Source organism: Vigna unguiculata, chromosome 3, assembly GCF_037176805.1.
Source record: "Vigna unguiculata cultivar grain cowpea cultivar isolate G323 ecotype 2 chromosome 3, ASM3717680v1, whole genome shotgun sequence".
NCBI classification, from domain to species: Eukaryota; Viridiplantae; Streptophyta; class Magnoliopsida; order Fabales; family Fabaceae; genus Vigna; species Vigna unguiculata.
Window position 1 is genome coordinate 51,260,740 of NC_140794.1, and position 72,089 is coordinate 51,332,828.

A 72,089-nucleotide genomic window follows, 5' to 3' on the forward strand; every position below is an offset into this window, starting at 1 on the left:
TAAAATTAGATTATTGTCCTATTGTAGTGATAAATGTGTGCAATCTACAATTGGCCATTAATAATTGTCCTACTGATATTACTTTATAGGTATAAAAGGGCATCTGAATTAGAAAGAAAATAAAAGTAGAGTTGGAGGATAAGACACCCCAAAAGAAAATTACATTAAAAAACACATAAGAAGTATTCAGAAAATTAACAGTTTGTAAATAATGACAAATATTTGGGTGGGTATTTAATGGGTGCAAGAAATTTCCTCTTTTATGAGGATATATTTGAGTACAACTGGGATAAGTTCACGCCAAACTATTATTGCACAAGTCTTTCCACGTTTAAACCGCAAGTTTTTTTTTTCCTTAATCAAGCATGACTCTGCTCTGTTTCAAGGCTTTTAATGAACTAGAGACAAATTTTTAAGGAAATTCATATGCAGAAGTGATTATCCAGAAACATGCAAACATTTAATTTATTAAATGCAGAAATAGTGTAGGAAATTAATACAACAGAAGCTAGGCAATGAAATAAAAGAATGGTTACAATTAATTGTTGCCTATGCATTCTAACAGGCAGTGAAAGCCAACTTTTTCAAATAATTAATATTTTTTACCTGGAGTAATCATATAGAGTAATCATATATATATATATATATATATATATATATATATATATATATATATATATATATATATTCAATATTAAACATTACTTTTGTAATTAAAGGTATATCGTTTCATCAGCATATATGTTTATTGTGAAAATAAATTCACACAATTAAACATATATTTACACATGTAGAGAGTATAATAGAAAAAATAAACATTGTATAGAACTATTGTGATTACTATATTATTATCATAACGAAATTATTATATTTTTAGTTTCATCATGCATCACTCTGGAAAAAAAAAATCACGGATCCAATCTTCGATAAGCATACATTGTTTTTGTACTGAAAAGGCTGAATGTCTTCTGTCTCATCACATGTTCCCAGGATTATCCTCAACTTGTGCTCAATAATCCTTCATAAAATAATCTTCTACCCTGCTGTTAGAATCGACCACTGTCTATTTCAAGGTCAAATTATATATATATATATATATATATATATATATATATATATATATATATACATCAATTTGTTCAATTAAAGTATTAAATAAAATTATAAATGTAAAAATATAAAAAGTATATATGAAAAGTATGCAATCAGTATGTTATTAATTCACTTTGGAGGCCATCAGTCTGTAAAAACTTCAGTCTATCATTGTTCACTTTCAAATAACCTTCTACAAGAAACAAATCCTATGCAGTTTTCAAACAAAAAGCTGCACCTGATTTCATGAGTTATAAAAGTTGTGTTACATAGTAAAGTTTAAATAACTAGTGTAGTTCAATCAAGTTTGGCCAGTACATACAAAATAACGAGATTAATCTCCACATATCAATAATATTACGCTGAAAATTTTTGCATTAATCAATAAATTAAAAACCTTGATAATTTGTTAAAACTATGAGCGCACGCATATTTTTGAAGAACGTTAGGTACATACATACTTTATCAGGAGAAGTCGAAGTAACAGAAAAAGAAAATGCAAACTTTATTCACTTGTAAAGGTGAGCCCATAGAAAGTAGGAAGCTTGACCTTTCTTTCTCGTGCTGTATATTTTGGCAGCCCCTTCACCTTCTCTTTCTCTCTCTCTGTATAAAAAGTTCTCTAAATAACTTTGTTGGGGACAACAACTTTTTAGAAAAAATTAAGAATTGAGGATTCCCATGACATAAATAATCCCTTCCCCAGCTCCTTTCTGGAAGCACTTCATTTGACAAAGATAAAAGGAACCAAAGAAGCAAGAAGGTATTTGAATGGAACAAGGCGGCCACAGAGACACACACAGTGTCCCTTTCGGAGTCTACTATTATTGTTTGTTCAAACAATAGTATAATAATACAATTTTCTTTTTTAAATTGGTGTGTTGAAAAGATTCCAAGACAACTGGCTACCTCGTGAGCCATGTCCCACGCTTAGCTAAACTTGGTTGCTCTTATATATCCCCACTTAAACACCCTTACTCAGCACCTCTTTCGTAATTCTCTTGTGTCTATCTTCCTCTGCAAAACAAAACACAGTAAATGGGTCGGCTTAATCTCATACTTGTGTGGTCGCTCTCATTAACACTGTCCCTTTATAATCTACATCCAACCTCTGCTCAGCTTAGTCCAAACCACTATGCTAATGTATGCCCCAATCTCGAAAGCATCGTTAGACAAGTAGTTAACACCAAGTTCCAGCAAACCTTTGTCACTGTTCCAGCCACCCTTCGTCTCTTCTTTCACGATTGCTTTGTCCAGGTAAATAATGCCAACAACACTTTCACTTCAGTATAGTATTCTCTTCAAAAATATACCCAACAACTAGTAAAAGAGGGTAATTTTCCAACAGGGTTGATCAGTATTGTAGTCACGTTAAGTCTAAAAATCTTGACATTGTGAAAGAAACCGAGGTTGAAAAACAGTTTTTTTGAGATAAGAATTTGTTGTTGAAGTCATGTTTTTGTTGTTTGTGGTGTTACATAATAAAGGGTTGCGATGCCTCGGTTTTGGTGGCATCTACCGGGAACAACCAAGCGGAGAAGGATCACCCAGACAATCTTTCACTGGCAGGTGATGGATTTGACACAGTGATCAAAGCAAAAGCTGCAGTAGATGCTGTCCCTCAGTGCAGGAACAAAGTCTCGTGTGCTGATATTTTGGCCTTGGCTACCCGTGATGTTATCGTACTGGTTAGTTACTTCTTCACTCACTCTAATCTCTTCATCATATATAAAATAATTTTACACTTTCAATACAAAGTTTAGCTTTTAATTGGATGACATGGTATAAAATAAAACTATAGTGTTTTTTTTTTTAATTTATGCATTAATTAATGCAGTCTGGTGGACCTTCGTATACCGTTGAATTGGGACGGTTTGATGGGTTAGTTTCAAGAGCTTCTGATGTAAATGGAAGGCTTCCGCAGCCAACGTTCAATTTGAACCAGCTCAACTCCCTTTTTGCTGCAAATGGACTCACCCAAACTGATATGATTGCTCTCTCAGGTAATCACCCTGCAACTCTTTTCTACAATGGTCCCATTAACTTATAAACCTTATTAGGGTGGTTGAGAATGTATTTACTAGTCAAATGAAGAGATAATGACTCACCAGTTCCTTTGGTTGATGTGAAAGTTGAAAAAACAAATGAGGTTGGTGAGCGCGAAATTTATTACGCAGTTAATCAATACTTTATATTTAATTGAATTTTATTATTTTCACGAATTAAAAAACTTAATCCCATATCATCATATCCGTTGATACTATAAATCTGTGGTAATGTTGTAAAAGAAGGGGATGGTTCACATTTACATTGTTTTGTTTATGAAACTTTAAAAAGGGAAGCTGAAGTAGAGAAACTATTTAGTGATTGATAAGGGACCAACGACACGTCTCTGTGTGTAGTCATGTGTTTTAATTTATGAGAAACAAATAATGACGTTTAACTGTTTGTAATGTGAAAGTTACAAAAGATCGTGATAAGTTCCAAATCACCTAATAGCTTTTTCAGACTTAATTGTTTTTTTCCTTGATGTTAATTCTTAAATGGATTTAAATAAGTAAAAAGTGAAAAATCCTTAAATAGTCTTCATCACAGAGTTTTAAATAAACATATGGAGTTGTCGTCATTCAATTAAAAGCATTATTGATGACATAAAAATGACGACCTTGATCTAGATTTTATGGTGTTTTTATTATGCTGTTCTATAAAAGTTCATACAAGTCTTTAAAGATAAATAATGGTGTATTAAATATAATAAAACACAATCATTTGTGAATCAGAAACCACTCATGAATAAAATAACATAGAAAAGCGAGGTTGGAGCTTGTGAGCTGCATGCAAGTTGCAGAGGCTGAAAAGGAAACGTGATTGAGATCTGAAAAAAAAGTGTTGATTAGTTAATAGTTTTTGTAGTCTTGCGTGTTTACTTTATCCTCCCTCAATCAACGTGCTTAATTGTGATTTTTGCAGGTGCACACACCCTTGGATTCTCCCACTGCAGCAAGTTCGCGAATAGAATATATAGCTTCAATGGCCAAACCCCAGTGGACCCATCATTGAACAAGCAATACGCAACCCAATTGCAACAAATGTGCCCAAGGAACGTGGATCCAAGGATTGCCATTAACATGGACCCAACCACTCCCCGAAGATTCGATAATGTTTATTACCAAAATCTCCAACAAGGAAAGGGCCTCTTCACCTCGGACCAAATCCTCTTCACTGACCAAAGGTCCAGGAACACCGTTAATTCCTTTGCTTCAAATGCTAACGTTTTCAACTCTAACTTCATTGCTGCTATGACCAAACTGGGTCGTGTTGGAGTCAAGACAGCAAGAAATGGCAAAATCCGTACGGATTGTTCTGTGCTTTAATTCAACACAGTCGCAAACAGAACATGTTTTAGGGGGAAAGCAAGTTGCAACTTAATGGGGGAATTTAACTTGCAAGGGGCATTTAGATTAATTGTTGTTAATAAATTTGTTTGCGAATAATTCGGGAGTTGCTTGGATGCCAGGGGAGGGAGTTTAAGGAAGAAGAGAAGGCTAAGGTTGAGTTTTTATTTGTTGTAATGTTCCAAATAATTCAAAGTCCTCCAAAACTATGAACTTTGAATTGTTCATAAAAATAATGGTTACCCAGAGAAAAACAATTCAATAAATGGATTTTAGAATACTTGAACCTCTTTTCTTTTATATTTATATTTTATTCTAGTATTAAATTTCTGGATCAAATAATGTAATAAAAATTATCAGTGGTTTAAGTATACGCGTAATGCTAATAATTTTTTTTTAATTAGTTAAATTGTTGTCTTCATACTTCTCCAAATATGCTGCACATAGGTTTCATTGAAAAGCAAAATTGTTGATTTGTCTAGTACCAATTTTCATTTATTTTCTTGCATAATTTGTCCTGCATCTGTTCCCTTGAAATAATCAACATCACCATCCGAATATAACTTATGAGACAATACCAGTACAAAACTATAATATTTGCTGACATATTTGTATTAACTATTATTTCAATCAATTTCAAAACCATGGGAGCAATCTTATCCTTACATTCACACTCCAACATTTTCTGTATATAAAACAAAACCAATTCCATCACCCCACATTTCATGGAAATAAAATACAACCCCGCACACACCAAGAAAATGAGCTGCATACCTGATTTGTTCAGTAATATGAGCAATTTACCAGGCCCCATTTGCAGATTTACATTCATTGAGACTATTCAACATAGATCATATAGATGCTACGTTGAGAGTAATAACCAACACATTTACACAGACCTAAAAATACATATGTTCAGAAGTCATGTCAAAAGTAAATCCCTCACTTCACATAATCCGCAAATATGCTGTAAGGAAAATTGTTAAGGGACCCGTTCAAGAACTAGGAAATAGACATAAAGAATGTTCTCCATCACAAGCCACAATGTATTGATAAATACAAATTATATGTCAAGAACATTATATGCTCTTAAAAATAGTCATTAGAATATACAAAAATAACCTTATTGTGCCTCTCCTCACCCTTCCCATTAAATATTCACATTGTTTTCTCTCTTTACTCTTATTGATGTAACTTCACCCATCAATCTCTGTTGAGGCAACTCGCCAAAAGAACCTCTCAATTATCTCAAACTACCATCCTTTTACCTTTATTGGGATATTTGACCTTCACTAACTCTCTATTTAACTCTCTACCTTCCTTTATCTCATACCACAATTTAACAACCCATTGTAAATTTAAATAGTCAATGATATATATGTATTGTGAATTTTAATTATAACCTTATTTTTAGATAAAATATATTTATTTATTAAAAATTTTAATTTGATAAACCATAGACTTAGCTTCTAATTGCTAAACCCTCAAAATTTCAAACACAATGGTGACGATATTTAAAACTGATATACCATAAACCCAAAGAGATTGCAGTTTCACATATATCTTACCATATCATCAAGCAGCAATCATAAAAATAAAATGCAACGGACGAACCACATGTTAAAGACCTTATCAAACACAAGTAAACTAGTCAGAAAACCCAAAGCAACAATTTGGAATCCAGATAAAAAACAAACCACAATTAACCATCAAACAAAAGTAAAATAGTACGAAAACCCAAAGCAACAAATTGAATCCAGATCAAAAGCAAACCACAGGTTAAAGACCTTGAACCATCACAGACAAACATACAAGTAAAATAGTCAGAAAACCCAAAGCAACACTTGGAATCTATATCAAAAGGAATGGTTGCAAATTCCTATCTTGTATGCATAGCAGATAAACACGCTTAATGGATTTGTGACATGAAATTCAATCACACCACTCTTACCAACCGTCCGTTATGCGGCTAATAAATCTATTATGATCAAAACTTGAAAATAGAAATATTACAAAGACCATTAATATCTTTACATTCCAAGACAAGAAATAAAAAAAATTATAAGTTATGGTTTTATTATAATAATAGAAGCCGCCTCCCAAGGCCGAATTCTATGGTAGAGAATGCTTGTTATAGTAATTGGGCCAAAGAGACCTTATTAAGTGTTGCAAAAGAAAGGGTATGCTGATACGAAGGAAGTTTGTTAGTTGCGCATATGAAGAACAATTTGCATGTTTTTGAAACTTACTACAAGCATGACCTTTGTACAGATGAACACATAAATACTATAGTTAGTCACGCATACATTAACTAAATTCAGAACTTGGAACACAAGGAAATGTTTGAAATCAAATGATTGAAAATGAGCTTTACAAAAAAAAAATACTTGATACAATGAAGACATAACCTAACTATATCAAAAAGGGATCCCATCTATTCAGTAAACTTTATTCTTGTGGTAATAATTTTTAAATTTAACACGTTATAATGTCCCAAACTAAATTTGTCAGCACTGAAAACTATACAACTTGTAGTCACCAGATCAAAACTTCTCACATTTCCACTAAAGTATGTCAGCAATGTTGAGTGAAAAATCAAATATTAGATTCAGAGTAGACTTACCCTATTCCAATATCATCACTTCAAGGGCAATTCAATTTTATAGTATTGAACCTGTCTTGGATCATTCCTCTGATTCACGTAGGCAAATCTTCTCTAAATTTAGAGGCCAATCTTTCCCTAGCAGAGTAGGATTCAACTCTACTGCTGTTCTAAAGTCAGATAGAGATACAGAAGCAGACCCAAATGGCTTTTGCACACCCCTTCTCATTGGTAGCTCCTTTAAACCAGGTTGGATTGAAGCACTGAACTTATTTACAGATTTTGAAGCAGCTAAATCCAAACAGGGCTTTATCAATCTTTTGAGATAGAGATCAAGTGCATTATTTAACAAGTTGGATGCATCTATCGAAATCTTACATCCTTCTGTTTCCAATTTCTGTTCCAACCTTTTGGTTAAAGAAGATGTATCTGGTAACTGACCAATGCTTTGACAGGTATCACTTAAAGTACCAAGCGATAATCCTTGGGATAAATACTTTTGCGGTCTTCTGTTGTAAGCAGGAATACCCAGAGGTGCTTCAATAGGACCTCTTTTGTAAAGGTTCATAATTTCAGAGTCTTGATCAACTTCCTCCTCATCTTCCACTGAAAGAGCAAGTCTACTCCCTGGGGACTGTAGATCGACAATGCTCTGCTGCTCATGAGTTTTTGGGGCAGAATCCTCACATCCAATGTTGTTCTTTCCATGAGGGCCAAGAGGGCTGGGACGGTCCCTGTATCTGCGATCACGCAAATTTGGAGTCCTGCCTTTTCGAGGAGATTGTGGGAAGTCCTTGCACAGAAATTGAAGATTGCTACACCCATTTGACGTTTTCACGGTCAAAGAACTTTCTATTTTGCTTTCTCTTAACCCAATTGTCTTGGAGATACATGCTCTTCTCAGGATTGACTTGAGCAAATGATTATGAAGAGGGATATTTTCTCTCCCAATAGTTGCTATGCAGGTCCTATCAAATTCACTCTTGCTAATTCTAAGACTCAAAAATCTCTGCAGCAGATCAAAATACTTGCGTGCTTTGACGCTACCAAGCTTTCTTTCTATATGTAATTTCTGCTCTACGGTGTCTTGGGGAATCAAACACCGCACCGCTGGCATGATGTCTCACCAAATTATCACCACTGAAATCACAAACAAACCATCATAGAACTAAACTTCCTCAGACCAAAATTCACAATGTAACATGAACACAAAAGTTAAATTCCAGTTCCACATCAATTGAAGCAATCAAAATAAACCAAGGCAAGGCACAAACACAGCACTGAATGCAAGGGACAATAAATAGTCAAAACCTAAATACTAAAATTCTCGAGGTTAACAAGAAACTGCATACAATTCAATTATTCGTTACACTAGCAATTAAAGGACAATCAGTGGCATGGTCAAGAAGAGAGTAACTAATTTAACAGAAAGGATAAAGCAAAATAAAAATTGACAAATATGGGAAAGAAAGTTCGGCTACTTGAAATCGATTGGCACAGCAATAGAGGAGTGAAATTGATAAAGAATTGAAAAGTAAGAGGGACAATGAGGAGAGAAATAAAATAAATGAAAGTTACTATGGGAGAGAATGCAAAACCTTGGGTATGAAAGTTGAAATCAATAGTTGAAGCAACAGTGGAGGAAGCTGAAAGCGCGGAATTGATGAAGAATCGCAAAGTGGCGAAAGTGGAGTGGGAAAAGAAAGTGAGGAGCAAGAATGCAAAACCTTGAAATTTGAATTGAAAGTGAAAGGATTGTTTGGAATTGGTGTTAGTGGATGAGTACAGTGGTAGCTACCGCTTGGGAAGTGGAAGCAGAAAAAAGGATTAGGGCTGGGAAGGATAGACGAGAGAGTTTGACCTTTCCCAAACCTCCAAGTTCCAAGTCGTAATATGGTCAAAGGCACGTGCGTTTTGCAATGTCTTCTATGTTTAACTGCACCCTCACTTTGCAATGCCTTGCCTTCCGTGTTTAACAGCACTCTCACCCTCAAACTCTTCTTAACCCTCACATGCACACCCTATCTCTTAGCTTTAAAGAATAACATCATATCAAAATACTTCAATTTTTGTGAGTGATGAAAAAAAAAAAGGAGTGGACAAGTTATTTCCAATCCCAAAAGAAATTGACCAATAATTGTCATTTTTTTTACTTTTAAATCTAATTTTAAAAAAGTACGTAAAAGAAAAAAATTGCACAAATTTGTACTCCAATTTAAAATATTTTTGCATTCTTTTTCAAAGAAAAAATTGTAAATTTTATTTTTAGTTTCATTAAAAAATAATACTCATATTATCTTTGATAATACTATTTTATATTGTCACTGATAATATCTGTATCAATAATAAATATTATATAAAAGTATTAATATTATATCTTTTTAGTTATTACCTTCTATTATATCATTATTATCAACCTACTATTATTACTATTATTATTTTATGAATATATCTATAAATTAAGTTTAATATAATATTGAATTAAAAGATCTTTTTAGAGATAATTTATGTTCAAACTTGAAAGTTTTGAATTAGGGTAAAAAAAATTATCTTTAAGAATATTGTGTCTTTATCATTCCAAATATTTCATATAAACAATGATGGATTTAAAATATATATATATATATATATATATATATATATATATATATATATATATATTGAAATGTTAAGAATATGTATAAAAAAACTTTTCCTCATATACTATTTTACACATATAAAAGAAAAAATTGGAGAACTTAAAAGTCTTCTGAGCTTTCTCATTAATCATAAAGCTTGTCGTTCAATTTCTTTTTACCCTACCGTCTTTCAAAAATGTTCAAAAAAATTCTCTATTACATTACAATATAATATTTTTGTATTACAATATAATATTTTTGTAGTTCTTACTCAATTATAACACATATTCTAATATTGAATAAGTTTTTTATACATTGTAGAAAAGGTATTTTAGTGACTTTTTACTATTATTAATAAAAACAAATATATAAACCAGCATATAAATACACTTATAAACTAACTCTTTTCCCTATCATTAGAGAAGTATCAAACTCTGTATTTGTCCTAACCCTCGTGTCTAGACTATTTCTCAAGAATTTCTTAAGAACATTCTCTTCATGTTTTTAGTATTTTTTTTTACAGGTATTCGTCTTGATTGGTATCATTTTTCAAAATCCTAGTAGTAGAATTTTTCTTTTTTCTCAAGTGAATTCTTACTGTATAGACGACAAATAATTGTAAATCGAAAAATATCTATTATCAAGTACTAATTATCTTCCATAAATTTTATTTATAGATATTTGTGGATATTTTTATCATCCCATTCATAAAACAGAAAAGCAATAAATCAAAATTGAATATATAAATACTTAATTTACAAAGATGAAAGACCAATTTTAAATATCTCGATCCTAATAAATACATTTGTGTTATACTTTATAGATTATAAAACCATCATCAAAATAACAGTTAAACTTTTATAATCTACACGCCACATGATTAGCATAATTAACTAGCAAATAAGTATTTGATGGTCATCTTTCTTGTAATTCATTCCCTATTAGCTACAAGATCTCCATTAGTCCTTTTTACAGTTATCTACCTTCACTTTGGCTTGTTCAACCTCTCCTCATCCTAGCTATAATTGTGCCCATTATATAATTCTCATATCAACAACAAAATTAATAATGTATTAATCAATAGATAACATTTGTATATTCTGGAATGCATTTCAACAAACCTGCATAATTAGATTTCAAACCCCTGATGGGATAAAAAAAGTGAAAGAATTACTCTTCATAATGTTCATTATAAAAGCTTCTCACCAACCAAAACGGGGTGAATGGAATGAGAATTTAGGTTTCTGTTAATCTTTCAAACAAGAGTGATATAGGATTTATGAGTTTTATGGGAGTGCATGATGAACAAGGTAACGAAGAAATAGGCAACCTAGAGTTGTCTACTTCCCATATTAAAGAAATGAAAACGAGTATGTTTGTTGTTTATTATGAAAATATTGTTCTATAATTTTTAAAAGCTACATTTAAATTCAAAAACTTAAAATTGAATTTATATCCATTTTTTTTCTTATGACAGCTTAATATTTTTGAAACTTAAAATTAATTGTTCAACATCATTATTATCAACACCCGATTTCTGACAATTATCATTTTTAATTATACACAAAGTAGATTTTAGCCAGAACTTCTTATTAAGTCTTTAAATTTGCAACTCTCTGAATATAATTTTATTGCTTTTTCCAATTGTGTACAGTAATTTAGTGTTGTTTTTCCTTTTCCTAAGTTATTTGGATCTTGACTTCAGACATTTTTGTTCAGCAGGGATGGATCTAGGTCAGACATTTTTGGTTTACCATGTGTTGTTTTGCGTCAAACATTTTTTGTTTAACCATATGTCTACCTCCATCATCACGAGCCCTTCGTCGAGAATTGAAAGACCTTTGTTGTCTCTTATCCTTTCCCAACTTGACTATTGATGCTTCCATCGTCGACTGTCTTATTGTGTGAATTTTCTGTGTTGAGTGTGTTTAGGACCTCATTTTACCGAGTCTCACAGAGGTGCCAATTGTTCTGACAAATAAAGTTTGAATGCTCCTTTACCAGGACAAACAATAGAAAGTTCAGTCTTTCTTTCCCTAACCCTAGTGAGAATAACTTATGCTAGAAAAATGTCCTCCCCTTGTCACAGGAGTATGCATCCTATTTACATAGAAACAAAGTATACAAAAGATATTTTCCCCTAACAAGCAGGAATTGGGCAATTACAACAACCCACGATCCTACACCTATCCGTGTGGCTAGGATTTCAGTTGACCTTCTCGTTGCTTTGTAGCATGGTATGAGCTTGTAGATACATTCTGGGCCCAGTCTAAACTCTGCTATGATCGTTGAACAACTTTTCCTATGTCGGGTGGCGAGGCCTCGAGGCCTCGGCTCCTGATTGAGGTATGTTCAAGTAAGATTCTACTTGTGAGAGTAGTTCATCCTACGACTTAACTACTTTCTAGGAAGGACTAAGCTTATAAGGTCAGTTCATCCTTGTGAGGCAGTTCGTCTTACAACCTAGCTGCTTTCTGAGCAGTTCGTCCTAAGACCTAGCTGCTTTACGGCAAAGACTAAACTTATAAGGTCAGCTCATCCTTGTGAAGCAGCTCGTCCTACTACCTAGCTGCTCTTTGGGCAGCTCGTCCTACGACCTACCTACTTTCTTGAAAGGACAAGGATCTTGAATCTTGTTAGGAATTAGGCCAACATGGTACACATTATGATAAGTCTTTACTGAGTCGCTCTCCAAAGTAACTATGTTAAGGTTGGCCCTCCCTTTCTGCTTGGCTCAAATGCTGACTTGACTTCTTGCTCGATTCAAATCCTAGCATATCATTCTCCATGATAAATATTTAATGAAACTCGTCGTTTTATGACAAATATTTATCAGGTCAGAATCGAAAATAAGTAATGTTGAGGTCAATCATTCCTTGGACAGTACAATAACCATTCACTTTAAATAAAAACAAGAAAAAATTAAAGTAAAAATACATATTAATTCATAAATTTTATTTATAAATTCATAAGTAATATTTATCTTAATATAAAAGGGCAGGAGAAGGTATTTGAGAAAGGTAATAAATTTAGAGAAGTATTGTACATTATATATTCGATACTAAGGAATTTACCTATAATTGGGTCCACTCTTTGACTTTTTTTTTAAAACTAAATTAATCCGATTAACATTTTGTTTTCAATTCTAATTAATACATTCTAGATTGTTTTTATATATATTTTGTCTTTTGTATTTAATTTGGTTTTATGATTGTATTTGCATTACCAGTTGTCTTAATTCGATTATATTTATAATAAACTTCTTCATCATGTTTTGAATAAAAATAAGTAAAATGTATAAAGTGATAAGTTCTCCCTCAATAATAAAAAATAAGAGTCCAAGTATTGCAACGATAATTGGTTTTGTAATTGCCTTACAAAATTAAAATTGATATCAAAGTCTGATTAAAGAGTAGAAACTACAATTAAAATTATTTTGGACACCCAAAAATCATGGCTTAAAGTGAAAAAAAAAAATCGATGTCTTTAGTCAATCAACCATATAAAAAAAAAAAAAAAAAACTCATAGTTGTGATCTAAATGGTCATGAACTATACTAATAGACAATAACTTTTAATTTAGGCCATAAAATTTGTAAACCGTGATCTAAAATATAATTATAGACAACATTTCTACAACTACTTTAATGCACATTCTTTTCCGTTTTGCTTATTATTTTAAGTCACATTTGCAAAAATGTGGTGCGGGATAAATTTTTTTAAGTATTGATTAATCTATAAGGCAAATAAAAAATGTTTACAAGAATATGTTGCCCAAGCCATAAATAGACCATACTTTTTCAAATGCGAAATGTAAAAATTCAACCATTTAAATAAATTTTACAATATTATTTTAAATTTTTTTTATAAATTTAGGTGAACCTGTTTTAAATCATATATTAATAATTTTATTTTAAAGATATTAATCAAAATAAATATATTTCATTAACATAGTGGTAATTAAATAAAATTAAAAATATTAATTAATACATTTTTTAATATTTAAAAATGAGAACCAGTATAATAAGTTACAAAATGAAAGTGATACTTTTATAACATAAAGATAATTATAGTACAAGTTCAATAAACATCACAATTTCTAATATTCAAAGAATTCGTTATTTTATAAATGTAAGTTAGAACCCCTGTCCATGTCCTATGGATTTAAAACACTTTTAGTCTTTGGGTATTGTTCTGATTAGTTGTTGTGTGTGAATGGTAGTGTTCTTTTTTGTAATGGAGAATAAAGATGAAGTATATGGGAATGTATGGTGAAGTTGATGGAGCTCCGAAGGTGTTGATGCTGGAGGATGGAAAGTTTGGAAAAAATCATAAAGATCGTTTGGAACCCAAGCAAGAAAACAACACTAATTGAAAAAAAAATAAAAAAATAAAAAAAAGGAATGGTGTCATTTCAGCATGATTTTTTGATTGGCGTCTTTCGGACTAAAATGATACTTGAGTTCAATATTAACGACTTCGGAATATATTACCCGATGTACATGGGAATGGTGAATCTGGAATTTAGGTATCATTTTCGGATTCAACAATTCGAAATGTGTTTTTAAATTTGAAATATATTTTGGATCAAAAATTATAGTTTGACAAATTTATTTATTTTGACAAACTTAAAGTTTATTTTTTACATAAAATAATGTGGTTTTAATTTTTATTTTTTAATTTTTAATTTTTAATTTTTTACTTTAATTGAAAAAGGATAAAGGATTGTCAAACTTTGTTAATTTTTTTATTTTTTTTAATATAATTTTCCATTTTGAATTGTCCGGTTAGATTATAACCTTTAACCTTATTCCCACTTCTCACCCTTTATAGATAATTCTCATTTTTCCAAGGCCCCACATTTAAGCTTGTGTTGTTTAGAAAACTGTATGTATAAAGCTTTCGTGATGTTTGCAAGTTAGGAGGGTGAGGGGAGGTCATCCGTGGACTTGAGGGTCGATGCTTGTAGGCTTTTTTCTTCACGAATCAGGATGTGTTTTTTTTGAAAGAAATGATCTGATGGTAAATTTTATCTTATTTTTCTTAAAATATTTGAAAGTCACACCAGAGTGAATTTGAAAATAAATTTTAAAAAAGTTTATGAAGAATTTGATTTATGTGACTAATAAAAAATAAAATGTAATTGATGAGAAAGTTAGATTACTAAATTGTCTTTAATATTAAAAATAATTTAAAATTATAATTAAATAAGTTTTAATTAATTTTTAATTTTTTTATCATGAATAAAATTATTAATAACATTTATTAATTTTAAAAAATAAATATAATAAATTTGATTTGAAAAATTAAATTTTTAATTTTTAATAATAAAGTCAAGATTTTGGAATCGGATACAAGAATATTGGAACTATGTAAATGAACCAAGATAACCCATGATTTTGGAATTGGATACAAAAATATTGGAATCGATTAAATAAAATAAAGCTTTTGAAGTTGGAATCAAATCCAACTACAATGTATTCGGTTCCATTACTTCTTCAATAACACACTTGTAGTTCCACTTTGTCACTGTTGTTATCTTTGTGAATGGCCATTAACAATGGTGGAAAGCTAGGGAAGTGTTATGGAACATCAAACATTAAAGGGAAGTAGAGTGATGGGCACATCAAAGAATATGAACATTCATATGGTGTCACCACGAACATACAGACCTTGAGCCATGAGAGTAGTGGAAGGAGCGGAGATGTTATATTTTGTAATATAATAACGAGGGACAAATTGGTAAAATAGTGAAGGTCTCTCTCAAATATCTTCAAAACAACAGGATGCAAAATATTGGTGTATCTCGCAAATCAATGTTTTTCACTCCTTTGTATTCAACGAAAACGAACACGATTATTCTCTATTATCATCGTTCTTCATATCACCTTCTCAGAGTAAATAAGCTTAAAATAACACACCCTTAGGAAGATGCCCTTGGTGTGTGCATGAAGGTGAGTGTCTTAGATGTCATATCAAAGAATCCCGAGGGACTCGTCATAAAAAAAAAGAAAGGTTTTTGTAACATGAGAATGACTTCATCTACATCTTAAAAACTATTAGAAAAATGATTAAACAAATAATACTAATAATAATAAAAATATGAATAATATAATAATTATTATTAAAGCAATAATAATAGCAAGCTATGATGCACAAATAAAATACGTGTATCGGATACAACGTCGATACGCTAATTTTGAAAATAATAGGACACAATACGTGATATATGCATATTAAAAAATATACAATTTATTTTTTAAAAACATGCGAAATATATGATTATTCTTGTGTAAATCCAAATTTAAATCAAACGTATTAAACATTTTTAACATAAAAAATTTATAAATTATTGTCATCATAAAACATTATTGATTTATGTATTAGATACTTTATTGATAAGTATCGGTAAACTATCATAAAATATCGGATACGGATACATGTTGCACACAAATACATGATATAAATTGAAGTATCGGTGCATCATAGATACCAATAAATATATATGAATCTAAGAATATTAATCGGACCCAACAATTCTTATAACAATATTAGATAAAAAATAAATAAGGAAAGGAAGAGAAATATCCTGAGTTGAAGTACGCATGACACTATCCTTAGAGAGAAAATGCCTTCACTGCACTACATATGACAATACACAATATTATGCGCTCCTTTTCCAAGATACAACAATTAATCCGTCAGATCGATCAAGTGCAGCGAATGATCACTGAACCTTGTGAACATCATTGTCTTAAAAGATAATATAGAGAAGAATACAAAACACTTTTACATGACCTCTAGTGTTTGTTGGTGTCTCTATTCTCATACAAATAAAGGGTACTTATAGGTACTGGTGAGAGACTTAAGAGTCAATCATAAAAAGTCTAATTAAATAAAATATTAAGTCATAATAAAAAATATAATCGTTAACCATATATAACATTTATCCATAAAATTAAAAGCCCATGAAAACATGAATAACAATAGGAGGTTTATTTTAATTATTTATTTTTTAAATTATATTAAGTATTTCCAACAATTTCCCACATAATTTAAAAAATAAAATAAAACAAAATATATTATCTTTTAAAAACAAAATATTGTAGTTCACCATAAGAAACCTTTCAAATTTGAACCTTATATCTAGTGTTTATAAACTTCTACCTGAGAAAATGCACAAACGTAATTGTCTTGGGCTACATCCCCTGTTACCGGGTTTTAGTAAATAAGACATACAATATTTTAGATTCTAATAAGTGGGTGCACATTACGACCTTGTGCATGTATCTTGTTTCATGAGTGTCTCTTAGAATGGCGGTCCCACCATCACATTCACTAGATAAACCCTCAAAGAGTGTCCCTTCAAAAGTATACCTAAAATAACTCTTAGCATTGCACAACTACAAAGTTGGCAATTTTAAATTTTTATTTAGTTAACCAAAAAATAGCATTGAGCATAAATCATTTTGTCTTCTGTCTTCCTTTAAATGGTCAACATACATAATAATGGAAATGATCTCAATTACAATAGAAAGTATACTTATTTAATGTGTTAATTTCTTATTTATTTACTTCATATTTTAAAATTTTAAAATTTTGAATATTTTTAATAATAGTAATAATTATGGGTTAAGTATGTTTTTAGTCCCTGCACTTTGGCCAAAAATTGTAATTCGTCCCTGGTCGAAACTTTGATAAATTTTGGTCCCTAAACTTTAAAAATGAAGGAATATAGTCATTTTAACCCAATTACGTTGACTTATTTTTAACATGTTAAACACGTTTTATGTTAATAGTGGAGTTGTTTACGTCGTTTGACACATTCTCGACTCAATATTTACTGAAAAATGCATTCAAAACTTAAAAAAAAATTTAACAAAATTGGGTTAAAAGGACTATATTCATTCATTTTTAAAGTTTAGAGACCAAAATTGATCAAAATTTCGACCAGTAAGGAATTCCAAATTTGGGTTAAAGTTTATGGACTAAAAACATACTTAACCCTAATAATTATTATCATTATGTTAATATTAATTATAATTAATTAGTATTAACGTGTTTATTGGATTTAGGATTATTGACTCATTATAATAATTTTTGTTATTATAATATTATTAGAATTACAATAATAATATTTTTATAATTAAAGGACTAATTTCTATTGTTACATTTTCTATTTTAGTTATCAGTATATTTAGTTATTGAAAATGATCACTTCTTCAAAATAATTAAAATAATTATAACACATTTTATGGTACCAATTATTTTGATAAACAACTCTAACATATCACTATGTCTTGCATATATATTGTCTAAGTTACCATTCATACCAACCATTAAACTTCAAATATATGCAGGAAATTGACAGAGATCAAACATGACAAAATGCAGATATGGAAGAATATAGACATGACAACTTATTTTTGTTTATTTATTCAGAAAAAATATTCGATACCTGAAGCTCATTAACCATATATGTACAAATGTTAACATGTATTGAAAATAGTTGTTACTTGCATAAAAAAAGTCACTTATCTTTTACAAAAGAAAAAAATGTTGTAACTATTATACTAAAATAAAAAGAAAAATATTCTTAAATCTCATTAAAATTTGTTATATATATATATATATATATATATATATATATATTGTTTTAGAAGTGGATACTAATTCAATTTCTAACTTTTTTATTCCAAAAAAAGTATTAAATCTAACATTAACAAGTTATATCATGTCATTTTTGTAACGTCCCATTTAATTTAATACATAAAATTAAAGGAAACGTCACACAGAGATAATCAACTATGTAGTCCTGGGGTTCATAACATCACCCCTACAAAACCAGGCACACCACGATGCCAACAAAAACAGAATAACAAATTTAACTAAGGGTTTACAATCCAAAGATAACGAGTACAGGGGCCTTAGCCCTAAAGAAAGCATGACAGAAAGAAGCGTGAGATCTAGCCCAGATGGCTAAGCTGTTGGATCACTGTTCCCCTGCTGACCATGAGAACCTCGCCCATCTGCTCCCATCAACCAAGTCGATGATCATCGCAAGAAAGAACAGCCACATACAACACAAACATGTAACGAAACGGGTAAGCTAGAGCCAAACAACATATTCAACATGCAATCAAATATACTTTCATCATCTCATCCACAGGGCAACCAAACATATTATGACTCTTCATTCAATACACTACGACTCGACTCGACTCATCCGGATACGTATAACTCGGTCGGATTCAGCGGATGCTTGCACTTGTGTGGATACCTCTGCTCGAACCTGAGCTGCTCGATCCCTGAGCTATGTAATACACGTGTTATGATGAATCAAAATCTCTCCCACCACAAGGTTAGCCCTTAATGAGTTTCAGGCCTCCTGCTACTCCCACCACAAGAGCCAGTCCGCTCTAAGTGAGACTAACTAACTCCTCGGAGCGTCAGGATGCAACTTTACCTTGAATCCTTACCTAGTTATACAGATGGGGCACCACCATGGACACCCACTAGCAGGGGCCATGGAATTACGTCCCGACCACTGAAGCGCGACCCCGGAGGTCTCACCTAGAGGCCCCAAGGAATTACACGCTGACACGGACCAACATTCATAATTCAACAATAAGAGAATATTAAATCATACTTTACAATTTCATATCAACCCTTGAAATTAATCCTCATATCAATCACATCTCAAATCCATACCTCCGATCATCACCACCCCAATGACTCTGGGGCCTAGTCTCATGTCAATATCATGTTCCTTTAATTTCAAACCACACATTCTTTTCTCACGCTAAGCCTCATACCAACCCATTCATCCGCAATTCATGAATCATGCCAAAAAAATATATACTTCATGCTCCATTACATACATGTTCATCATCATACAATCATACTCAACCAACATGGATCACTCGGGAAGCATTAAACATCCAAATCACAGCACTGTCTCGCCCAGCATCTCGCTCAGGCTGAGGGGTCTCGCTCAGGCGAGACGTGCTCGCTCAGGCGAGCCTCCCCCCTCGCCTAGGCGAGAACGCCAAAAACTAGGGCATGGGCAACACGGGATCTCGCTTAAGCGAGATCCCTCTCGCTTGGGCGAGTTGCCTGCTCGCTCAAAAATTGAGCGAGCCGCCCGGGCGACTTTTCGCGCAAAAGACTTAGGCGAGCTCCCTATTTCATCTCGCCTAGGCGAGATGGACTCGCTTGGGTGAGATTAACAGGTCTCGCCACTGTTCTTCGCCGTACCGCCATGTTTTCCGGCCAAACAACACATGCAAGCTATTCACACGCATCAAAACAAAGGATCAAACCGTACAACCAACAGTAAACTCATACACAGTTCAAAAAGGGACTCGAAGCTAGAACCCTAACTTCCCGTACCTGAGATTCAAGCTAGCAAAGCGCTCCGACACTCCCTCGACACCGAACACACGAGCACAACAGCTCAAGGAGCGAATGGAAAAACTGAAAGGATAGGGAAACAGGAGCACGACATGGGTTATTTGGAAGCCCTAACGGAAAGGAAACGAGAAAGAACAATGGAGACGAGAATGGCTAGCATAGTACTTACATGGAGTAACGGAACTTCCCGGCAATGGAACCCTAGCAGAAGATGGGTGGCGGCTGCAGCTCAAGGTAAGGGCAAAGGGTCTCCGAAAAAGTAGGGTACCCTAGGTTTTAGGGCAGACCTAAGGGCATATATACACTGGGCCAACCCTTAGGCCCACTTAGGGGCAGCCCACTAACCTTTAGGGCTGGAAAAAGGAAATGGGGTCTTACATTCTCCCCAACAAGAAAATTTTCGACCTCGAAAATTCATCGATGAGATAGGAAGGAGCTATGTTCTCCTTATCTCCTCTGGAAACCACCACTCAAACACGACATATACAACGACTCCCACACCTATAGTCATTGGAAACTTTGCCTCTGTGCTAAGCGATATGTGTCCAACTATGTAGATTAAATTAGTCACTACTCTCGAAGCACTCCAAATCCTCCAACCTTAAAATCCGAATGCTCCTCCATGCATGCCTCACTAACTTGTATCTAACATACTGACTCACTTTCTATATGTTCTCCGCTAACTCTTGTAGGTTTTTATCAACTTCTCAGATGACCTTAAGTCTCCAACCAAGGCACGCTCGTTATCACTTCACATCACCTTGTTCACTCCTTTATGCATCACTCCACTGACTAGATCACTCTTGAGTGTTGGCCTACTGCCACACCATCAACACTTTTGACCACTTTTATGTATATTGAGACTCCTACATCTTCTTCTCATTTAAACCTTCAACTGCCTTTCTCACCATATCGCATCAGCATCCTATCTTCATCTTTAATCCCCCCTAACTTATAAGCAACATTCCACAAAGCTTCAGAACCATAACTTCCATTGACTTCAAATTTCTAGTCTGGTTCGCACCACGCAACTCCCCGATACTCCTCAAACTAAGATATTTTGATTTGGCTCTTCCCAACCTTGTTGAGAGACTCACTAGTGCTAGTAAGATGACGAGTCTAATGAAATCCCCTCACACATTCTCTTCCCAACCCAAACAATTATGGTTCTCAACCAACTCTCACTCCTACTTCGTCAAATCAAGGATCCTCAATTCCCTTCTCTGGCTAAACACCTACTCTCACTTCCTCACTTCCAAGTTGGCACCCTAACTTGAAATCATAATTCAAACCATCCCCTACTTCTCTTGCATAACTTTCTTTGAGCAACTTCATAATTCCAACTTTAACTGGTAACTGAACATCCTTAACTGATACTCATAAGAAGGACACATTTGTTGTTCATAAGTAAGATAGTTCTTTCCACACACCTTTTACCCCTTATAAGTATCACTTGCCATCATCTCGCGGCGCTACCCTGATCACCACAAAAGCCACTCATTTGTTTACTCGAAATGATGCCCCTTTCATGCCTGCCGTGACAAGGAATCAATCATTACCGAGAAACCTTCTTTCAAAACTTCTATGCAACTTGTAAAATCCTTTGGACTCCCCTTTTTATAGTCTTAGCGTCTCATTTTCGCAACATTGCATCCACCCTTCCTAACTATGCGTCCTGTTAGGCACTTCATCCTTTGTCAATACCCTTTCTTGCACATTTTAAAGGCTCTGTTCGCACTTGGATACTCGCCGTTAAACCTTGACGACACAGCTAACATGTTTGAGATTGCCTTACCTCCATCATGTTTTCCACTCTATACAATCATAGGTCCGAAAAGTCAATTCTCCCTTATCTAACGTTTTCCCTTGAACAATCTATTCTACCACTACCTTTCCTCTGATGTTCACCAAATTTGTTGTCATCCTTGTGGTCATACTTAGTATAAGCCACTACTTCTCCGACATCTCCTCCACCTCCGTATTTATTTCAGACTCGCTGTAGAAACCATTCCATTTGGGACTATTGTCTCAAGTTTTCCTCTTCAGGCACCAATGCAAAGGGAAACTTTATCACACCACGGTCAAAACTCTGGTACTTGCCCTACAACACGTCTATAACTCCCTTTTCCACTGAGATCCTCTTCGTCCATCATCCACTTTCCCTCGTCAGATGTCTTTGATTCACGTGAAGATTTGTCCCCACTATTTAGCTTGGTCCATACCTCACACGCCACCATTGAATCATCTCTTTTTAATCCAAGAACACCACCTCGTGGGTTGTCCAGCTCATCAGGATGAGATTGAGAAAACAACTGATTTACCCTTGAGACTACGTCCCAACATCGCATAATTCAGATCAGATTTAAATTTAAATACTTTGATTATCCCGAAAACACCATACCTTTGAGCGGGTCTCCACTTGGTCGCAATTTTGGCAAAACCATCGTCTCAACTTGAGTCCTTTCTTAAGGACAACCATCACTCATCTACCATACCGACGACATCAAGGAGTACACGATCCCAAGAAAATCGGCCCTTAGTCCAAGCATCTCTTCGTAAGGCACATCTCTGTATGAGATTTATTCGTGCTAACCACTTTAGCATCATCCATCGTAGACACCATGCCAACCACTCGGAACTTCCCTCTTTATTTCCCCCATCATTGTGTTATGACATCAGTTGGGTTGTCCTTCCATACGAGAATAACCCTTTAAAGGCTTGTCCCTTCTTCTAGTACGTGAAACCCTTCACTTTATACCCAGGGTCAGATGTCCTACTCGTGGGAACTATTTTCCCCTTGAAGCATCCCACTCACAAATTTGAAAATACCCATCATTACCTGCTGACTATTAATCCTGGTATGAATCCCTTATGCCATTTCTTCCCTATCCATCAATCGTTCCTTCCCCTACTTAGGAACGTCATCTTTCCTGACTGACCAGTAACCCTTATCCATCTCAGCTCCTCACTAGAGGTTTGCCATCTTTTTGCACTTCCCAATCTCCTCCTCTCTTACCTTTCTTGTCGCTAAGCAATTCCTCCACTTTTAGCAACCTCAGATTTGCCAATTGTTCCGCTTACACCACTCCAAGAAGCACTAGATGTGACCATATGACTATATTCAATGACACTCCATCTAACACCGTATGCATTTTCATAACTCGGAACCTCACCATCGTCGGGGTGTAGAATCAGCTTGATTTCCTCAAACGATGTGGCACTTGCATGCACTGATACCCCTTAGTGTTATTACCCTTTTGATTCAACTCCCTTTAGAAAACTTGTAGTATCTTTATTTTGGGAACTCTAGCATATTCTCCAGTTTATTAGTCCAAGACGTTAAATCTCAATTCCCTCATCTCCGTAAACACTAGACACAAAGCACAGAGGCGCAGCAAGACAAACTAGATCATACCAAGCAACAATCTATCACTTACAGACAACGAACCCCTTTTTGTCTGTCGCCCGTATTTCCCCGAACCATCAGAATTAAGAAAGGAAAACAACCTTTAATCTAGTCATGAGTGTGCACCCTCATTACTCTATCAAGGCGTTTTCTGTTCCTAAACTTTTGGTTTCACTGACAAACTCGACTAGACATGACTACTTACGCCTACAAGGAACGACAAACCCACAACCTCAGGTCATCCTAAGGACGAACTGCTCTGATACCATAAATGTAACGTCCCATTTAATTTAATACATAAAATTAAAGGAAACGTCACACAGAGATAATCAACTATGCAGTCCTGGGGTTCATAACATCACCCCTACAAAACCAGGCACACCACGATGCCAACAAAAACAGAATAACAAATTTAACTAAGGGTTTACAATCCAAAGATAACGAGTACAGGGGCCTTAGCCCTAAAGAAAGCATGACAGAAAGAAGCGTGAGATCTAGCCCAAATGGCTAAGCTGCTGGATCACCGTTCCCCTGCTGACCATGAGAACCTCGCCCATCTGTTCCCATCAACCAAGTCGATGATCATCGCAAGAAAGAACAGCCACATACAACACAAACATGTAACGAAACGGGTAAGCTAGAGCCAAACAACATATTCAACATGCAATCAAATATACTTTCATCATCTCATCCACAGGGCAACCAAACATATTATGACTCTTCATTCAATACACTACGACTCGACTCGACTCATCCGGATACGTATAACTCGGTCGGATTCAGCGGATGCTTGCACTTGTGTGGATACCTCTGCTCGAACCTGAGCTGCTCGATCCCTGAGCTATGTAATACAAGTGTTATGATGAATCAAAATCTCTCCCACCACAAGGTTAGCCCTTAATGAGTTTCAGGCCTCCTGCTACTCCCACCACAAGAGCCAGTCCGCTCTAAGTGAGACTAACTGACTCCTCGGAGCGTCAGGATGCAACCTTACCTTGAATCCTTACCTAGTTATACAGATGGGGCACCACCATGGACACCCACTAGCAGGGGCCATGGAATTACGTCCCGACCACTGAAGCGCGACCCCGGAGGTCTCACCTAGAGGCCCCAAGGAATTACACGCTGACACGGACCAACATTCATAATTCAACAATAAGAGAATATTAAATCATACTTTACAATTTCATATCAACCCTTGAAATTAATCCTCATATCAATCACATCTCAAATCCATACCTCCGATCATCACCACCCCAATGAGTCTGGGGCCTAGTCTCATGTCAATATCATGTTCCTTTAATTTCAAATCACACATTCTTTTCTCACGCTAAGCCTCATACCAACCCATTCATCCGCAATTCATGAATCATGCCAAAAAAAAATATACTTCATGCTCCATTACATACATGTTCATCATCATACAATCATACTCAACCAACATGGATCACTCGGGAAGCATTAAACATCCAAATCACAGCACTGTCTCGCCCAGCATCTCGCTCAGGCTGAGGGGTCTCGCTCAGGCGAGACGTGCTCGCTCAGGCGAGCCTCCCCCCTCGCCTAGGCGAGAACGCCAAAAACTAGGGCATGGGCAACACGGGATCTCGCTTAAGCGAGATCCCTCTCACTTGGGCGAGTTGCCTGCTCGCTCAAAAATTGAGCGAGCCGCCCGGGCGACTTTTCGCGCAAAAGACTTAGGCGAGCTCCCTATTTCATCTCGCCTAGGCGAGATGGACTCGCTTGGGCGAGATTAACAGGTCTCGCCATTGTTCTTCGCCGTACCGCCATGTTTTCCGGCCAAACAACACATGCAAGCTATTCACACGCATCAAAACAAAGGATCAAACCGTACAACCAACAGTAAACTCATACACAGTTCAAAAAGGGACTCGAAGCTAGAACCCTAACTTCCCGTACCTGAGATTCAAGCTAGCAAAGCGCTCCGACACTCCCTCGACACCGAACACACGAGCACAACAGCTCAAGGAGCGAATGGAAAAACTGAAAGGATAGGGAAACATGAGCACGACATGGGTTATTTGGAAGCCCTAACGGAAAGGAAACGAGAAAGAACAATGGAGACGAGAATGGCTAGCATAGTACTTACATGGAGTAACGGAACTTCCCGGCAATGGAACCCTAGCAGAAGATGGGTGGCGGCTGCAGCTCAAGGTAAGGGCAAAGGGTCTCCGAAAAAGTAGGGTACCCTAGGTTTTAGGGCAGACCTAAGGGCATATATACACTGGGGCAACCCTTAAGCCCACTTAGGGGCAGCCCACTAACCTTTAGGGCTGGAAAAAGGAAATGGGGTCTTACAATTTTTAAGATAATTTTTGAGATAGTAAATTCTTAAATTTATTGATTTTAATTATCCTAATTTTTTTTAAAATAAAAAATGTGTAAATTATAACCCATCTGAAATCATGAAGATATTCATGTTTGAATTTATTATATTTAATTATTATGATTCATTTAATTATAAACTACGTTTTAATTACATTTATATAAAATGAATCGTCTACAAATGTATGGATTGAATTTTAATATTGTAAAAAAGAAATTGAATAATAATTAAATTTTAAAAATAAAAAATAATTAATATTTTATCTCTTACATAAATTTTAATTATTTATACCGGGTTAGTTTCTGCTACAAGTTCAGTATTTGAATATTATTTGTTCCTGTTGACAAAATAATATTTACATTTAAGATGAATTGAGACCGTGAAAGAGGTGAGTTTTAATTTTTTTTTCTTTATCAACAAGATATATTTCTCCCTTTTAATTAAAATAAAAAATTAGTAAAACGTTCAACTAATTTGAAACCAAAGAAAAATCTATTACATATTTTCATTATAATATTTTTAACTTTTATGTATTAATTTATATAAATTTTTGAATTTATATAATTTTTAAATAATAAATTTTTTAAAACTTAAATTAAAATAATAAATATTTACAAATCGGTGCATTGCACATTAACTGTTCTAAAGGTTTAACCTATTTAATAATACAATTAGGTTAATTTTTTTGAAACATTTGTTTTACAAATAATATTAATATTTCAAATAAAAATATTTTATTATGTTAAGAAAACAAAAAGTAAACTAAATGATAAAATAATGAAATTAATATAAACATTTTAAATTGTAATACACTTATATTAACTTTAAATAATAATTTAAAAAATAATTTCAATAACATAAGTTTATTTACAAAGCGAAAATTATAAGTTTTTTAAACTTTAAAATGTTACAAATCGAATTCAAGATTAAACTAATCTTAAAATTTTAATTATCTTTGATTAGAAAAGTTAATGAGTTATCTCTTAATAAAAAAATAATATTCATAAGAAATTTTTAAATATCATAAAGATCTTTAAAATAATAACTAAAATGTTATTTTTCGCTGTTAAAAAAAAAAATTAAAATGTTAAGAGCTGTTTCCAGGAGTGTCATGAATGGGTTTGGGGATTTTGGTTCCCTTCTTGATCAAGTTTTTTTCATGGTTTGGCGAATTATATTATATGATGTTTACGATCCATCGACTTTGGTGCATTGCAGAACACAAGCATTAGATTTTTTGTCGGAATGAAGAGCTCTAGAATTATCCGGCTTTGGTCGGAATGAAGAATGCAAGAATTATCAGGCTTTTCTTTGAATGAAGAACGCAAGAATTATCAGTAAATATACGCAATCCTGAATACAGTCATTTATTTGATGATGACGAGTTTTGTTTTTTTTTCTTAATTTCTTTACACCTTTTCAGCTGGTCCCGGTTCTGTGGCCCGTCTCTTGTCTATGGATTATATGAAAAGCATGGTAGTTCAGAGTCTGAATACGGTCTTCTTTGTGTTTTCTTTCTATTATATAATTTATTTGGTATTGATCATAGAACATATGGAGTGAACTATGATTTGTTTATCTGCAGTGGGGTTTGGAATAGGTTTGTAACGTCCTGAATTAAGAGCCATAATCGTTTTCTTGAATTTTTGGGTTGTACAGGGAGACACGCAATGAATCTGTGGGGTAGGAGATCATCTAAAGTATTAGATTTTGTTACCCTTATGTTTTCTTATGCGTGACTGATGATCTGACCTCGGAGCCTATCGAATTTGGTGTTTGTGTTCATTCCTTTGCAGCATGTTATCGAGTCTCTGATATTTCTTTACGCGGTTGAGGTCTGGTATTTCTTAGTAGGCGGTTGAGGTCTGATATTTCTTTAGGCGGTATGTTATCTCTTATTTAATTCCTCTCGACTTGATCACTAAAAATCAGGACCGACTATTTGTATTTAGGTTTTGTTATCCACATATTTTTGTATTTATCTGTGACTGGCTATTTAATTTGAATTAATTTAGTTATGGTTGATCTATCGTATCTAGATGTTGATCGGCATGTATTGATTCCTTTTCAGCACATTAAATAATAATACTATACGCAGGGTAATATAATTTCTTGGAAGAGTTTCCTTTCTATTATTTAAATTCTTTGGACATCTTCAAATATAAGCATTCAATTGTGATTTTTTTTTTCTGCAGCAATATTTGTTGGATTTGTTTCATGTAACATTTGTCTCATTGAGCATATGTTACGAGTGAAGATGTCTCCCTTTGAATTTAATCTTTTGTACATTTAGCAGTTTTTACTGGACTGATATGTGAGGTAGGGTGTGGAAACACCAGCCAGCAGATTTGTCAAGCTTTATATTTTGTTACCCTTACATTTCTCATGTCTTTATTTGTGATTAGGTAATTGTTTGGATTCTGAGTTGTGTGGTTGGATTCATTGCTAACCTTGTAGTGTGGCTGGCAGTTCTTGTGGGTGGTTGTAGCAGGCACTATAAGACTATTAGCAGTCCAGTAATTTGGGGAGGATTTGTATGGAAACGTACGTGAGCATTAAACGGAAACTTCTCTTAAATCATATCTTTCAGCTTGTGTGTCATGTTATTGTTTTTTTGTCATTTCTTAGTGATATATGAAGCACTGTGTTCATAGTAAACAAATTAAAGATAAGATTCATAAAATATCATGATCATTACAGTTTGTGTTTCTTGTCTTGTTCAGCCATGCCTTTCTCGAAGCTGTTGTCTTGTTCAGCCACAAGTTTGTACTTCTTTCTCTATCTCCTCGTATGCATCTTTTCCATTTTTTTACTTTTTTCTTTGTGAGACTTCTGCATTTCAAAGTAATTTGGAATTCTCATAGCTTTTATGAGTTCTGGATTCCTCAGGAAATTTGATCCTTTTACAAGATGCAATTGAAATTATTGATAGGAGAGAATTATCGATCTTTATTTTATAGTACTGAATTAGTATTTTTATTTTCTTAGTTGTAGCGAATTTGAAATGTCATTTTTTTAGTTCTTACATCATTTTACTAATTACAGAGAGATTTAGACAATTTGATTTGAAAATTTCATCTTGTGGCTGCGGGTGGTGCTTCCCCTGACACTGCTGCTGCAGGCGGCTCCTCCCTCCCCTCTACTTTGTCATCTTTTTAATGTAGATTATCTTTATGATGCACTGCTTCTTGATATTTTACATGCAAGCAATAGATATGGAGGAGGAGGGGTGGGCAGTGATGGAGAACTTGTGAAACCTTTGGTTTTATTATATTCGCATTCATTATTATTTTTTTGCCCTTATTCTTCAGTGTAAACGTATGGAGTGAGAGATCTTGAAGTAGGGGCACTATATGAGCGAGACACTATATTGATTTTGATTGTCTTCTTCTCCTCATGTTGCAGAGAAGAGGATGTCTACTGGATCATCGAGACATTTGCTGTAGATTATTGGACTTACTACAAATCTTTAAGTTTTATTACGTTTCCATTTACTATTTTCCTTATGTGCTCGAGTGTGAATGACTATAGTCTCTCTTATCGGTTGTAGATGGTACATGTGTCAGCCATTGTGTTTGCCTAAGCAAGAGCCATACTTGACTGCTGAAATTATGATCATCGAGTCTGTTATGGAAATTTTTCCATTGGTTTTATAAATATTGAATTTCTTTATTCATCTTATCGTCTAGGTCCTTTCTCTTCTACCCTAATTAATTTTAGTTTTCTTGAATTCATGGCCTTTACAAGGAAACTAAGAAATGAAGTGGGTGCAAAGTGTGCAAGGTGGGCAGGTTTTAGAAACAATAGATGTAGATTCGTTGAAACATTAGGTTTTATTATCTTTGTATACAGGACAAACTTTTGGAGTGGTTGGTGGTGGATTGTTGACTCGGTTGATTTGAGGAAGAGGATGTCTATTGGATCGTGGAGGCAATAATTGTAGATTATTTAACATACTACAAAGTTTTATGTTTTATTACGTTTCTATTTACTATTTTTCTTATGCCCTTGAGTTGGAATGGCTGAAGTCTCTCCTATTGGTTGTAGGAAGGTACATGTGTCAGCCATGGTGTTTGTCTAAGCAAGAGCAATACTTGATCGCTGAACATTATTATCATCGAGTGTTTTATGGGAATTTCTCCATTGGTTTTGTAATTCTTGAATTTGTGTATTTGTCTTATTGTCTAGGTCCTTCATCTTCCCCTTGATTGATTAAATTTTTCTTAAATTCATGTGTTTTTCAGAGAAACTAAGAAATGAAGTGGGTACAGGGTGTGCAAATAGAAGGTGGTGGGCAGGTTTTGGAAACGGTGGATGGAGATATGGTGAAACCTTAGGTGTTATTATCTTCGCATTCATCATTGTTTTTGTTGTTATTCTCCATGCTAAATATCTTGTAAATAGGCACTATATCAATGAGAGGCTTTGACATGTGTGTTGTTGGACTGTTGATTTTCGTTTATGCTGATTGTCTTCTTCTACTCGTGTTGCAACAAATAGGATGTCTGTGTGATAGTGGAGGCAACAACTGTAAATTATTGAACTTACTACAAAGCTTTATGTTTTCCTACTTTTCCATTTATTATTATTTTGGTGCGCTCGAGTTGGAGTGGTTGTAGTGTCTCTTGTTGGTTGTAGGAAGCCATGGTGTTTGTCTAAGCAAGAGCAATACTTGATCGCTGAACATTATGATCATGAAGCATGTTATTGAAATTTCCCCAGTGGTTTTTTAATCTTGAATTTGTTTATTCATCTTATAGTCTAGGTCCTTCCTCTTCTACCCAGATTGATTATAGTTTTCTTATATTCTTGGGATTTACAACAGAGATCTAGTGAAATGTTAGGTTTTATTATCTTTGAATTCATTATTTTCATTGTCGTTACTCTTTTATTCTTGGCACTGTGTGATAGGCTGACATTTGTGTTGTTGGATTGTTGACTCTGTTGATTTTGATTATCTTCTTATACTCTTGTTGCAGTGATGAGGGTGTGAATTGGATGTGGAGGCAATAGTTGTCCATTATTTAACATACTTGAAAGATTTATGTTTTATTACAATTCTATTTATTGTTTTTCTCATGTGCTTGAGTTGGATTGGAATGACTGAAGTCTCTCCTATTGTTTGTTGGAAGGTACATGTGTCAGCCATGGTGTTTGTCTAAGGAAGAGCAATACTTGATTTTTTAATGTTGTGATCATCGAGTTTGTTATGGAAGTTTCTCCATTGTTTTTTAATTCTTAAAATTTTTTTATTCATCGTATCATCTTTGTCCTTCATCTTTTACCCAGATTGATTATATATATTTTTTAATTCATGGGCTTTACATGGAAACTAAGAAATGAAGTGGTTGTATGGTGTTCAAATGTTGGGTGTTGGACAGGTTTCGAATACAGTGCTTGGAGATCCGGTGAAACCTTAGGTTTAGTTATCTTTGCATTCATTATTTTCATTGTCGCTATTGTTCAGGCTAAACTTGTGGAGTGGGAGATCTTGTAAATTGGCACTGTATGAGTGAGAGGCTTTGACATTTGTGTTGTGGGACTGTTGTCTCTGTTGATTTTTATTATCTTCTTCTATTAGTGTTGCAGGGAAGAGGATGTGTATTTTATAGTGGAGGCAATAGCTATAGATTATTTAACTTATTACAAAGCTTTATGTTTGATTTCGTTTCCATTTACTATTTGTGTTATGTGCTCGTGTTGGAATGGCTATGGTCTCTCTTGCTGGTTGTAGGAAGGTACATGTGTAAGCCATGGCGTTTGTTTAAGCAAGAACCATACTTTCATCAGGGAAAATTATGATATTGATCCCTTGGTTTTTTAATTCCTGATTTTTTTTTTATTCATCTTATCATCTTGGTCCTTCATCTTCTACCAAGATTGATTATAATTTTTTTTGAATTTGGGGCTTTACAAGGAAACTAAGAAATGTGGTGGGTAGGTGTGCAAATGGTGGGGGGTGGTTGCGATCTTGAGTTAATTTTTTAATGGCTGAACTTGTTTTTGTTGGTTGCGATCTTGCTTCTGTTGGTTGGTGGTTTATGGTTCATATGAGGCATTGTGTCATGAGCATGGGACAAGTGCGGTTGGGCTTTACTCTGGTTTGATTTGAAAAGTTCTACCCAATTTTGATGCCTTCTCTATATAACTTCTAATTGTGATCTTTGACTCATTTATCTATTTTTCAAAATGCTTTCTATTCATTATTTTACGTATTTGTTTGGATTGGGAAGGTAATAATGTGTTTGTATGCAAGAGCGATGCCGGAGTTTTGGAGCAAAATTTGTTATCAGTTGATTTGGAAAACTTTTCTTCGACAAATGATATAATGAATTATAATTGCTAACAACTCTGGATAGCGTTAGTCCGTTTCCAGCCCACCCTATAGAGGCTGATACTGCTTAAACGGATAGGAGGCATTTTGAAAATCTTATTATAACGACTGACGACTAAGGATGTCTTGGTTTTATGTGATTATTCTGGACTTGCTATCTTCTACGGGTTTGGGTTGGTTGTTTTCAATTATGTATGGTAAGCTGACAGTATCCGTTAATCTTGTTGTTTCCATATCAGAAATTGATTCAAACATAAGCCGTAACTTTCTAGAGTTGGATATGTATGGAAGAACCTTTTTGCCCTGAAACTTCCCTTTAGAATGGGATTTGTTTGAACGCTAGTATCACCATGAAGCTGGAAGTTCAACTTGAAAAGGCAGCAACTCTCATGATAACCTAATTTATTTGAGGTTCCAGGTTTCATTATCTGTCATTTGGAGTATGTACTAGTTTGAGAAAATATCATTGTGTTGGTATGTGCTCGTTTTGGACTAGCTATATTTTCCCCTCAATTCTTGATTCTTGCTTTGACTAGATAGGCTTTGGCATATATATTTTTGTGTGTATTTTTCTAAGGCATTTTCTAGGAATATTTATGTATTTTTGGTTGCTACTTTTATTTTTGCATTGAATTACAGAGATGTGTTGTTCATATGATCATTTGATTATAAAAGAATTGTTGTGGTTTTTATGACAGTATTGCCTTCGGTGGTTAGTAGCATTTACTTTCTCCCTTGGTTTTTGAATTATTGAACTGCATGACTTTATCACATCATGCCTGCTATGAGTGGCTGGGTCTTAGGTTTTGGTTGTTTTCCTTGCTGTTTCTGTATCAGGAATTGTTCCAATTTTGTTACAAGGCAATTTGGAGAATTACTTCGGTAGTTCTTCACATTGTCTACATGTATATCTCCAATATTAGTTGGATATCCCTTTTGTAAACAACACTGCTTTTGGAATAGAATTTGTTTAAGCACTACCTTCTACGTTAAACTGAAATTGCTCTAGGTTAACCTAATTTCTTATTGAGTTCTGTTTACTATTTGACTTTGCTGGACTTGATGACCGAAGATTAGGATTAAATTGTGAATTTTTTTTCTGCCCCAGTGTTTAAATTGTTTTTGTGGAATGACCTGCATTTCATATGGTCTCTGAGATCCTGTGAAGGTTTTAGCTTCTTACCCACACATTTCCTAAAGCGGTTATTTGATGATCACAATCTATCAAATGTGTTCGTTTTTGTTTTTTGTACCTTTTCATCACGCGAGGAATGGAAAACAGAAGTGTTTAATTCTAAGGATTTGATCACCAATTATAAGGATTCCATTGTGGCCAACTATTTGTTGCTCCAATCTAGGTGTTGAAATGTGGCTTAGTTCTTTTAAGCACTTGTGGATTGAAGAACACGGGTTTGTAACGGCTTTGAACTTGTAATAACTATTTTTCTAGTTTATAATTTCTTGGTATTTGATCACAAACATAATCATTCATATACCATCTATTTCTCTGCAGAGGTGTTTATTTAGTTGAAGTGGGTTTTGATGTAGAAGATGTGGTTTTCTACTTTTTGAACTTTGTAATAACTATTTTCTTAGTTTCTAATTTCTTGGCATTTGATCACAAACATAAGCATTCATCGGCCATCTGTTTCTTTGCAAAGGTGTTTATGCAGTTGAAGTGAGTTTTGATGTAGAAGAAGTGGCTTTCTCCTTTTCATTGGTCTAGAACGAGCCCATTTCACCAATTTGCTGTGCTTGGCTCTTCTAGAAAATGATTTGGTGATTCTGTATTCTTAGTTTCTCTTTTGATTAAGGTTGTGTTGGGTTTGGATGAAGTATAGTGCTTGCGGTCAATTGATGTGGTCGGATTGAAGAAGTCTTGAATTAATAGTTCGTCAGTTTAAGTCAAAGAGAATGTATTATTTTATTTGATAATAGATATATATCAAATATGTGTGTTGAACTGTTTGCCATTTTCCTTCTTCAGCACGTTACTATGAGGATTGGAAAACGTGATAGTTTTGGACAGCCTAATTTCTTTCGAGTTTGCTCTATCCTCTCATATTTCTTTTTCTTTGGATTTGTCACCAAACGTAAGGATGATTTGTTACTTGTTTCTCTGCAGAGTTTCTCCATTGGTTTTCATTCTTGAATTTTTGAACTCACCTTGTTTCTGTAGTTCCATCTTCTAGGAAGACAAGCAATGGATGTGTGGTGTAGCTTGTCTTGTGAAGTATTTGATGACGTTGATGTATCAAATTTTGGTGTTTGTGCTCTTTCTTGAGTTTTCATTAGTATGACTTCTATTCTGATTCTGAACATGATCTGGACTCTTCAGTACCCCAATATTGAGCCCTATTTACTAATTTCTGGTTGAGTTCTCACTGTTTGTGATATAACGTGGAGGTAGATGATATCTTTTGTTAGCTATATTTCTCTGTCTAAGTCCCTTACTAATTTTGTTCAATCTCAAAAGCTTATTAATTTGCTAATTGATATAATGGGGGACAGGTTTTGGAAGCAGTGGATGGATATCCAGGGAAAAATTTAGGTTGTATTATCTTTTCATTCATTATTTTCGTCGCAGTTATTCTTTTGGCTGAACATGTGGAGTGGGAGTTGTTGTAACAGTTCTCTTTTTGCTTGAATCTCTTGTCAGCACACATCACGTACATCACTCGATGATCGATCTTAGCTTGCTATTTAGAGTGACTGAGGCTACCTTGGCTTTATGGGATCATTCTGGATTTGCTATCTTCTTCTGTGAGTTTTGATTTGGATGGTTGGTAAGCTGGCAATATCGGATTTTCTTGTTTCTCTATCAGGGACGTTTCTGGAGTGTGGATCTACATGAGATAACTTTGATGCCCTCAAACTTTGAAGTTACCCTTTACTTAAATGATATTTTTTTATATGATCTACAAGTATATCCAGCTTTAATTGATGTCCTTTGTTAACAACAATCCTTTTGGAGTAGGACTTGTTTAAGCGACAACAGCTCGTCATAGCTTACTTTCTTCTTTGAGGTTCCACCTTTTATTTAGCTCACATATGGAGTATGTACAAGTTTTTAAAATGTCACTGTGTTGCATTCTTGATTGTTGTTTTGACAGCTTAGGCTCTGGGGCAGAGTCAGAAGCGTTGTGGGTTTTTTGGATTAGGAATTTTCAGAGTACCGACGGTGTATGTACAAGTTTTAAATATGTGATGTGCTTTATTTTCTAGGTATATATATATATATATCATTTACAGGGACACTAAGCAATGAAGTGGGTGCAGGATATGCAAATGTTGGATGAAAATTCTGTGATCTTTGAAGCTAAATGTTTTCTTCACCCATTATTGTATTGTGTTCTTCTGAATTAATTTTTAACTGGCTGAACTTATCGGTTTGATTTAGAAATCATTGTTGTATTCATGGTGTATGGTTCATAAGAGGCATTGTGGAATAAGCATGGACTTGCTATTTTCTTCCGTTGGTTTTATCTTGATCAAGATTTTTTTGGGTTTGGGTGAAGTATGTGGTGTTTTTGATCAATTGATGTTGTCAGATTGAAGACATCTTGATTTAATAGTACATTTCAATTGAGAATTTTCCATATATATATATATATAATTTTTTTTTTTAAAGTAGACATCAAACAATTTTTTTAATATTTCTTATACCTACTGCGGGCCAAAATAATTAACATATTAGGAAAGATAAATATAAAAGAAGATATAATATGAAGATTTGATATATTCTTTTATAGAATTTACAATGATTACATTATTTTTATCATTTTTTATATTTAAGTATCATATTTCATCATAAAATATTTCAATTTATTTTACTATTTTTCATCGGCACAGATTAATCACACGGCATTCTCATCTGTTAATAGTATATAATAAATTTTATCATTAATAATTAATGTTTATTCCTAATTATTCTTCACATAGAAGTATTATATATTTTTGTAATCTAATGCATTTTGTTTGCTGTTTTACTTGAATTTGTAGTTCAAATATTTATATTTAATAAACAATTGGAAGATCTTTTTCTATTTTAAACTTTATCCTAAAGAGGAGGTTAGGTCTAGTCTTTGTAAGGGCTCAAGTTCAGTTCATTTTGGACTCCCAAGATCTCCTCACAATCACTTACTCTTCATTCTGTCTTTGTTCCCTAAGTTACAAGAGCTCTCCTATCTTCCTCTAAGTTACATTAGAACCCTGTTTTCTTTCCGTTTGTCTTTGTTCCTAAACTATGGTCTCACATAGTCTTAGTGAGCCTTGTTAGAGCTCTCTTACACTGCAGTCCTCTTATTCTATGTAAGAAAAGTCAGGGTTTCACGTTTTTAAGTTGTTTTGGGAAAATGTTAATTTTTGATGTATTTCCAAATATTCATGAAACTGTGATATTTGATGTTATTTTTCATATTCTGGAAGTGTCAAGTGGTCGTTGGGTGAGTGTCTTAGTAACTGGGTGACTATGTCTTTTTTCTGATATGTACAGTTTTAGTAAAATTGACTTTCTTGACTCATTAACCATTGAATTGAGCTCAAATTTGGACATTTGGTTCATAACATGTTATTTTGTAGTTTGACCAGTTGGATCATCGATTAGATGACTGTAGCTTGAGAAATGTGTCACACATTACTGCATTTTGGTTTTGTGATAATAAATTTTCTTAGGAATTTTGGTGTAAGAATTATGGTTGTGTGTTGTGCTTGATTGTATGGAATTGTAGGTACTTAAATGTTGACACTCACTTTGTGATATATGTATGTCATGGTATGCATTTATAAAGTATGAAATTAAATGAAATCTTATTATATTGAGTATGAAATGGAAAACATGACTTGTTTGCTGGTGGATTGGCATGGGACTTGAATGATTGAGATGGCATGTGGAATTATTGGTAAAAGAGTTTCAAGGGAAACTCTTGGTGATGGTGATTAGTGTATACCTTGATATAGGAGATGTCTAGATAAAGGAAGGTATCCTGAACTCTAATAACCATTCACGCTTACATAGAGCAGAATGATTTATGTGGTGAAAGTGGCAGGTGGTGAAAGTGGCAAGAGGTCCTAGTCTTGGGACATATTGGGCCCAAGACATTAGAGGATTAACCCTGTGTGGTTGGGTGATAACTCCTTGTGTCTAGACTCTGCAGAGTTTAGAAACCAGCATAGGTGCATACTTCCTTTAGAATTCTATATAAAGAGTATAATCTGGATAATTGAGTCAGAGGGTCCTGCATTTGTTTGCTATCACACGAATTGGATGCTTACTGCTTTGTATGTTTATAACCTGATTTAACATTTACTTGCTTAATAACATGTTGAAAATTATTTTTACTCTAGCGTATCCTTTCTCTTTGTGTCTATTCTCTTCTATGGCTTTTTTCTTTTTGCGATGATCACCAAATCCTTGGTGTGAGCAGATGTGGAGACTCTTGATGGTCATGATCTTGGCATGGAGGTTGCGGTGTAGTTAGGCTTCCTAAATCCTTTATTGCTCATTGTTAAGTCTTTCTTCTTGTGTACTGTTATTTTGTAGTTTCTTGCTCTGTGAGCAAAATTTCTAGTTTAATCTAAGTTGTGTTTAGATTTTATTCATGGCATTGTGCTGTGTCTTTGGATTTTTAGTATAATTTGGGATAACTGAAAAAAAGTTAATTCTAAATATACTTTATGTCAGTGCCCTATTTTATACTATAAACATACGACGTTCTATTTATTTGAATTATTCAATTAAATTGGGACGTTACATGAGTCTCAACCAAAATGACTTAAATAAAATGAGTGAAGTGGTTAAAAAGTTATATATCTAATTAATTTTTTATTAAAATAATTGAAGTTATATATCTAATTAATTTTTTATTAAAATAATTGAACTATAGTGTTAACCGCAACATTATTATTAACTTAACTTAAACATATACAAATTAATATCAATTTTAACATACAAATATAATACATTAATTATTAATTATTAACTATTATATGCATACTTTCCTGTCAAGGTGAGTTGGCGTTTAAAATCTTATTCCTATATTTAAAACAGTATACAGAAGAAATAGACCAATGATTTGATTCCTCTTCTGTTTTTTCACTTTCTATTATGCTCCTCCTCCTAACAAAATAGGTTCTGGAATTTGTTGTTGGTCATATGTGGCATTGGAGATTAAGTGTTTTGGTGGTGTTGTATTGGCGAGGCGAGGATGAGTTATGTTGGTGTTGTTTATGCGATTGTTGTGTTTCTTGCTAATTGCCTTCTTGCGTTAATATCTATAAACCATAAGAGAAGGAAACATGCGTATAAGAAATGCACAAGAAATGTTTGATGAAAAATAACTCAAAGAGAGCTTGATTATTGATTTATTATAACCTTTGTTGAATATATAGAGGACAATGTCCTATCATATAAAGGAAAAAGTCATTATGAGTGACAAAGCATTGAGGGAGCAGGTGGGGGCTACCATCAGGTCTACCTTCAGCATTTCCCTCATCTGCTCCCACCATCATTAAGGTGATCATCACAAAAGAGAAAGCAAGACAAGAACAGACACAAAATAAAATGGTAAGCTAGTGTAAAATAATTTTTAACATATTATAACAAGCCGGCACTTAAAATAGTTCGCAAGCATGCAACAAAGTAGACACAAAATCATGTTGTAGCAACCAAACAGGACACCATGACTCAATTATCCGGATACATATGATAAGATCGAATTTACGGGACGCTTGCGCTTGTGATGGCCTCTACTGCTCTACAGAGCCATTGCCAATGAGTTTCACCCTACCACACATAAGGTTAGCCTTCAAGCATCTAAGGTCATTATCCTGTCAAAGACTAGGACCTTCTACTACTCTCACCACTTGGATCAGTTTGCTCTACGTGAGACTAACTGACCCTTTAGAGTTTCGGGATGCGATCCTTACTTGAATCCTTATCTTAATTATATACACTACACACAACCATGAGATCTCCCTACGAGACTCATGGAATTACGTCTATCTCACACCAAATTCATGTTCCTCATACTATAACCACCACTTTTATCATAAACATCCAATTCTCATGCCACAACACAACCAACCAACAATTCCATGCCATAAATCAATTCAAGCATACCACTTGCAGTTCATACAAATCAAATAACACATGCATGTTCATGATAACAACCAGCCACAACTTAAACAGGGAAATAAAAATGCAAATTTGTACTGTTCTCGCTTAGACTAAAGGCCTTCACCCAAGCGACAATAACTGTCTCGCTTAAGCTAGGCATTCTCGCCTGAGCGAGACCTACAACAGTGGCACTGTGAGCACTCTGCGAATTCTCGCCTAAGCGGGCCCTTCTCACCTAGGCGAGACGAGATAGTTCTTCGCCCAAAAGGAAAATTCCTCGCTTGGACGAGGACGCGAACAGAGAAAGCAGTTGATCTCCACGAGTGCTCGCTTGGGCGAGCCATCCTCGCCTGAGCGAGACGATGCGTTGCTCATCACAAGAGTTGGTCGCCTGAGCGAGATGCTCGAGCAGAACCAGGGCGAGCTTCTGCTATTCTCGCCTAGGCGAGACGAGCTCGCATGGGGGAGAATATCAGTTCTCGCCACTGCTCACGCATGCAAGGCTGAAATACAACACAAAGCAACATCCAGAATACAAGCCAACCATTTGCACACGATTAAAAACACCATTCAAACACTCAAAACATAGAACAGAACGTAAACATGCAAAAATAACTTTAAAACTTAAAAACCTAACTTCCCTTACCTTGCTTAGATGCTAACAAACGCAAACATAAGGAGCACCACAGCCCCAAGAACTAGAGTAGTGAGTTGAAACATAAATACCAGGACAAACGAATGTTAGAGGACGAACACTAGACACAACCAAATCACCCAACTGGAAAGGGGAAGAAAGGATACAACAGACTTGAGGAGTAACTTACTTGGAGGCAGAACGAACTTAGCTAGCTTGAAGGTGGGAGGTTCACTGTGCCGTAGCAGAGCTCTCAAGTTTGAACAGAGAGAGGGTTTCTGATTTCTGAAAAAAGACAGAGTGAAGGATTAGGGGATGGAAAGGTGGTATTGAGGGGTTTCTGATGGGCTGGCTTTGGACCTAGGAAAAAACCAAACTCAATCACCTATAAGCCGAAAAAGAGGGCTTACAATGATTTCTTGTTTGCCTGACTCTTCCTCCAATCGCAATCATGTGAAACAAAATTAGACCTGAGCTTTTTCGCTCGCATGATTCACATGGATTTGTGGGATATTTTCCCAAGTGTTGTGGAATCAAAGCAATTGTAAGTTCTGAAAATCATGCTGACATAGACCGTGATAATCTTACTATCATTTTGCTATTTGTGTTTCTTACAAGTGATTTAATCATCTTGTGTAGCTTGGAGACTTGAATTCAATATTACACGGTGAAAATTTTCTTTCAATCGATTCTTTTCTGGTGCTCTCAGCCTCATTATTGACATGAATGTGTCTCGTGGATCCCTAGGACAAACTATTCCGTCAATTCTAACGGTGTCAGATTTGTTGTCTTATGTTGTTTTTATTACATCATTGATTTGGAATCATTAATCATTTAATCATTTAATATTGGGTACAAGGCGTTTATCAGTGCACAGTCTCCCCAAGTTAGGATGATTCACAATTTTCGTAGGACATAGGGCATAGGTGGAGTTTAATAGGTCTCGAGGACATATGTCATAAAAAAGGCTTGGGTTTAGAGCGTAGTTGAACGTAAGACTTAGTGTTTCATCATAATAGTAAAAAGTACATAACAATTAAACCATCCGACAGAAGTAATATTATGTTTGAGAACAAATTTGAACTTAAGTCCCATAAGTACGATGTCCTAAGTCCTAATGTCTAGGTCTTAAGTTCAACTACACTAACCCTTAAGGCATAAGCATTAAGTCTTAACTCCTACTATGCCCTAAATCCTAGCATTGTTATGACCTATGCCCTAAGAAAATTGTGATCATCCCAACTTGGAGAGACCTAAGGCATTGCTTACATGTTTTGGTCTGTATAATTTTATGTAAAAATGTATGAATTGGATGTTTTAAAGACTTCATTTAAATGAAAATTTAAGTGGCAGGACGAGGATGATGCCTACAAAAAGAATCAACTTTTTAAGGTCGAGATAACTTTTGTTTCAGAATTCCACTGCTTGCCATTCGAATTTTATAGCTAAATGTTTAATGTAGCAGTTCACGGGTGTGTATTTTGAATTAATTTTTTAATGGCTGAACTATTTTTGTTCGTTATACTTGCTTCTATTGATGGTTGATGATTCATACGAGGCATTCTGGGATGAGCAATGGGACAAGTGCGGTTGGGCTTTACTCGGGTTTGCCTTGGTGTGGTTGCCTTCTTTTCGTAAGTTCTACTCAATTTTGATGTCTTCTCTCATAACTTCTAATTGTCGACTTTGACTCATTTATCAGTTTTTCAAAATGCTTTCTATTCATTATTTGTCCTATGTGTTTCTGTGAAAGAGCTATATATACTGGAGTTTTGGATCAGAATTTGTTAATTTATGTTGAGTTGAAAATTTTTTCTAATGATATAACAAATTATAACTGCTATTAACTCTGGATAAAATATTTTCTTTGTTAATTATTCTATTTCTCCACCAAATCCGTTTCCAGCCCACCGTATCGAGGCTGATACTTCTTTTTCTGTTGAGTTTTAAAAGTTATGAAAGAGTTTGCAGATCTTATTATTAGGAGGACTAAGGTTGCCTTGGTGTTGGTTTTAATTAGAAATTGTTTGTTAGAACGCTACTATTAGCATGAAGCTCGAAGTTCAACTTGAAAAGGCAGCAGCTCTCATCATAACCTAATTTATAGGCTTTGGCATATATATTTGTGTGTGTAGTTTTGTAAGGCATTTTCTAGGAATATTTATGTATCTTTGATTGCTACTTTTATTCTGGCTGATATGTGTTGTTCATATGATCATTTCCTTATCATATTTCTTTTTCTTTGAATAAGGATTGAATTTTTACTTGTTTCTCTACAGAGTTTCTCCGTTGGCTTTTATTCTTGAATTTATGAACTAATCTCGTTTGTATACTTCCCGTCTTATACAAAGACATGCAATATGGCGTAGGATATCATGTGAAGTATTTGATGGTGAAAATGTACCAAATTTTGGTGTTTGTGTTCTTTCTTTGTCAGCTGAGTTTTTCTTTGCCAGTTGAGTAGTTTCAAACTTATAAAAGAGCATTTAAAAACTTAGAAGGAAGTTTAGTACCACTACTATTCTAAATCTTAATATGATTTGTACTCTTCACTATTCCAACATCACAGCTCTATTAACTTCTTTCGGATCTTATTGCTGACTATATATCTCAATCTTAGTCTCTTGCTGATTTTGTTCAATCTCAAAAACTTGTTATTTTGCTAGTAGATATGTGGGGCCGGAAAGTTGATGGAGATCCAAAGAAACTTTAGGTTTTATTATCTGTGCATTCATTATTTTCTTTGCAGTTGTTGGTTTGTTCTTGGTTGTTGTTGAGCTTACTCTTTGATTTCATGGTTTGTTCTTGGTTGGTTTTACAAAACTTTTCCATTCATTAGTTTTCATATTTGTTTGATTTGGATAGGATTTTATGTATTTCTTAGCAAGCGAGACTTGAATTTTGAAGAACAATTTATTAATTTCAGGACGCTATTCTTGAAATGGTATAACGAATGATAATGGCTAACAACTCTAGATAAAATATTTTCTCTCATCGGAATCGGAATGTGTATTGTGTGAATGATTTATTTGGATATTGATTTATAAAATATTACTTTTAGTAATCATTAAACTAATGCTTTGTATGCACTCATAATTATTATATTATCTTTTAATAGAAAGGTATTTGTACAGTGGAAAATAGGCTTATTAGGTAAAACAAGTTTATTATAACAGGTATCCTGACATCATAGTTGCAGGAGTCATAGAAAATGCATATTTTTTATGATGTCTCAATAACTTGTCATAATAAGTCCAACTTACTATGACATGTAATGCAAAGTACATCATAATAAGATAGATTTTCTTTTTTGTGATTTTTTTTGCCATTTTCTTCTTCATTCAATTCACCTGCAAATGTATCTCATGTCAGCAAACCAAACAATTCCCAACCAAACAATTTCCATACAATTAAGCTGTCTAACAAACTTTAAAAATTGAAACGTATATACATAAATCTACAACCTTAACAACTTTTACAAACACTCTCACAACCTTAATTACAAACACTCATTTCACTAATTCTAGCCAAATGCCAATACATCATTTCAGTGACCTAGAAATACTTAAATGAGTCATTATAAAAGCTCAAAAATTAAATATAAAAGAGCCCAATATCAAACTTCATTTTAATATTGTAAACTTAATATTGGGTTAGTGTCATGCAATTCGAGTTTTTAAATCCATATAGGTAAAAAGAAGTGGAAATGGTTTCCTTCAAATATCATTCATGAAACATAAATGCTACTTACCATAAAAAATGTCAGTTAGGAGAAATCAAGCAATTCCGCAACTGCAATATTACGAAGAACCTGAAATATTAGGATTTAAAAACTTAAACAATAAGATTTAGAAAAAAAAAAAGTTGCCTTACACAATATCGAAAAAACAAAATAAAGATAACCCAACCTTAAGCAGGTTACATTAAGTTGTTAACCCACCAAAGCAAGTCTTCCCTTGTTCATAAAAGGCCTTAATAGGGTTAGTAGAGAATTTTATTGCTCAACAAACATAATTGCATTCTAAAATGCAATCCACAAAAATAACAATATGTGTTGACTTAGTGTTGTTTGTACCACCAGTAGCTATCCCGCTAACAAAGCATGATTTAAATAAATAGATTAAACATTTATCTACATTTTCCTTTGCTATTGTTATGCCGAAGATACTAAAAACCCCACCCATGAATGAGCCAAATAAAAATAAAAAACAACCCCTAAACTTAGCACATGCCGATAAATTCTTAAGTCATAAGATCATGGGAATTAAAGTTAAACCCATAATTTCCCCAAAACTTTCGAATGAGGAAAACAACCAAATTAAAACGTTAAACCAAACGACATCACTAGGAGAGGTTGATGATGGCAAAGCTAATGGAAGCTATGACAACAAGAAACGAAGGTTGTCGACTGTTTGAGAAAGAAGGGAGACAACAAACACAACTGGTTAAGAAAGAAGGTGGACGAGAAAGAGAAATGAAAATACTTTAAGAAATAAGGGAGGTGAAAAAGAGGAATGAGGGAAGGGAAAAATTAGGGATTTAAAGATATTATGACAGGTCTCCCAAAATTTATCATAATATATTTTTAATATAATTTCAATTTTGCCACCGCATCTATTTATTATGATAGGTCTACTGCACCTATCATAATAAGTTTTCTCTCTTCATTTATTATGGCAGATCCCCTCTCACCTGTCATAATAACTGTTACTTTTATTACAAAAATGCTATCGGTCAACTTATTATGACAGGTGACTTACTACCTATCATAATAAATCGTCATAGATTCTCCTTTTTTCACTAGTGAGCGCTGTTCGACAAATCTTAAAGTAATTTATATATTTAAAAAATAAATAATTCAATAACTCTTTATTAGATGAAAAAAAAAGGTATATAGGCCTCCATTGTCCGAAGGTAGAGTTGCTTACTTTAGAGAAAGGAAAAAGGAGTACGCTTTTTTATATATTTGAAAATAGTTGTATGATTCGTCAAAACTACATTTATATTCAAAAACATAAAATTGAACTCATACTCTTATTTCTTTTATATTCTTATATTGCCTTAATATTTTGAAATTCAAAATTAATTGTTAAAGCATCATTACACGTCCACTCCATCTGAGATAAGTCTTAGCAAGAGCTGTTTATTAAATCTTTTCTTCAATGAGTTCTTCTCCTAACAACTCTCTAAACTTAATTTTGTTTCTTTTCCAATTAATAAATGTGTAAACGAATTTAGTATTATTATCCCTTTCTCTAAATGATTTCATCTTGAATTTTACTTCCTCAAAACTAGGTATGAAACAAATAGAAGAAACCTTATAACTATGATGGTGCATCTCTTCGTACCGGTGGATCAATTTCTCATCGTTCACATTGGAAGAGAATGGTAATATTATTTTATTGTTATTTCTATAATTTATATGTTAAAAATTTTATGGGGTTTTGTGGTAATATTATAATCTTACAAGTCGATTTTGTGGAATTAAAGACATAAACCAATAAAACAGTAATAACAGAGACAAATTTATTCAAAAATAGAGAATGGTTAGTAGAACTTTGTTTATATGTTTACTAAATCATTACATCCTTCTGCTTTTTGAGTTGTTACTTCCAAGTTGGGACTTTACAACTCTCTTTGAGTTGTTTTTCATCAAACACTTCTTGTGCGTTTCTATACGTTTTTTGTACGCATGCTTCCTTGTCTAATGGCTTATACATACTAACAAAAGAAAGCCAACACCAACCCAAGACAAAACACTTAATCCCCAATGCAACATATGACCAACAAAAAAAAGTTAGAACCTATTTTGCCAAGAGGAGAAGCATAATAGAAAGTGAAATAACAAAAGAGCGGTCAAATCATTAGTATGTTTCTTATTTGTATAGGTTAAAGTTGATATTAATTTGTGTATATTTAAGTTAAGTAACTTAATAATGATGTTGCGATTAACACTATAGTTCAATTAGATTTTACTTTTTCCTTTATAGATGAGATATTATACTCTATATATTGAACAAAGATTATAAGATTCTAATAAATCAGTAAGCAAGCTCTATTTGAGTTATCTTTCATCAAACATTTCTTGTACGTTTTTATACGCGTTTTTGTAAAATGAAAAATAATATAAATAAATTAATTTAAAATTTATATTTTATATTTTATATTTTATAAATATTTTATTTTAATATATTATTATTTTAAATATACTTATTTATTTATTTATTAAGATATGATGATTTATTAAATTTAAATTTAATTTATAATCTATATTTTAAAAGTTAATCTTATATCAAATTGTTTCTAAAATTTTATAATACAGATGATTTTTTTAAACATACATATAAAAAAATTATTTTATTATATAAGTCACATCTATTATAATTTTCCCACTTAATTTTTTACTCTGTCTTACTTACTCCAAATAACATCACTTTGCATTTTCTTTTGTCTTTTCTTTTTTTTTCTTTTTTTTATTTTTACTTTTCCTCTAGTCCGAACTATAGAGTATATACTTCAGATCCAAGATGTGGAGGAAACTACTCATGTTTCTAAATAATCTATCATTTATCTTATACTATGCCTTGACTAAAGATTGACCTTAAGGAACACCTTTCAAAACCATAACACCCTCCTCAGAATCAAGAAAGAATAAACTTTTTATAGAAAAAAGTAATCTTTCTATTAGAGAAACTTAATTGAGTTCTGTAATAAATAACTTTCTCCAATTCTTAATTGGTATTTGTTTTACATAATATCAATAATTTGCTAGAAGTATTTCTCACTCAATTTATTTTATCTTTCGTATTTATTGCAATCAAACATAAAAATTCAATATGATTAAATTAAAATTTAATACAAAAGTCAAACTAAATTAATGTTTTGCAATTTAATTTGAATAACTCTTTCAATTTTTGTGATTATATATGTGTAAAAGATTTTTTTTTAAACAAATTTAAGTATTTTATAATAAAAAGTAACAAATAAAAATATATGCGTTGAATTACTTTTGTATGATTATTGTATATTCATAATTTTTAATTTCTCTCGTATTTATGAATACCTTATATGATTTTTATAATTAAATTACAATACAAATATGTTTTAGTAAATATAAATACAATCTAATCATAAAAAAAATTATATTAAATACACCTACATGTATGTTTCTTAGGTGTTAATTAATTTTAAATATATATGATATTATATTTAAATACAATTAGTATTTTTTTTTGTTCGATTCCTAATTTTTAATTTAAAGTTCGAATTAAATGATTTTATTTAGAAAAAAATAAATCAATATTTTTAATAAAAAAAATTTATTTTGATTATTTTCATTCTTTTATCAGTTTTCTTCTATTCTCTTGGATGCATTCCATTCCATCTTGAAAACTTCTACCATTGGATAACGTGGACTACATGACTAACACAAAGTAGAATCAACCATATCATCTTGAATAACTTTAACTCTTTAACTTAGACTATTCTTAAAAAGAATTAAATGTTATAAGAATACATAAGCTTTAACTAATTAACGTGTGTCTCCACTTAGCCTACACTGAAAAAACTAATTGTAAGTCTCTTTTACGTTGTCACCGCCTATCTACACGCAGAGAACTAAGGAAATGCAGAGTTTAGATTTAGATTCAAGCTTTAAAATAAAATTATATTAACTTCGATTTGGATAATGTAAAGTTATGTAATATTAAAAATAAATTACATTAGAATCAATGTTATCAATTCTAAACTATTATTAATAAATTTAATCTGAATCCTAAATTTTAAGTGTGTTAATCTTTACAAGCTGAAACCAATAAATTCGCGTGCATAAATTAAGATATATACACTATAAGAAAATGTTTCATTAGTTAACAATTTTAGTGATCAAAAGTTGTTAGTCATTATAGTGACCAATTCTGATATTAATTCACAAAGTAAACAATTATTGGTTACTAAAATAGTAACTATTATGAATAAAAAAATATAATTGGTCACTAAATTGGTCTTTAAAATTAGCTACCATAGTTTTGGTTACCAAAGGAAATTGGTTACTAAAAATTAACTAGGTTTTGACTACCAAAATGACTTAGTTAGTTTCTAAATTGGTCTCTAACTAATTAATAATCAATTTGGTGACCAATTATAATTTTTATTTACAATAGTGACTATTTTAGTAACCAATATTTTTTTATTTTTTAAATTGGTATCTAATAGGTACTAACAACTTTTGGTCATTAAAATTAATCACTATTGAAGCAGTAGTGGTATTTTTTTAGTGTATATATTAATTAAATTATTTTTTCCAAAGCGTTGATATCAGTTTAATCTAAATTATTTTTCTAATTTAAAAAAAATGTTATAATTAAGATTATTGAACACAAGTGTTAAAATATCTTGTTCTATTATATCCACCAAAGATTGTTTAGGTTAATTTTGAGAAATTGAGCCGCGTTATATACGCATCGGGGTACCAACGGTGTCATTCACACAAGGGAGTTACAGAATTGTAACCTTTAGCCATTATCAAAACTTTCTATATTTAATGTCCTCAGAGACATAACCTTGAAATTTGTATGTACCGTGTCATAATCTTGTTATTCACTGGTTACACTCATGCTATCTTCTGTTTTATAAGATTACTGTTTTTATTGACTGTACCTAGGAAACATTACTTTAGGAGAATCCAATTCCTACCATCACACATAGGAAACAAAAAGTGAAAATCACACGTCCATAATGGTCTAGGACAATTATACCTTGGGAAATTCTGCACAATATCCACAATTCTTCAAGAGTATATCATAGACTGTCACTTCGCATTTAATGCACCTTCAGCATTATTGGTTTCAGGTGGTCAAGGATTCAGTGGTCATAGATTTCATCTTCAAAAATTACTGTTTAGTCAAAAGGAACTCGTTCAGAGAAAATAAAAGAAAAACTATGGTAAAATTGTACTTTAATGATGTTATGATTTTCAATGAAAATGCTTTTAGTCATTAGGACACTCAAAATTAATGGCTTTTTGATTTTGGAAAAATGATTCTCTTAAGTCCAAAACACCAGGAAAATATGTCTTCTATGTCTTCTGCTCATGACATTTATCACCTAAACCCGGCTAACAACTAGTCTATTACTGTTGGTTACTAGGAGACAGCAAAACTATCATAAGATTTGACTTTTGGATAAAATGTTTAAAATCTCAAGAATGTCTAGAAAGAATAAGAATGAACCGAAATAATAATAAAAAGAATTACACTCATTGAAGGTATCTATTCTTCGAAAGAAAGAGAGAAACTGAGGAGAGAATAAAGGAGGGTAAAACTTGAAATGGAAAGATATGAAAGACCTGCATTGATAAAAGCACGACAAAGACCTACAAATAACTTCTGATCTAATTATTTACTATTAAAAAGTACAACGTAACTATTTAAGAAAGTTACTAAGAAAGACTAAGTAGGAAAATAATGAATGTCTGTTATTGATAAAGTACAAAGCGTAAAAAAATGATGTTCAAGCAGGTAACCAAGCAGAGGCAAACACCACGTTGTGTCCTTTCCAAGTGAGGACAATGTGTTCATCTTCCCTCTTCAATCCCCACCCCGCAGCATGTTCATCGAGCATCCCCTTCACCTCCGCAACAGAGTCCTCACTGAAAGTCACCGCTTGAAAGTTTACGTTCTTCATTCGCTGCTCCCACCTGTTCTTTGGCTCAACCCTCTCCACCCTCTGAACCCCTTCCTGCGCTATCACGTTCTCAATCTTCCAGGAAATGTCTGCTTCGTACCACTGCCTTTGCTTGCTCCCTCGTGGAAGGAACGTGTCCACAGTGTCGTAAGGTATCCATAGATAGTTAAACGCAGATCTTAGCCTGCAAACCAAGTTATTGGATGTCAAATCCGCATCTTCATCAGCCAAGATTACAAGTGTTGGATCTAAACCCCGCAGGGACTTAAGGAACAACGATCGCAGAGAGGAAGTGGGAGTAACGCTAACTGCTGCAGAAGAAGAAGAACCAGCAGAAGAAGAAGAAGAATCGTAGAGCAAAGAGGTTAAGTCTGTTTCGGGGATAGCGTGTAGGGTTTCGTCGGGTATGTAGTGAAGCATCATGTGACAGTTGATAACCAAAGCCTCAGAGGGACGAGGTTCAACTGCGTAAACAAAATGCTGTTGTTGCACTCTTAACTGTTCGATCAAACCCGCGAAACCGTCTTGGTAAGTGGAAGAAACCACTCTGAACTCCATGACGACGTTTCTGGACCTTGCGAAATTGACCAACTTGGCGCCGAGTTCTTCGTAGGAGTGGTCGAGCATAGGAGGGATGTCTCTGCGGGAGGCATCGGCGGCGACAGTGAGTTTGATGAGAGGAGGGACCTCGTGGCGGCTGGCGATGGCGTCGATGAGCGTGGGAATCTGCATGCAATGCGTGAGACTGAGGTCGACGATGTGGATGACGGAGAAGCCATCGGTGGCTTCTAGGATGGCGGCGTTGGCGGCGGTGAAGCCGAAGCGGTGCCAGGGGGTTAGGTCGACGAAGTTGGCAAGCTCGATGACGGAGAATTTGTGGGTGTCTAGGGAGAGGTTGGTGCGGTCGTGATCGGTTACCTCGACGAGCATCTTGCAGGTGCCGGTTTGGCCGGCACGTACGGTGAGGGCGCGGAGGAAGCTGGAGGCAAGGCGTTGGTTGGAGTCGCCGTCGGGGGATGCTATGTTGTTGAGGACCCAAAGGATTTGCTGGGCGAGGGTTACGTCGTTGGTTTGAATAGCGTTGGCACAGTGAAGAAGTAACTGTTCCATGCAGTTAGCGTCGGCGAAGTTGGTTAAGGCCTTGGAGGTAGGGAAGCCTGCAGGCCAGGGCCTAGTTCTAGGGATTTGGTTTTTGTTCATGATGGTAGGGTTGGGGAGGGGTGTGATTTGGTGGAAGGGTGTGAATTGCGTCATGGACAGTGCGGGTGGAATGAATGAATGAGTGACTTAAAAAGGGTGAAGAAGAAAGTTGGGGGCAGAGGGGAAAGGGGAATTAAGGAGAGAAGAGGGAGAAAGGGAAAGTGACCTGACTTGTAGTGTGTGGTGCCTTTGTCATTGGGAAGCGATCCAAGTTGTGGGTGAAAATTGGCAGAAGAGTTTGGGAGAATTCTGCACAGAAAATAGACAGTTCAGCTTTTTCGTGGGGGATTATATTATGGTTCCTCCCAACAGAGACTGATCGGTGGAGGGGAAACTCTCGGCCCGAGAAAACATATTTGAAGTCAAATTGGGCAAAAGAGACCCTTCTAGGGGAAGTTCAGGCTTTTTCAGATGGCAAAAGGAGTAGTGCTGAGAACATCACTTTCATGGCTACAAAAGGTGCTAATCCCACTCCCCTCCCCAGAGATAATTAACCCTTTTTATCTTTTGTGAATGAAAAAAAAAAAGAGAGAGAGAAAGAGAGAGAGATGAAATATAAGAGGGAGGCAGTGGAGAGAGGGTAGTACCTGTAGCCGTAGGAGCACTGCTCGTGTTGGATTTTGGAGGCATGTGAAGCAGCCGGCCAGCAAATTGTTTGAACATGGGAGTTGGGGTTTTGTCGTGTAATGGTGGGCACTGTGAGAGGGATTTGAGGCAGTTAAGCTTTTGGCTCACTCTCTCACGGGTCATCACATAATTGAACAAATCATTTTTTCATCACCATCAGAATGTGCTATATTTTTCCTCACTGCCATTCTCTGTAAATCTTGCCAAAATAACACCATCACCATGCATGCCCACCTACCTTGGATGCGCTCCTTAATTCAGACACCACTTAACATCGGACAACTACAAACCTATTCCCACCTTCTGCGCCTCATCCAACTTAGTTTCACTTTCAAATTTCATCTACAAACAAATTTCTTATAAACCACGCTTTTCTTTAAGAATATATAACATTTTAAAAATCTGTTTCTTATTATAACTTTTTAATCTATTTAGATAACAAAGCTCAATTTTTTTTAGGATAAATGCCAGTTTTATATTTCTATAGAAGCAATTTATTTATTTTAAAATATATAAAAAAAATCATTTACAACATGAAAAAAATGTTCTTTTTTCTTCAAATGAAATTGATCCCTTTTACATTAAAGATTTTCTCAAATTGAAATTTCCACAAATTTACTTTTTTTACTTTATTTTTTTTCCTGTTCAGTTTTTGTGCAAACATATATAAAGGTGTCAATAAAATGAGATGGAGATAATTGGTAAAGAAAATGCGGTGCTTAACTTAGAATGAAAACTAATGAAGCAAGGAAAAACTAGTCTACCAAATTATGTGAAAGGGAGCTGTGGAAAGGCTTGGATTTGTAACATTTTTGAAATAGTTGGCATAGGATAACTTGGATAGTCTATTTTGGCAGTCTAGAAGTAATAGTCATGAGTTATACTCCAAGTGAATTCAATGGTTTTCAAATGAGTGAGGCTTAGTGAGATATTGAGATGCATGAAATTGGTTTTATTGGGTACAAAATCCATGGTTGAGGATGGCAAGAAAATCTTAACCATAAAATCTTCCTTGTATTATGAACACGTATTTTGTATCTTTAATTTACAGTTTTTTGTACTCCTATTTTTTCTTCAAACAGTTCTCCTTCTTTCAAGAGCTCTACCACAGATATCTTCATTAACTCCTCACAATAATAATTGGGAATCATTGCATAACACAACTCTTTTTATCTTCCAAATATTTGCAAATGACTTCTAACCACATCTCACTTCTTCTTTTTAATAAATGGCTTACCATTTTGAAATCAAACTTCAAGGAATTCACTATTGTAATTCCATTTGTCTTCTAGAACTATATTTGTAAGTATCAATGACTCTATCTTACAATAGAGTTATGTCGAACAAATAATTGTTTTAAGATTTTGAGTGAAATTCACATGTTTCATTAGTATGGTATTTTTTAGTAGTTTTTCTCAAAAGATCTATTAAAAATTCTAGTTTGGAATTAATTTTATATTTGAACTTTTATATTGCCTTAATTCATAGGTGACATCTTGATAAGGTAATTAAAGGATCCAGTTTAATTTTCTAACATGTGAACCTAGTTTACTAGAGTGTACATATTAGAGAAGTCTATTAAGGCATCTGATAATGTTACGAGGTATATGATTTTTTTAGTTTTTCAGCAGAAGAGTATAAAATATAAGAAGCACGTGAGTTGCTTGAACCCTTTCACAAAGGAAAGTACTTTATGGCATATAAACTGAACCTTCTGCAAATTTTCTTGACAAATAACCTAGGTTTAGATGGTAGAGTGAATCTGACCGATCAAAACAACAAAGAAGTTACAAAATATATATATTTGTATATATAAAGTTATTGACTTAAATCTTAAATCCAACACATATATAATTAGTTAACCTAGATCTTTGGAAATTAGTACTAAATGTCTATTTTATAGTGACCAATATATTAGTATGTATGAATTAGTCAATTTTACAATAAAGTTATGTTTGAACAAATAATTTGTCAGGTTTTACAGAGGGGGTTTTACTGGAGAGAACAACACCAATGAGATCTGAGCCTAACCACATAAGACACTAACACCACTCTCAACCCAAAACCTTAAGGCAATGGATTTATGGGTCTTTATTCTTATATAGTGCTCTACTTTCTCATTTCTGGTCAATGTGGGACTTAGACTCCCCCTCCAACGGAAGCTGCCCAACCACGAGTACTCCTTTTCTACCCTTTTCTGTACTGCCGTTATTCTTAACGGGACACGCTTTACCTGAAACCCTTACCTGGGACCCTTGCCAGGAAGACTTTCGATACTAGGACTATACTGCACTCGTCTGAGCCAGTATTAACCATCGGCTCTGATACCACTTGTCAGGTTTTACAGAGGGAGTTTCACTGGGGAGATACAACACACCAATGAGACCTGAGCCCAACCACATAAGACATTGACACCACTCTCAACCCAAAACCTTAAGGCAATAGGTTTATGGGTCTTGATTCTTATATAGTGTTCTACTTTCTCATTTCTGGTCAATGTGAAACTTAGGCTCACACTTGGATTCCTAAAATAATTGTTTTTCAATTTTGAGTTAAATTCATGTTTCATTAGTATGGTGCATTTCCAGTATTTTTTTCTCAAAAGATTAAATCAAAAACTCTAGTTCGGAGTTAATTTTATGTTTGAACTTTTATAAGTTGCCTTAATTCATAAGTGACATCTTGATAAGATAACTAAATGATCCAATTTAATTTTCTAACATGAGGACCTAGTTAACTAGAGTGCTTAGATTAGAGAAGTCTATCAAGACATTGATGGGATATGATTGAAAGTATTAATCTAGGTTTCTGATAATGTTATGAGGAATATGACTTTGTTTTATTCTTTCAGCAAAAGAGTATAAAATATAAGAAGCACGTGAGTTGTTTGAACCCTTTTACAAAAAGAAAGGACTTTGTGTCATAAACTGAACCTTCTGCAAATCTCCTGCAAATTTTTTTGACAAATAACCTAGATTTAGATGGTAGAATGAATTTGACCAATCAAAACAACAAAGAAGTTACATACTTGTTTAGAAATCATAGAACCTCTATATATATATACATATATATATGTATATATATATATATACATATATATATATATACATATACATATACATATATATATATACATATACATATATACATATATATATATATATATATATATATATATATATATATATATTCCAACTGGTTGGTCCATTCCTATGATAGACACAAAGAGAAATAGCACAATGTGACTTTCATTAACTTGTACTATCAAATTTTCTTTGAAAGTAAATTGGATATTGTTCATTTAAAATCTATTTGAGACATTTTTGAAGTTATTCTCATTAGCATGGATAAAAAGCTAATATTAAAATTAGATTTGAGTAACATTAATGTTGAAACTAAATTAAATAAATTTAAAAAAAATACATTTGGTGAGGCTAAATTTATTAAAGAATTATGGTAAGCTTAATCGAAACTTGACCTTTAATAATGAATTAAAATTTGTATATATGAAGTTATTATTATATATATATATATATATATATATATATATATATAAAATTAGATAACGTAGATTTTTGTAAATTAGTACTAAATGTCTATTTTGTAGTGAACAATATATTAGTATGTATGAATTAGTCAATCTTACAATAAAGTTATGTGAAACAAATAATTGTTTTTCGATTTTGAGTTAAATTCATGTTTCATTAGTATGGTGTCTTTTGAGTAATTTTTTCTCAAAAGATCAATCCAAAACTCTAGTTCGGAGTTAATCTTATGTTTGAACTTTTACAAGTTGTCTTAATTCATAGATGACATCTTGATAAGGTAACTAAATGATCCAATTTAATTTTCTAACATGTGAACCTAGTTAAGTAGAGTGTATAGATTAGAGAAGTCTATTACGACATTGATGGAATATGATTGGAAGTATTAATCTAGATTTCTGATAATGTTACGAGGAATATGACTTTGTTTTATTCTTTTACCAGGAAAGTATAAAATATAGAAACACGTGGGTTGCTTCAACCCTTTTACAAAAAGGAGAGGACTTTATGTTATATAAACTGAACCTTCTGCAAATCTCCTGCAAATTTTCTTGACAAATAACCTAGGTTTAGGTGGTAGAATGAATTTGACCAATATATATATATATATATATATATATATATATATATATATATATATATATATATATATATGTTTCTAATTGGTTGGTCCATTCCTATGACAAACATAAAGAGAAATAGCACGAGGAATGTGACTTTCACTAACTTGTACTATCAAATTTTCCTTGAAAGTAAATTGGATATTGTTCATTTGGAATCTATTTCAGACATTTTTGAAGTTATTCTCGTTAGCGTGGATAAAAAGTTAATATCAAAAATAGATTTGAGTAATGTCAATGCTGAAACTAAATTAAATAAATTTAAAAAAAAATACATTTGATGAGACTAAATTGCTTTAATTTTAAAATTATTAAAAAATTATCGTAAGCTTAATTGAAACTTGACCTTTAATAATGAAGTAAAATTTGTATATATAAAGTTATTTACTTAAATCAAATAAATAAATAAATATATATATATATATATATATATATATATATATATATATATAATTAGTTAATGTAGATTTTTTCAAATTAGTACTAAATGTCTATTTTGTAGTTAGCAATATATTAGTATGTATGAATTAGTCAATATTACAATAAAGTTATGTCAAACAAATAATTGTTTTTCAATTTTGAGTTAAATTCATGTTTCATTAGTACGGTGTCTTTTGAGTAATTTTTTCTCAAAAGATCAAATCCAAAACTCTAGTTTGGAGTTAATTTTATGTTTGAACTTTTATAAGTTACCTTAATTCATGTGTGACATTTGATAAGATAACTAAATGATCCAATTTAATTTTCTAATATGTGAACCTAGTTTACTAGAGTGTACATAATTAGAGAAGTCTATTAAGGCACTGATGCAATATGATTAGAAGTATTAACCTAGGTTTTTGATAATGTTATGAGGAATATGACTTTTTTTATTCGGAAGAGTATAAAATATAAGAAGCACGTGTGTTGCTTGAACCCTTTTACAAGAAGAAAAGTACTTAGTGTCATATAAATTGAACCTTCTGCAAATCTTCTGCAAATTTTCTTCACAAATAATCTAGGTTTAGATTGTAGAGTGAATCTGATCAATCAAAACAACAACAAAATTACAAAGAGGACTTGTTTAGAGATCACAATATATATATATATATATTACTACTATTTCTAACTAGTTGATCCATTCCTATTGCATACCCAAAGAGAACATGGCATGAAGAATAAGTTTTCACTAACTTGTACTATCAAATTTTAACCATGGTCAAATTTTCCTTGAAAGTAAATTGGGCAATGTTCATTTAGAATCTATTTGAGATATTTTTTAAGTTATTTTCATTAGCGTGGATAAAAAAAACTAATATTAAAAATACATTTGATTAACTTTAATACTGAAACTAAATTAAATAAATTAAAGAAAATGTTTGATGAGGCTAAATTACTTTAATTTTAAAATTATTAATAAATTATCGTAAGCTTAATCCATACATAATATTTGTAAATATAAAGTTATTGACTTAAATCCAACATATATAATTAGTTAGTCTAGATTTTTCTAAATTAGCATTAAATGTCTATTTTTTTAGTGAAATATATATACAGATAGTAATATACATAAAGATAGTTACTCTACTAGAATAAACTGATACTCATTTTGATAAGGACACAAATGCGAAAAATTTACTATACATTAAACTTTTTTGAATTTATTGTATTTGTTGCATGCTTGGAGTGATCTATGTTTTAGGATGAAAGGAATACTACTAGATAGATACTAAGTTGCTTTAGTATTGATCATAGCCTTTGCAACTAAATGAAAGATTTGGGTATACAAAAATCATTCTTTTGTTAGATGGAATCCAGTTCAAAATTTCATCGAACTTTTTGTTGTGAGTTCAATGATAAAATCAAATTTTGAACTAAAAAGTCTGCACAAATTACAATGCAAAACTGTCAACTTAATATAGCCGAATAAGATTTCAGGTGAAATAAAAGAGTTATAAATATGTTGGAAGAAGTTTTCTCGTGAACGTTCAGAGCGCACTGCAAAAAAAACATTGCAGCTATTGTAAAATCAACATCATCAAATATGATTGGTGTAGCGCATGCAGAGAATGTGAAGATCACATTTTAGAGAACAAAATAACAATATACGGCAAACGAAAGTATGTGTCCATGCGTTGTGCATGACAAGATATTTTAAGATTGTTAATCAACAAATTAATCGGAGAGAGACTAAAACATTATTAATTTGTACTTCATCTGCGAAGGAATGATCCCAAACTAGGTAGATAATAAACCATTTCATCTACTCTTTTCATCATATTCTCATTGTAATTTTATAAGAGTCTACTTTTGGGAATAACTCTGAAATGAAACTATTTTTTATGCTGTAATCAAATGAACCAACAACACGTCTACAATAATGTGATAAAACAAATTCTACTTTGAAGAAGCATGATTAAGCAGTATATGAAATGAAATATATTAATCTACAAGCCATTTCATTACAATGGAATATAGAACACTCCCCAACAAACCTCGGAAACTTTGCGAGTAAATTACAAAAAACTTTAATTAACAAATCTCCGATTACATCCAAATATATTACATCGAAATTCGTATGGCAAAATAGACAAAAGAAATAATATAAGAATCACGTTGTAAAAAGTCCTGTGTTTATTGTCTGCTATATGTATCATTTTCCATATCTGCTTGGTCCCCCACTCTCCCTTTCATTCTCTCTCTTCTTTTTTTTTTTTTTTTTCCTACTTCGATTCTATCTTTTAATATCAAAATCCAGACTAGAACATCTGTTTTATCTGGCATGTAACCCAACGCATATCTGCAACTATCCAGAGAGTACATTTTTTTGTCCCCACTCTACCTCTCTCGCTCCCTCTGTTTTTTCTATTCTTTTTTGTTCTCACATTCATTCTCTCTTAATATCAAATTTCAGACCAAAACATCTATTATTTTTATCTAGCATGTAATCCAACATATGTCTACCAACTCTAATGGAAGGAACGTTTCTTTACTTTAAAAAGTCTCTAATCGCTATCTCTCTGTTTGGGTGCATATAGTACATCATTTAGATCAAAGAATAAGCCACAAAAAAGATAATTGCAAATTTTGAAATTAGTATGAATTATAATAAATTTCTGAGTTAATTATACTGTGTATTCATATGATACTTTTTTCAATATTTTAATTTTTGTTAACGTTATAGAGATTGTGTTATGATTATCTCAAGTGACCTTGCTGAGGCGGATATGATGTTTTGGATACTTGAAATTGTGTAATGGGAACACAATATATGTTACAATTCGTATTTATAGATTATTTTCTTTAGTTATTACTTATACCTATTAATTAATTTTATATATCTTTTCTAATAAAATCTTATACTTATTTTATATATATATATATATATATATATATATATATAATAAATTTGTTGTATAAATATTATTTTATGTAGTTTATCATGTTCACTTTTGGGAAGAAAAGATATTAACAAATAAATACCACGACTTTTCTATGTTGTTAAGATGGTGAGTAGGAGGGGATTTTGAAGGCTTATGACTAGCTACCTAGCTAGCCCATTGAAACCTTGAAACCAAAACTAGAGCGATTTTAATATGGAAACTAAAGAAGAATTCAACTATTTGTAGTTAAGTAGAGTGCATAGAAACGTATACAAGTAAAAGTTCAAGATAATAGTAATAAAATATATGGTTAACATGGACTTTATATAGGCTTTATTGTTGTTTGAATGTATCTGAAGTTTGAGTGTAACAAGTAATGTACACACACCAGATATGTTTCAACTGTTTTCCAGGTGTTAAAAGTTCTTCCTTTTGTTACTTTTATAATTCAAATCTTCCAAGTGTTTGATTATAATTCAATCTAATGTCTAATCAAACTTATTCTTTAGTAGAGATTAGATACCAAATTCATAAACTCATTATTTTTTTTTTTCTATTCTTTTTCTTACCCTAACTTCATTTTTCAAACATTTTTGTTTGTATTCTTCCTTCTATTTTAATTTCATTTTTTTAATTCAATTATATTAATATAAAAAATATTTTATAATTTAGAATTTAATATTATTTTCTAAATTATAAAAATTATCTTTCATAATTTAAAAAATAATATTATTTTTTTATAATTTTATTTTGAAATTTTGAATATATATATATATATATATATATATATATATATATATATATATGCACGTGTGTGTATATGTTTAATATATAAATTTTAAAATCAACAAGTTTAATGAAACAAATTCAAATAAGAAAATTATATATCTTTTATATCTATAGTAAAGCCTTTATTTTAAGTTTTAGAAACAATTTTTTTGAACTAATAACTTTAGACCTTAATAAAAGGCTTAAAAAATAACTAGTATGTTATGAAATAAAGTGAATAATAGAGAGAATAATAGATAATAGAGAAGAGAAGAAATAATAGAGAATAGAGAATAGGGAGTAACTCATTTGTATATTATTATTGATAGGAAGAGTCTTATTTATAGATACAATATGTAATCCATAAAGGAAACAAATCAACTTAGTTAATACAAATATTTACCATAAAGAGTAATGAATCATATGAGTAAATGTATCAAATCAATGGACAATAATGATTAATTCATAACACTCCCCCTTGAGTGTCCATTCATAAAAAATGTGTCTCGTTAAAACCTTACTAGGAAAAACCCTTTGGGATAAAAAACCTAGTGAAGGGAAAAGAGTACAACATTCTATATTCTTTAGTATAATATTGTTCATCACATATTCTATTTCTCTCCCTCATGTAAACTTACATCATTAAGGTGACAGAGTCCAAATTTGTGAGTCATTTGCTCAAAAGTTTTTCTTGGCAAAAACTTTACAAATAGACTTGTCATATTTTCAGATGAACGAATTTTTGGATATTTATATCATCTTTTCAATTGAACAATACATTATTGTCTTCATATATGGTTGTTGATTTCATCTTTGTCGGGATAGTCACAAGTTTCTTGCACATGTTGAATTATAAACCTTAACCAAACATATTCACAACTTTCCTCGTAATTTTGTATGATTAGACGATGTTGCTACTATGGTTTGTTTCATATACCTTCATGAAACCATTATGCTACCACATGTGAACAAACATCTTTGTTTGTGATCAACCATTGTGACATTATGAGAATATGTAAAATAACATGCATATACATAACTCATTGGTCTAAATCTGAATCACTTGGATGGAATAAACTCATATTCGTAGTACCAAGTAACAAAGTATATGTTTTACTCCAAACCATTTTCTTCTTGTAGTTGAAGAACTATAACTTGCTTAACAAATTTACAGCAAATGCAATATTAGATCGAGTATAATTAACAAGATACATTAGTGTTTCTATGACACTAAGATATGGTGCTTCTAGACCAAGAAGATCTTCATCATTTTCTTGAGGTCTAAGAAGAGTCTTTATCAACATCTAACAACCTCACACTTATTGGAGTGCATAATAGACATGACTTGTCCATTTAGAACATTTTAAGCACCTTAATTATATAAGTCTCTTAACGTATAAAAACATCATTATTTAAATACTCAATTTCTAATCTCAAATAAGACTTTTCCCTTCAAAGATCATTCATCTCAAATTATTTCTTTGAGGAATTAATTGTCTTTGTGAGCTCATTAGGAGTTCCAACGATGTTTATGTCATCTACATAAACAATATTTATAGCAAATTCATTTTTGGATCTTTTCATATAAATACAAGAACAAATAGGATCATTTCTATATCCTTCTTTTAATAAGTACTCAATAAGACGGTTATGTCACACACGTCCTGATTGCTTTAATCAATAAAAGAGCATGTTCAATTTTATTGAATAACACTCTTTAGAATTTGTCTTGTTGGGCAAATAAAATCCTTCAAGGATTTTCATATAAATATGATTCTCAAGAGAACCGTACGAATAGGTTGTAACATCATTCATTAGATGTAAATGCAAACCTTGTGCAACTAGGACAATCGAATGTTGCAATGTTGTTGCATCCAATACTAGTGAATATGTTTTTTCACAAATCAATACAAGGTTTTGTGAACAACCTTGAGCAACCAATTGTGCTTTGTATCTAACAATTTCATCATTCTTAATTTGATTTTTTGCGCAAAAATCCATATGTACCCAACAAGTTTCATAACTTCAGGTGTGCGAACTATATGTTTAAAAACCTTTCGTTTAGCAAACAAATATAATTATGCTTCTTTGCATATTTTCATTTTGGCCAATCTTTTCTTTGCCGACAATCTTCAATGATCATTGCTTATTGATCCTCATTATCATTCATAGCATTCATCGCTATGTTATAAGTAAAAGTTTCGTCAATGTTAACTTTATTTTGGTTCCATATTATATGATTCATGACATAATTTATTGAGATCTCATGATTTTCAACCATTTCAGGTACCTGAGGTTCTTCTGGAACCGAACCATTAATTATGTCAAATGAATCTTTTTGGGATTTCAACCTTTTTGATTAGGTCATTTTGCATATTAACTCCCTTTCTCATTCAAGAGTTTTTATCTTTGGAACCAATAGGTCTACCACGCTTCAAACGTGTCCATATGAGTTTTTCAACCTTGTTTTTTTCACATTATAATAATTGATCATGTCAAACAAGGCAATCATTTTGATTTGTAAACTTTTGGTTTACCATGACATGCATTTCAATTGTACTAATAAACTTGTAGTACAAACTATAAGAGAATGTTGATAATTTCTCCAATACACTTTCTTTTTCAACTCAATCATAGAGATATAAAGATATTTCATATCTTTTTCATTGTTTGTCTCAATTTAATATCCATTTAGACAAATATCATTGAAACTTAATAAGTTTCTATTCAACTTCTTGGTAGAAGTATAATAGCTCTTCTAGAGTTTTCAAATATATTTGTAGTACTATAAATAATATTAACATCGATGTCTCACATTATCAAATAAGAGAAAAATTGATTACTCTTGAGAATTGTATAAGTTGTTGCACTATCAATAAGACACATATCTTTTCGTACTAGTGCAAACATTCGTTTTTCATATAAACGTAAATATCAATATGAGATTTTTTTTAACACTCTCATAATCAATGAGGTGATCAATGCTTCTATTTGCTTTAGCAAAGAAAATAATAATATCAAGATGAGTAACATTCATATGGCCATAATCAGAATCACTATCTTCATAAGCAAAGTATGTTTCTATGTTTTTCTCATTATTTGTAAGATGTTTTGGTGTACAATAAGTACAACTCAAATGGCCTTTACCATCGTAATAATAATATATACTTTCATCTTTTTGTCAGCATTTTCACATTTTTCTTTTCCCTTTTTCACATTATTGTGCCACTTCTCGTGACAAAATGTGTATTTGAAATTTTCTTTATAACCATGTCCATAATCAATATCACGATCACGATCATGGAAATATAAATCAAATGTTGCGGCATTCACTTCTAAGAATGAAGCATAACCAATTTGGACAGGTTTCTTGATTTTCTATCAAAAGTTCATTGCTTTGTTCAGCCATACAAAGGCATTGCATTCACTTCTGGGAATGGAGCAAATTAGGCGGATCTCATGATTTTTCATCAAAAGTTTTATTGCTTTATCCAGCCAGCCATACATAGGCATGAAATAAATTCACAATATTTGTGAAATCTCTTTTCACAATATTTTTGTCATATTGCTCAGATGCTTTATTTCTTTATTTAATGGTATCTCAATATCCATTGCATCCAAATATATTTCAACATTTAAAATCCAATATAAAGAATTCTTCTTTGTAATATCAAGGGTCACAAATCCAAATTTTGCAACATTTCGTGTGTTTAGAACTAGCACATAAAATAATAATATTAATAATAATAATAATCATAATAATAATAATCACCGTCATAATAAAAATAAAAATAATAAGACGGGGATGAAAATTGATAAAGTTAAACCATTCTTATCACAAGAGGAAGAATATAAGGTATAATTATAATTTGAGAAAAGAATAGAAAGAGCCTGAATTGAGACACGCAGAACATTGTCGTTAGAGATAAAAAACTTCCACTAGTCCTCAATTGGTTGGAGCTTCATGCTGATAACGTGTTATGAAATAAAGTGAATAATAGAGAGAATAATACATAATAGAGAAGAAACAATAGAGGAGATTAGAGAATAGGGAGCAACTCATTTGTATTTGTATATTATTATTGATAGGAAGAGTCCTATTTATAGATACAATATATAATCCATTAAGGAAACAAATCAACTTAGTTAATACAAATATTTTACATAAAGAGTAATGAATCATATGAGTAAATGTATCAAATGAATGAACAATCATTAATTCATAACATAGTACTAATTATTTTGGGTTTTTAAAAAAAGTAAAATAAGTTTGAAAAGTAAATTTTACATTAAATTATAATACATTTTAATATAAATTATTTTATTAGTAAATAAAAAAACTTCATTACTAAGTTTTGTTTTAAGTTTTACATACCCTTAAGTTATTCTTGTTGATATCTAACCTGAATTGTAATCCATTTAAAAATAAACATATATATATATATATATATATATATATGGGAGAAAAGAAAAGAAGAAAACTGAGTACAAAATAAAGTACAAATAAACATTGTTTGATTTGATATAAATAGAAAATAAAGTAAAAGTAGAAAAGAAATTAAAAGTAAACAACATGTTTTTTGTGCTCGAGATATTGTTGAGTTCAATTTGATGTATGTATTTTTAATTGATTCAATTTGATTTATCAATCTTTAATTGATTCAATTTCATCTTTTAATTTTAAACTAACCTCATTGCAATTTTGAACCATTTAAAAATATAATAATCACATTGAACTTTATTTATATATATATATATATATATATATATATATATATATATATATATATATATATATATATTTTGATAGATAGAGAGAGAGAAATAATTTAACCAAAAAAAATTCATATCACAATTTTATTATAAAAAATTAAATTTCAACTATAAATAAATAAAAATTTAAAAGTTTCAATTTTAACTTTCAATTTAGAGATTTTTTATTTTTAAAAATTAATTGTTTTGAAAAATTGAAAAATCATATAACATTTTACTTATAATATACTCATTATACCCATAACAGTAAAACAAATCTTACAAAAATTAACAAGTCATTAAATCACTATGTTCAATATATTGATGCCATTGAAATATAACCATCTCCTGAATACACCTACTATAGTAGACTAATATTAATATATCGTAAATCAATACAAATATAAAGTCAATATTAATATTTTTTTTACCTTCATATTATATCATATTATAATTTGCAATTAAAAAAATTGTAGGTAAATAAAAATTTCATTTGACCCTTCTATTTATAATAATAAGTTAAGTTGTATCGTAGTTGAAAACTATAATGACGTGAACTTAATTTACACTGAAAACTTAATTTAAACAGAAAATGTTACATTAATTTATTTTTTAAATATTAAGAGATCAAATTACTCACGTTTGAATCTGTTTTTCGTGGTAACAAATTAGTACCCGTTTCTTACAACTGTTTTTCCTTAACAATATTTTATTTTTTTATATGTATGTTTTAGTTTTTCAAAATTCAAAAGAATGAAAAATTTAATTCAAATTAAAAATTATGTAGAATAGATTATTATTAAATTATCTGTTTTTCTTAATAATTTTATTAAATTATTAAATTATCTCTTTTACATAAAGAAAAAATGATTACAAAGGAACATTAGATTACTATTCTTTCTTTCTTTTATTTTTTTCTTCTTCAAATAATCACTGCATTACCTCACAGCAAAATCACTACTTCTTCTCACATGTAACAACATGTTCATATGATTTATTAAAAGTTCTTTTTGTCCTAAGGTTCTTCAAGCACACCATAGACTGTTAAATTGTTTGACTCAATTATTGCTATTCGGATAAATTTTTGTTCACAATAAAGATCAAACATAAAATACCATTAAATTACAAGTGGTGAAGTATAAGATTTCAAACTTATGAAGGGGTCCCACATATCATCTCATATGCACTAAAAAATTTATTAAGAAGATAAAAAATATTTTGGCAAATCATGGTTTCAAGAAATCCCCAAAGCTCCCATGTTTGATCTTCACTTGCTAACTAATTTTCTCTTTTTCAGGCGCAGGATGGAATCTTACAATGAAAAAGCTGATAAACTTTTCTCCCATCTCGGTTATTTAACTTCATGAGTGATGATTTAATATAGAATCATATCATGTGTGTGTGCATTGGGTCAGCAAAAGAAAGGAATGAGAAGAATCTGAAGGAAGCAGAAAAGTAGAAACACATAAGTTAAGGGAGCTTAAATATAATAGTTGTGCATGAGAATTTTGAGGAGGATTCCTGAGTAAGGTACAAGAACTAGAAGACATATGGGATAAAGCAATTGTCTTTAAGCATTATTTTGGAATTTCTTGCAAGAAAAATTCTCTGGCCTCCATAGTAAAATGTTTCTTCCTTCATAACGATAAACACCAAAAAAAGGGTACCATGAAAGTATGGTATATAACCATGTGCATTTAGATGCCCAATTTGATAGCAATTTTTTATTGCATTTTCAATTCTTCATAATATGCACGCTTCGTGGATTATGTTAATTTTTAAGAAGGGAACATACACAAAACATAGCAAAGCCAAAGGTCATCGAATGTTGAGCTATACTTACGATAAAAGACAATTTCTCCTTCTTATTATACATGCATTTCTCCTTTTAACTACCAAGCATCCAAATTAAAATGTTTTAATCCAAAAATATCTAACCAATCATTGCCCACACCCTTCTATTTTTCTTCACTTAAATCAAGACCCATCTCTAGTTACAAATAAATTGAAATCCAACTGAAAATTGAAACTTAACACCCCATATATTTTTTTAATATATATATATATATATATATATATATATATATATATATATATATATATATATATATATATAGTTAGACCTTAGTCACATACGTATACACATACAGGAATATTTTAGTATGAAAAATGCTAACATAGATGTGATAACGAAATCATGTGCTAAGAAATATATATATTTTAGAAAAACTACGGGCAAACAAATTACAAAGACTAAAAACTAAATACAACATGTATATATGTATAAAAAGGTAAAAAATAATATTTTCTTTTGTTTTCACTTTTACATCTCTTTTTGTGTCTTCCTTCTCGAAAGTTTGTTCTTTTACTTGATCCTAATTGTGATAAAAGATGAAATTCTAGGAGTCAAAAGACTATAATTTTAAATTTTACAAAATGATAATGACACAGGTAAAGAAACAAAATTTTGGGTCATACATATTGCAATTATTATCCATTATTGGGGATTATGGGAAGCATGCATGCATGATATTCATGTGAGCAGAGTATTTTATTAGTCACAAAATTATTAGGTAAGGAAATATTTATATTAGATTATGGTTAAACCCTGTTTAATTTTATCCTATTTACTATATAGACTATGCAAAAGAATATTCATTCTTTTTATATGAGAAAACAAAATTATTCGAGATCCAAATTATACCGAATTAAACATGATACACGTTCTCATACGAAATTAATCAATATGGACATTTATACTATTTTTTATAAATAAAATGTAAAAAATAAATAAATAATTTATTTATTTTTCCTAAAATTATATGTGTCAGTTGTTAGTCATATATACAGACATTATAATCTAGTCAATATCGTTATTACATATAATCTAGTCAGTATCATAATACAAGGCTTCAACTATAGTGATGTTGCAGGATCCAGTCTGCAACACATCAGACATGGCTGAGTTCTATAGCTATGGAACTGCACAGAAGTAGTGCTGGAGGGGGTTGATTGCTGCTATAACAGAGGCAACAACTTCATATATGCAGTAGAGGGGGCTGAATGTCAATAGTATCATAGATGTTGCAGAGTCTTATGTGTAGTGTCATGGTGATATACTAAAGTTACCTATTTGTTCTGGGTAGGTTTTGGTTGATGGTTCTTTCTTGCTAAGCTATGGATCAACACTTACAGGTTGTGTTTTTTGTATAAGGGTTAGAGCACCCCTCAAGTATTTTACTTAATTAAATTTATTCTTTGTTGATCAAAAAAAAATCTAGTCAATATCGTTGTTAAAAATACAGAAATTTTATATGAAATTTATGAAAATAATAATTTTAATTTCACATTCTAGAACTGAAAACATTAATCCTTTTAATGTTTATATAGACTAATTCTCAAAAAATTCTACTATATTAACTTTTAATATTTTATATTTATTTATTTACATAAATTAATTTTATTTAGTGCAATTAATATATATATATATATATATATATATATATATATATATTATATTTAATAAATTTTGAGATTTGAGTTAAAAAAATATATAAAAATTCAAATGTATCATACACATAAATGTAGAAACAAAACTATACTAATTAAATCTTATTAAATTTTGAAAATAACAGGTACAATTTTTGAAAGCCCGCGCAGTTGACTTTTGACGATGAGAAAATCAAATTTGGGATGAGAATGAATTTGATTATTGACAATTACAATTTTGGAAAACGAAAGTTTTGCTATCAAGAGGAATACATGGAGGATTATTGACATGTATTATTAACTCAAATTATGATTAAAATGACAAATATTATTTATACTTACTTAATTTGAAACAAAGAAGTCAAAAAGTAAGAAAACAAAGTGACCAAAAGTTTGGACATCAAAGAGTTAGTACTGTATAAGGATAATGAAAAAAAAAATTAATCTCTTCAACCTTGCCAATTTCCGTGCACATAGTAATAATGATAAAATGATGGATGCATTTATATACTAAAAGTCTTAATTTATATGCATCAAGATATAGTCAAATTGTAAATACAAATAACTTATATAGCAAATTTAGATATTGTAGAATGGTTGATGTAATGTATCGTTTCAAGACAATCTACCTTATATTTTTACAAATTTTCTGTGTAAACTTTTTTCACAATAATTTATATAATTATGTTTTGCAACAGACACATCTCAACTCCTGCAAGTGTCTATTTATGCATTTGTCTACCAACATTTAGGCAATGTCCACTACAACCAATACCAGTTTTTTTAATCCGTAATTCTTTATAAGTTCATCGCATTGTACATACACCAGTTTTTACCTCAAATAAAAACAAAAAATTGTAGCAATAAAGTCGTAGTAAGCAAAAGCTTTGACACTAATAGGTAGGGTGGAATCATAAAATCATGCTTGTATTATATTTAATAATACTTTTTATGCCTATGATCACATTAATCGCATGCCAGCTCATAAATTTTAGGCATGATAAAGGATTAAAACATTAATCAAAATATGTAAATTGTGTTTTTGGAAATTTAGTAATTATCCATTCTATTTTTGTGTAATGGTGAACACTTCTATAGTGTTAACCGTTTAATCTCTAAAAATAATGTTATTCTTTATTTTCAGATAATCCAAACTTTTGTCATCCACATGAATTTTCATACATTATTTTTTTTTTCTCCATAAATATAATTTTGAGTGATTGTAATGTAAATCTGAATGAATGTTTAGTTTGTCTTGTAAATAAATAAATGTATTTTCTATTATAACTTTTTTTTCTCCTTATCTTTCTTTGCATGTTTCTGTGATTTATCAATGAAAAAAGCATAAGAAAGACGAATGTGTGAATGCTTCATGCAGAAAGTAATGGTAAATTAAATCACACTATTATTTGATGCAAAATGTGTGCATGGACAAGAAAGGAAACATGACTCCTCCGTGCATGGATAACACTAAAATTAGCAAAAACGCCACGTTATATGAGATTTTTTTTTTTTTTCATTTGTGGGTATTTACCGTAAAGTCACGTTAAATATGAGACTTTTTTCACTAACCAAACAATAACATTTAAAATGGATATCTAATCATTTTGTTTCTATTTCAAACTTCACCTAAACTCGTGTATAAGACTTCACTTAAAGAGTCGTCAATATAAATGTAGCGTGTTACAAATCAATCTTACCTATCTTGTAAAAATAATTAACAATTAATAACTAGATCAAATAAATAAAAACCGTGAAAAATAAAAATTAACAAAGAAAAAAAGTGAGAAATAAAATAAAAAAGTCAAATATTACCGTATTCATAAGAATTAAAAACATATTTCAATTAATATATACAACAAATAAATAATAAAAATTCATTTATATTGTTTGTCCATAATAGTTTTAACTAAGCAATAATTTCCATTATAATAAGGTAATATGTACTAATGTTATTTATGTTTGTCTAGTTGTGTCAGCATAATGTAAATGACAATAATCACTTAATGAGATAATGAGATAATTTCTTTTTGAATATGATTTAGAAAAAATATTACTCAAATAATACTAATAATAATAAAAATATAAAATGATAATAATTATTAAATCAATAATAATACAGAGACATATATATAAAATAATAAATATTAATCAGAGACTTGATAATTATTATAACAATAATAAATAATAGATAAAAGACAAGAAGTAGAAATATCTTGGGTTGAGACACGCAAAACATTATCCTTAGAGAAAAAACGCCCTTACTGCACAGGGCTAAACAAATACACAATCATACAAATTCATATGTGTTTTAAATTATTTGCATTTCTCTCCCAAGATACAACAACCCGTCAGATCGATCAAGTGCAGCGAAGGATCTCCAAACCTTATGAACATCATTGTCTTAAAGATAATATAGAGAAGAAAAGAAGAATATTTCAGAGAAAAACTTTAGAGTTTGTTGTCTCTGTTATTGTGTCTTTCTCCATGCACCTAGGTGGTATTTATAGGTAGAAAAGGAAGACAAAGAAGTAAATAGTAATAAGAATATAGTCGTTAGCCATAATAACCATTAACCCATAAATTAAAGGTCTATAAAAATATAAGTAACGGTAGAATTCTTATTTTAATTATTTATTTTTTAAATTATAATAAAATATTTCCAACATATGATATTAAGAGATTAAGGTTGTGTTCTTTTGGAAAGAATTATTTGAGGGAGAATGAGAGGGAAAATAAGATATCGGAAAGATTAGAGGGTAAAGTTGATGTTATTTCTTTTAGAAGATCCTGAGGTGATTTTAGAATGGATTAGGGAGTAAAGTTTGTGACTGAATTGACTAATGTGACATATTAAAAAAAATTAATAGATAAAAAAGTTAGATTACCAAAATATCTCTATTATTATAGGTTATATAAAATTATATATAAATAATTTAGAATTACTTTTAAAAAAATTATTCAATGATGGAAATTATAAAAAAGTTATTTAAAAAAAATGAATAATACAATATATTTTGTATGAAAATAAATTTAATATGTAAAGTGAAAAATAAGTAAATATTACAAGAGTAGTATGAAAAATAAATAAATACAAAGAGGATAAATTAGTCATTTACCATCCATCACTCCAATTTTACTAAGACTAAAGAGATGACATTTACTACTACCAATTTTGTTAATTTTTTCTTCCTATTCCTCTCCATCATCCAAAAAAAAAATAGCTTCTTATTTCTTTTGAATAATGAATTAAAAAAAAAAATCTAAGGAAATGTCAATTTGAAAATGAAGTAAACAGTACTGAAATTAAAATAATCAATCTATTAATAAATATGATTACCTCTTATTGTATATAATTTTATTTTTAATTTTATCTTTTTAAGTAAGTATTATATTTAAAAATTAAAAAAAATATTTTTTTATTTTTTAAGTGATAGTTTATTTAAATTTAAACTTTTTAATTAAATCAATGTACTGCGTATTTTTTTCACTAATGATTATAAATATTTTAAGAAAACTAATTAATGATTTACTTAATTAAATAATATGTTTATCACGATAAATAGGTTACATTCTCAAAATCGCTCTCGAGAAGTCAAATCTTATACCTAATTCCATACTCGTTAAAATAATAAAACGAGTTTGATTTTTTATTTTTAAAATTAGCTTTACTATATTTTAACTAATTTAGTATTTACTTTGGAAAGTAACAATTGTGCAAATTATTTACTTTAGGCTAGGATTTAGTATCATTTTGTCAGACGTATCAGGGCCCAGACCAGAAATAAATAGAACTTGATTAGTAGAGTGGGCAAAGATCAGCCCAAATCATGATTAAGTGACGGCGCCTTCTTCATGTACCTCCAAGTTTTCTTCGGTACCCCCAAATTTACTATTTTATCCTTAATTAATTTGTAATTGACAATGGGTGAAAATTGGTTGAAACGCAGTAAATGATATTTACTGTGGCAACTTATTTTGCTTATCTGAGCTGCACCCCCAATTTATTTCGACAGCACTTTTCTTTCTCCTTTCCATTTCTTATGTGCTTTGTGCTTTTTGAGTGTGTTAATGGTTGGTTTGTT

At 31.9% G+C, this 72,089-nt stretch overlaps 3 protein-coding genes and 2 long non-coding RNA genes across 36 annotated transcripts; 2 read left to right on the forward strand and 3 right to left on the reverse strand.

Moving 5' to 3' along the window:
• Positions 1-818: 818 nt before the first annotated feature.
• LOC146887937 (uncharacterized) lies at positions 819-1,909 on the reverse strand. Its single transcript, XR_014993627.1, has 2 exons — positions 1,643-1,909; positions 819-1,043 (listed from the first exon to the last, which is right to left on the reverse strand). It is a non-coding gene; the product is annotated as an uncharacterized LOC146887937 (long non-coding RNA).
• A 149-nt stretch (positions 1,910-2,058) lies between these two features.
• LOC114178287 (peroxidase 73-like) lies at positions 2,059-4,767 on the forward strand. The gene is made up of 4 exons (XM_028064108.2): positions 2,059-2,349; positions 2,580-2,780; positions 2,930-3,095; positions 4,063-4,767. The coding sequence occupies exons 1-4, from the start codon at positions 2,131-2,133 to the stop codon at positions 4,464-4,466; spliced, it is 990 nt and encodes a 329-aa protein (XP_027919909.1). The 5' UTR covers positions 2,059-2,130; the 3' UTR covers positions 4,467-4,767.
• A 1,937-nt stretch (positions 4,768-6,704) lies between these two features.
• On the reverse strand, positions 6,705-9,026 carry LOC114175610 (uncharacterized). Its single transcript, XM_028060373.2, has 2 exons — positions 8,688-9,026; positions 6,705-8,229 (listed from the first exon to the last, which is right to left on the reverse strand). Exon 2 carries the CDS (start codon positions 8,204-8,206, stop codon positions 7,172-7,174), a length of 1,035 nt encoding a protein of 344 aa, XP_027916174.1. The 5' UTR covers positions 8,207-8,229; positions 8,688-9,026; the 3' UTR covers positions 6,705-7,171.
• A 17,923-nt stretch (positions 9,027-26,949) lies between these two features.
• On the forward strand, positions 26,950-35,701 carry LOC146887938 (uncharacterized). 32 transcript variants are annotated; one of them, XR_014993731.1, is made up of 9 exons: positions 26,963-27,209; positions 27,296-27,348; positions 27,458-27,555; positions 27,669-27,755; positions 28,342-28,416; positions 28,596-28,634; positions 29,278-30,209; positions 34,194-34,757; positions 34,866-35,548. It is a non-coding gene; the product is annotated as an uncharacterized LOC146887938 (long non-coding RNA). The 32 variants fall into 32 exon arrangements; XR_014993727.1 differs by having other exon boundaries at positions 27,458-27,755; XR_014993732.1 differs by lacking the exon at positions 28,342-28,416.
• Positions 35,702-49,192: 13,491 nt separating this feature from the next.
• On the reverse strand, positions 49,193-51,385 carry LOC114176834 (scarecrow-like protein 32). Its single transcript, XM_028062015.2, has one exon. The coding sequence runs from the start codon at positions 50,893-50,895 to the stop codon at positions 49,468-49,470; it is 1,428 nt and encodes a 475-aa protein (XP_027917816.2). The 5' UTR covers positions 50,896-51,385; the 3' UTR covers positions 49,193-49,467.
• Positions 51,386-72,089: the final 20,704 nt, after the last annotated feature.

Excerpts from the sequence above, each read along its gene's own strand:
- LOC114176834 (XM_028062015.2), bottom strand. The coding sequence starts at position 50,895 with ATGACGCAATTCACACCCTTCCACCAAATCACACCCCTCCCCAACCCT.
- LOC114175610 (XM_028060373.2), bottom strand. The coding sequence starts at position 8,206 with ATGCCAGCGGTGCGGTGTTTGATTCCCCAAGACACCGTAGAGCAGAAA.
- LOC114178287 (XM_028064108.2), top strand. The coding sequence starts at position 2,131 with ATGGGTCGGCTTAATCTCATACTTGTGTGGTCGCTCTCATTAACACTG. Across the intron at positions 2,350-2,579 it reads TTCACGATTGCTTTGTCCAG|GGTTGCGATGCCTCGGTTTT; the intron begins GTAAATAATGCC and ends TACATAATAAAG. Across the intron at positions 2,781-2,929 it reads CCCGTGATGTTATCGTACTG|TCTGGTGGACCTTCGTATAC; the intron begins GTTAGTTACTTC and ends TAATTAATGCAG.